The sequence below is a fragment of the Scleropages formosus genome, chromosome 5, assembly GCF_900964775.1.
Source record: "Scleropages formosus chromosome 5, fSclFor1.1, whole genome shotgun sequence".
NCBI lineage: Eukaryota > Metazoa > Chordata > Actinopteri > Osteoglossiformes > Osteoglossidae > Scleropages > Scleropages formosus.
In genome coordinates, this window is record NC_041810.1 from 36,762,734 (window position 1) to 36,834,822 (window position 72,089).

At 42.6% G+C, this 72,089-nt stretch overlaps 3 protein-coding genes and 1 pseudogene across 4 annotated transcripts; 3 read left to right on the forward strand and 1 right to left on the reverse strand.

Annotated features, from left to right (window-relative positions):
* The first annotated feature begins 7,168 nt into the window (after window positions 1–7,168).
* LOC114910526 (bis(5'-nucleosyl)-tetraphosphatase [asymmetrical]-like) lies at window positions 7,169–8,118 on the forward strand (annotated as a pseudogene).
* A 12,626-nt stretch (window positions 8,119–20,744) lies between these two features.
* Window positions 20,745–31,554, forward strand: LOC108931199 (myogenesis-regulating glycosidase-like). The gene is made up of 3 exons (XM_018746839.2): window positions 20,745–20,790; window positions 22,470–22,781; window positions 28,291–31,554. The coding sequence occupies exons 2-3, from the start codon at window positions 22,519–22,521 to the stop codon at window positions 30,080–30,082; spliced, it is 2,055 nt and encodes a 684-aa protein (XP_018602355.1). The 5' UTR covers window positions 20,745–20,790; window positions 22,470–22,518; the 3' UTR covers window positions 30,083–31,554.
* A 7,257-nt stretch (window positions 31,555–38,811) lies between these two features.
* On the reverse strand, window positions 38,812–54,182 carry kiaa1328 (KIAA1328 ortholog). The gene is given in 12 exon segments (XM_018746829.2): window positions 38,812–39,384; window positions 41,243–41,357; window positions 41,829–41,974; window positions 42,946–43,026; window positions 43,210–43,811; window positions 45,709–45,833; window positions 48,298–48,413; window positions 48,588–48,688; window positions 50,749–51,008; window positions 53,499–53,534; window positions 53,961–54,118; window positions 54,166–54,182. Coding segments are annotated over 12 exon segments (1,992 nt in total). The 3' UTR covers window positions 38,812–39,149.
* Window positions 54,183–54,208: 26 nt separating this feature from the next.
* On the forward strand, window positions 54,209–67,043 carry tpgs2 (tubulin polyglutamylase complex subunit 2). Of its 2 annotated transcripts, XR_001965892.1 has the most exons (8): window positions 54,209–54,378; window positions 55,178–55,257; window positions 55,354–55,441; window positions 55,600–55,731; window positions 58,963–59,076; window positions 60,341–60,507; window positions 66,132–66,295; window positions 66,518–67,043. XR_001965892.1 is itself a non-coding variant. In XM_018746831.1 (7 exons), the coding sequence occupies exons 1-7, from the start codon at window positions 54,297–54,299 to the stop codon at window positions 66,755–66,757; spliced, it is 900 nt and encodes a 299-aa protein (XP_018602347.1). In that variant the 5' UTR covers window positions 54,209–54,296; the 3' UTR covers window positions 66,758–67,043. The 2 variants fall into 2 exon arrangements, 1 of the variants encoding a protein (XP_018602347.1); XM_018746831.1 differs by lacking the exon at window positions 60,341–60,507.
* Window positions 67,044–72,089: the final 5,046 nt, after the last annotated feature.

Consider the following 72,089-nt stretch of genomic DNA (forward strand, 5'->3'; position numbering starts at 1 on the left):
AAGTCAACAAATAAATACTATATTTGCTCTGGTTCAGATAAGATTGCATTATCACTACCCCTAAATTCTCCTTTGCCAGAAAAGGGATTAAAATTCCAAAAGGGGTACCTGACTGAGTGTAGGAAACACTCTGCTAGTTTATTGATAATTTTACTTACATAAGATCTCCTGTTAACCTACTATTATTTTTGAGTCCCACCATTTGGTTGTAATATCTAACAGCAACTGCTCCATCTACTGTACATCCACTGAACACAAAACCACAAGGCACCATAACTACTGTACATCTCAGTTGGTGTTTGGGTATCTAGCACTGAGTATATTGTTTACACAACTTCATGTCTGATTCCCATCAAGTTAGTTTTCATTTAAAATGAGTAGCAAGCACAAAGTGAGTGTTCTGGTGGTGCTGCCAAGAAAAAGCATGAATCAGTATACAGACAAATTAAAGTGATAATACTGCAGCATGAAAACAGTAATGCATTTTATATCATTACTCTACAATCATATTATTTTAAAATAATGTGATATTAGCGGAAAAAATACAAGAAAGTTCTGTTATAAAACATAGCTTTCACACATGGTAGTTGTTTATATGTCCATATGGTAAGAGTATGGAAGAAATTGTGGCAATGTGCATCGCTCTAGGGTGCGAGCTGGTGGATTGCAGAGGTGACAAGCAAATTATTGATTCTACGTGTTGCACATCTGGCACAACAGGAGCTTGTCAAATGCATCTTAAAATGAACAGAATTATGTGTCATCACTGGCAATCTCAATCACATGAAGCTGGACCTAACAAAACACAAAATCATTTGATAATTTTTATAGTGCTACCAAGGACATACATGTTACCACCCAAGCTCCCTTAGGAAACTGTGATTATACAGTGGTTCATTTCAGTTTACAAGCAAAAATTAAAACCTGAGAACTGGTTTAAGTAGACTAGTGCAGCCACAGAGCAGCTAGAAGATTGCTTGGACCTTGCTGATGAATTTCAAGGAGAAGACTATACAGACACAAATGTCTTCCATTAGTTTTTGTGAGGAAAGCAGCATCCCATCACAAATATTATAATAGGGCAACGAAACACCATGGTTCACCTCTGAGCTCAGGCATCTGTGCACAGCCAAGAACAAGGTGTTTACAAATGGCTGTTGGGAGGAATACAAGAAAGTAAGATACACATTAGAGAAGGAAGTTAGAGCAGCTAAAAAGGAGGTACTTTGCCAAGCTGGAAGAAGAACGGTCTGTTAATGATAGTTCCTCAGTGTGGAAGTGCCACGCCCCCCTCGGCACAACGAGAAGCACCTGTGGCTGATCAGGGGATGGGCACATCAAAGGGAGACACTGAGAACACACAGATGTAGAACCTTATTCAGCGTTGTTACTTCTTCCTTGCCTTCTTTGGGGAATTCTGTGACAGGAAGGACCTCCAACAGCATACAACCTGGAAAAAGAAAAAACCACATTGTGGACAACTTCAAACTACTAAACCAACTAAACCAAAGAAAAGGATCTCCAAACAGCATGCACTCTTCTTAACTCTCCACAGCCTTCTACTCCCGCCCTCTTCAAGCCCCTATACCTGTACCATCCTTAATTTCAGAAAAAGATGTCAACAAGACATTTCTGTCTGGTTTGGTGCTGCATCGGCCCAGTCCAGCGTCAGGTTGTAATGTGTCATTCAATCAGCTGGGAAGACCACGGGCTGTAGCCTGCAAAAAAAATTCAGGACATTTCTTAGGAACACATTTTATCCTAATATGTAGCAGGAAGAGACTGCTGCCTCAAAAGAGTAAATAATCATGTAAAGGAAGTTCAAATAAACTGCATGTTTGTTATGTGGCCTGGTCTGATTGTCTAAAATGAAATGAAAATCAATTTTTATTGCCAGATCCAAATACTACTCATAGCTAAATGGAAAAAATCTGAATAATCCTTTTTATATTTAACACCGTCAGTAACTTAACTGGTAAACACCTAGATAAACAATGTAATTTTATTTCTAATGACAAATTTATATATTTTTTAAACAGCTGTTATTTTTACCATCTACTCCAGTCCTAGCTAGTGTATGGGGTTCTGGCTTTGATAATATTATGTTGACTACACAGTTTAAGTAGCCTTGATTTAATTACTATAGAGGAAATTATTGTGCTAATTCACTCAAAGAACCCAAATCCCCACTAAATTCCTTAAAGCCGTAGTGACCCAATTAATATAGACCTAACTTGCCGTTTTTGTTCAAAATTTTACAAAAGATTGTAGCTTCCCAAACTGTAAAATTATTAGCATAATACTTCAGAAAAATTTCACAGCACTTAAACAGCCCTCAACTGTGCTGCTAATGTCATGAAACTCTCATCTCATCTGATACTGGCCAAATAATAATAAGGTAGATAATAATAAGTAAATAATTGTAGGTGCCTTAACATTGTAAGTTGCTCTGGAGAAAAGCTTCAGTTGAATGAATAAATGTAAAAGTAACTGTAAAGGACCCCAGTTGATGTTTAAAACTTGTCTTCCTTTGTGAATACCTTTGCTAAATTTTTCCTTTTGTATTTGTACTTTTATTTTGTCATATAATTGCAATGGCATACGGTCGTTATAAGGGGGCTTTTATTTTGACACGGTCTTGTATTCCCAAGAGCCCTGCACTTAGATTTGACGAGTTAGTTTAATGGGGTTGGCGTGCAGATATAACTTATCCCAGCTTGTGGCTAGCTGCGTGCTGCAAGAACTAAATAATTTGTTTAATATAAGGATTCGCAACCCTCCGAAGAGGCACAAGGTTTGTACATGTATATTGTAAATTTTTTTTTTTTATTTTGTTGATCATGTAATTGTACTTGTTTTGTCCATGGAAATGAGATGCAGATGCCTCTGTTTAACGTACTCTGATAATATAATATTGTCGAAGGACTGAATGGAAGCTAAATGCTAAATATTTGTGCTTTTTTTTTTTTTTTTTTTTAAACACCAGCTCTTACGTTGGTGGAGGTTGTCACGTTAGTTTCAATAAATCAACTAAACCATCATCAGTCAAGTCTTGGCCATCACTCGGGTGAGTCTACTACAGTAACATTTTACTATGGAATAGTCATTCAGGTCACTACATTCCATTTAAAGTTTACACACAAAATGAAAGTACTTGTTGTTCTCAACATTTTGTGTAACTTTAATTATCCCAAGGACCCCATTCTTCTAGTGATGCCAATATTCCATTACAGCATTACAAAGGGCTTTGAAGGAATGGTACGATTGTAGCTTTTGGTAAGAGTTAAGTAAACTTCGGAGGATGCAAGGATCGAGTTACGTGAAATGTTCACAGGCTGATTCCATGTGCAGCAAGGTCCAGTGCATCGATGTAAACGTCAGCTTTCCGTCTCGGGGGCATCCGTCAGCATACAGGTCATTCAGGGTGCCAGCTGTGTTAATGCAGACTTCAATCTGGGCTCGGATGTCCGAGACCCTGGCTATGTCCACCCCGGTAGCGGCTGTTCCCCGGAGAAGACCTGCATTAAATTCCAGTGCGTGGACACCACAGCACTGGTAACCAATTTGACTTGTGATGCTCAGTCAGCCAACAATGGCAATGGGGTGTGCAACAACTTGGGGAACTGTTACTGTTATGACAGCTGGGCATCACCCTGGTGCAACAAAGTCGGCTTTGGGGGCAGCATCGATGGCGGCCCTGCCCGGATAAACTATTCCCTCAGGAACAGCTTGCTGATCTTCTTCCTTGTCATTCCTGTCCTCATCATTCTGGCGTTGCTGTATGTGTTCAAGTGTGACTTGATGAAACAGTGCTTTAGGAGGAGACTCCCCAGGTTGCGAACCCCAGCTAATGATAATGCCAATGGGAATCTACAAAGAAATGCAACCCCAAAACCTTAAACACAGGTTCCTGAAAGACCACAACAGGCAACACCCAGATACCTAGCACCTGTCCTGGATCCATTGCCTAGGTGTGAAGAGGTGAACTACGGCATCTGGCCAGATTTGGAGCAGACAACTCCCAAACCAGCACAGAATCAGGGGCCTGGTGTCCCAAAACCCATCCCCCTGAGAAAAGACCCACCTGTATGAGGTCACAGAAGACATGATAGCTGGCTGTGGAAGAAATCTGCTCATATCTATATCTGATTTAAGGACTTTTATTTGTACACTCTGTAAAATATGTACAATGCCAGCTTTTGGACCTATTTTTTTCATTCTTTTGATATCCGAGAGTAAAGGGAAAATGTTGGGATATGGAACGAAAGTTGTGTTAATTGTCTGTTACTATTATTTCAAGTTATTGAACATAAACAAGATACCAAAGATAAAAGCAAAACATTGTTAGCACTTTTTCATTTCCATTTTTAAAAACTCTTGTTAGTTTAGAGGGAAATAAAACTACTGAACTCAGTGCCTTTTAGTTTTGAATTTTTTTTGCCTTTTAATGGTAATACTGTTTTAAATACACACACACACACACACATTTTCAGAACCGCTTGTCCCATACGAGGTCGCAGGGAACCAGAGCCTACCCGGCAACACAGGGCATAAGGCCAGAGGGGGAGGGGACACACCCAGGACGGGACGCCAGTCCGCCGCAAGGCACCCCAAGCGGGACTCGAACCCCAGACCCACCGGAGAGCAGGACTGTGGTCCAACCCACTGCGCCACCGCGCCCCCTATCTGTTTTAAATATTAATTTTGAAATATTTGTGCTTAAAAAAAGGGTGGCACAGTGGGTAGTGCGAGAGAACTTGGAATCGATTCTCTGCTCAGGGCTAGTAACACTGCAAAGTATCCATTTTAAGTCGCTTTGGCGAAAAGCATCTGCTAAGTGAGTAAATGTAAGTAAAATTTGAGTCTTTATACATCTTGTTGAAGCCTGGTTTACAACAAGAAAATCCATCACATAAAATTACAGTTTAATTATATTGTAATAAATTTCATACATGCTGAGGAAAACATTTCATGTGTTTCAACTTACTAAATGAAAGTATATGACATGTGTTAAAAAAACAAAATAAGTTAATATTTATGTATAAACAAGCCTTGCTGCAAGGTTGTAAAGAATTTCTAGTGGAGCACAGATGTTATAAAATTTATTGATTGTGAGAAATAAATGGCTCTTGTGTATTTTCTCCACCTCTATCTCTCTGTCCTTCCGGTGTGTGTGTGTGTGTGTGTGTGTGTGTGTGTCAGACCTGTTAAGAATGTATGTGCAAGAATGAAGTTCTTGTTTTAACTTTTCTCTCTTTGTCTATGCTCAAGGGCAAACGGAGGTGACTGAAATATTACATATCCTCCCTATGTGTATAACCAATTACAGTGTTCTGTTGTTTAACGGGGGGGGCACAGTGGGTTGGACCGGGTCCTGCTTTCTGGTAGGTCTGGGGTTCGAGTCCCCCTTGTGGCGTCCCGTCCTGGGTGTGCCCGGCCCTACGCCCTGAGTTGCTGGGTAGGCTCCGGCTCCCCACGACCCCCTGTGGGACAAGCGGTTCAGAAAATGCGTGTGTTGTTTAACATTACCTTTAATAGTCTTGTCCCCAGACCTCGACTCACTTTCTAAACCAATGAGAACTCATTTCTTTGTTCTGCAAAATTGTGTATAATCTTTGTGAACATACAATAAACTTGAGGAGAATTTTGAACGAAACACTCTGCTTGTTCTTGTGTCCTGCTCCTCCTAGTGATCACTGGTCTCTGGTGTCCGGATGGCTCCGAGGTGGCAGAAGGTTGAGATAGAAGTTAAAATAATTTCTAATCTAACACTGATTCAGCTGAATCTCTTGTTTGAAGGGTTGTTACTCTGTTAACTCTGGGAACAGCTATTTCAATGTTCTTTAAAAAAAACACACACGTCCAGTATTACACTAATACACATCTGACAGTAAGCACCAGGGAAGGATTATTGGTTGCACAGGATGTACGTAGTTACTTCCTTCCCATTTATGGCCCATCATTGGAATCCTTGTCATTGAGTTGGAGTTTGATAAGAGATAAACTCGAACTTGTGCAAGTTGTCTTTTTCCATTCTTTGTAAATGTCAAACGTATATCTGAAGTTTTTCGAGTGTTAAAAGGCACCAGTAAGATGCAAAAGGAAAAGGTTTCTTTACTTATAGAAAAAGGAAGTTAGCTTTCCAAGCATTAGTGATGAATTAGTTGCGGCACCTAAATAATAAAGAGGGGCGTATGTACACTTCCGTGAGTCCAGTGTTGATTTGCATGGCTCGTTAGTGACACAGATTATTTCCAGGTGCATGGCTCTCTGACTGTGTGATCAGTCATAGGCTTTGCATGGGTGTCATGGACTGTATTGTACTGTGTTTGGACCATGTTCACTATGCTCAGTTGAGGGGCTGCTGCAGCCCAACCTGCACAACCTACTAGTACTATTGGCCTCTGCACAGGTACTGCAGCTTATGTGTGTGCATAATTGGTTACTGTCTTACAATATATAAATATTGATGTTCACTTTTTGCAAATAAAGAAAAACACTTAGGCATGAGCTGATACAAATAGGGAAATTACACGAAAAATATATACATTCTATTTACACACACACACACATACATTGACTGAAACTGCTTCTCCCAAGCAGGATCGCAGCAAACCGGAGCCTAACCCGGCAACACCGGGCACAAGGCTGGAGGGGGAGGGGACACACCCAGGACGGGACTCCAGTCTGTCGCAGAGTACCCCAAACAGGACTCAAACCCCCAACCTGCCAGAGAACAGGCAGAGGCCAAACCTGCTGCGCCACCACACCCCCACATTCTATTTATATTTTATGCAAATGAATTCTGTACATTTTGTCATATATAGTGTCATGGACAAAGGCAGAAAAATAAAGACATCAAAAAATATTTTTTCTATTCATTTTGGTTCCTGCTTTTAATGTTTAATGTGTTATTTCAATAAATTTATACTAAAATAGCTATTCCCCCTTTTTTTTTACAGTACCAGTCAAAACCTCATAGGGCAGGCCACAACCCCCCAACTGCGTTGTTAGCAGACTAGTGTGGCTATTGTTAGCATGACAGTCCTCGAAGTTGCTAACATGCTAACACTTTGGCTGCTATTATGAACTTCTGAGGAAAGTAAAAATGCTGTCATTTTGTATCTTTTTTTCTTTAGGTTTATCCACTTGTTACTTTAAATTGGCAATGACACTAAGGGCATGTGGACTTACTATATTCCGACAAGTGTCTCAGCATCCTCCCCCGACAACATTCAGTATCTTCTCCTTCAGACCTCATACGGTCACCATCACTGGACTCCACCAAAAGGTACGGAAAATAGTTTCAGTTCCATACCTCAAGACAATGATAGTACGCTATTCTACTGGAAATTTTCTGTTTGTTCTTCCAGGGCATGTTGACCCAGGGGTGGATGACATGACCACTGCCCTTCAAGAGATCGAAGAAGAGGCAGGTCTTTGCCACGCCCACACCTCCGGGCCAACACGGAACACCTGGGACGCAACGCAGACTACAGCATAAAAGGCTGCGTCAGACAACCAGCTGATGCGGAACCTTGATCTGCCTCCTCGTTAGCGACCTTCTCTAGCCATTTCCTGTTCCCGAACGCCTTCCCCGAACCCGTCCCTTGTTTCCCCGATCTCCTGCCTCTTTCGGATCATCGACCTCTTGCCTGTACACTGATCTCGCCTTTTGGATCCTCCCTGTTACGACGTTCGCACCTCGAAGACCCTTTGCCCGTCCTCTGACCTCCTCTCTTAGATTTCCCTGAAGACACCACCACGATTACCACTCTGCACTTGGGTCCGCCGCTTCCCTCAGACGCGACCATGACAGTCTTAAAGCAGAGCAACTTCGAATCATTGACAGCTTCCTGAGGGAGTTGCACTACAAGGTGCAGGGAAGAGCAAAGAAGTTCTGTACTGGCTGGCTGAGCTCAGGGACCCAGGAACTCAAGTTACCTTGTCAAAAGAGCACCAGGACTACCGCTGGGCTGGAGTGGAAGAAGCCTGCCTGTGCACTGGTTCAGTATAAAGAAATGCAGAACACACTTCGAGATGCACACCACTTTCTGACAGCAGGAGGAAGTAAACTGGGTGGGAGATGCCACTCAGGATTAGTAGATGTTTCCTAAATAAACAAATAGATAAAGATGAAAAATTTAGCTGGATATAAATTTAAAAACGAAAACTAACTTGTCATCAACTTGGGAACAAAGAGGTCTTCAGAATATTGAGCAATGGTGATCATATTCAATCAGTGATTGTATCATAGTAAAGAAGTTTGCAAAAAGCACGATATACAATATGATCAATTTCCTTAACTACATCATAGCTGCCAACCATTCCAATTTTCTCAGAATTTTTCAGATTTTCAGCACTGGTTTGAAACTTACAATTTTTGTTGCTGAATTCCTTTTTCCAAAAAAAATAAAAAATAAAAAATCACCACACATACCACCACCTCCCAGACACTTGTCTCCGATCCATCTTTTTTAATCAACCATTTTTGTGGATACCCCCCCCCCCAACCCCCACCTGCTCCCGACCCAGCCGGTGCACCACCTGGAAGCGGAAGGGCTGGAGGGCCAGGTACCAGTGGGTGAGGCAGGGATTTGTGTCCTTCATAGAGAACAGCTACTGCAAGGGGGCATGGTCCTTGCACAGGTCAAATTTCTATCCCAGAAGGTAAAACCGGAGAGAGACAACTGCCCACTTGATTGCCAGGCACTCTTTCTCAATGATGCTGTAATTCTGTTCTGGACCCGTCAGCTTGCAGCTGAGGTATAGTAGGGGCCGCCATTCCCCTTTTACCTCCTGGGAGAGGACCACCCCCGGACCCTGGTTGGAGGCGTCGGTCTGTAACAGAAAGGGGAGAGAAAAGTCAGGGCAGGAGAGAACGGGACCCCCACACAGTGTTTCCTTGATTTTCCGTAAAGCAAGCTGGCAGTGCTCCGTCCACTGGACCGGCTCCGGGGCCCCTTGGCGGATGAGGTCCGTCAGGGGCACGGCCAATGTAGAGAACCCCGGGATGAACCGGCGATAGTAATTTGCAACCCCTAGAAAAGATCTCACCTGTTTTTTTGTCTTGGGGATTGGACAAGCCGTGATAACGGCTGTTTTGTCGATTTGGGGCCGAATTTGTCCGTTCCCCAAGAGGAACCCCAGATACCATATCGCTCTCCTTCCAGTCGCACACTTGGCTGGGTTTGCCGTGAGGTACTCCTCCCTCAAGGCCTGCAGGACCGCCCACAGGTGGATCATGTGCCGCTCCCAGTCGGGACTCTACACAATGACGTCGTCCAAGTAGGTAGCGGCATAGTTGGCGTGGGGTGCGAGGATCTTGTCCATAAGGCGTTGGAAGGTGGCTAGGGCCCCATGTAAAGGGAGTGTGACAAATTGCTGCAAACCAAAATGAGTCAAGAAAGCCGAGACGCTTCTGAAACCGGGGTGGGGGCCATACTGTCCCAACGGCAGGGGAACCCACCCAAATTATACCCATGCGCTTTCTTTTCCCTCAAGATGTCACAGGCCGAGAGGAATTGCGACATAAGGAACGAGAGCTCCTGGCGGTGAAGATGGCGCTCGAAGAATGGAGGCACTGGCTAGAGGGGGCTTAGCATCCGTTCCTCGTCCTAACGGACCACAAGAATCTGGAGTATCTGCAGAAGGCAAAGTGCCTTAACCCTCGACAAGCCAGGTGGGCGCTTTTCTTCACCCGCTTCAACTTTACTGTTTCTTATCGCCCTGGCAGCAAGAACACCAAGGCAGATGCTCTCTCACGCATGTACGACCGGGAGCCCCTGAAAGTGAACTTCACTACATCCTGCCCAGCAGGACCCAGTCCAACCCACCGCGCCCTCATACAACATGCATTCTATTCAGAACAAAAAAAAAAATCAAGTACTGTACACAAAAATGTATCATCAAGCATATTCACAGTGATGAAGACTGACGGGTGACCACCACCTTCTTCATCTTACTGCACTGCGAGACACGTGTTCCTCCAGCATGGCTCTGTGGGTGTGGGGCACTCGCAGGTGTGCGGGGTGAGTGCGCAGATGTGTGTTTTGGCGACCGTGTGGGCTCGTGCACAGGTGAGGCTGCGGCCGCAGGTGGAGAGACTCGTACACGCGCACAGCAAACATGGCTAATGAATGTGTTCATGGGATTTACACAGCTTTATGTTTATTCATCCTAAATTTCTGTGTCACTTTTCTATATGTGTATATATACTCCATATATTTGTATATTTTTCTGCATCTGTTACTTTCATTCTCTCTTTGTTTGCACGACCAGCGATCATTTCACTCCGCGCTGGATTCCATGATCACACGTTATGATTCATAAAGTCAAATTTCTCATTTCCACATGTAGCAGTGAAATAGTGTTTCTCCCATCTCCTTATAAACACCTCTTTGTGCTGAAGCTTGGAAGGAGGGACCCATGTTGCTTGGATCCGGTTCGACCGGCAACACCTGGCCAAAGATAGAGAGCAGCTGCACCTCCTAGCGGTGTGTCTGTTTGTGCCTCTGCTGCCTACCTGTCCTCCTCATTCACCTCACCTGTCCCGTGTGACCACACTGAGCTATCTCCGGCAGGTGGTGAGCCCACCGAAGAGCGGCTCCACATCTTGGCTTCGGGCTAAGCCCGGCCAGGCCCCGTGGGCATAGACATGGTCTGCTACTTGTAATGCTCAATAAGTTTGTTACAGGGCCCAATTTGGACCATTTAGGTGGTGTCATCTTGGACTTTATTCAGTTATTTCAGGTTAGGTATCAGGAATATCTGCCATTACATCCTGTTAAAAACAAAGCAATAATTGCATATTTTTATTTATTAAAAAAAAAGAAAAAGTATTTGCCACTCCCCACCCCCTATCTTTTCTGAAATGTGTCCTCTCATTTCAAAGCTGGAGGTAGTGTGGGGCAACTCTAGTGTGAGTTGCCTTGTGGGCACGGGAGTTCGCGAGGTCAAATAGGTTCAACTGGTCAATGTCAGTAGATGTTCTGCATTCCTCCACTAAATATATACTACCATCTGAATAGGATTATCATAAAGTGAGTACTATTGTAATTCACTTTAAACAAGCGCTTTCAGTTAAATTAAGGTTAGTAACAAAAGTAATTGAATCTTTCATTATGCATGGCCAGATGAGTGAATGTTTGCCATTTCAAACTTTTTTATTCCTTTTGGTTTCATTTTAGGGGTCCCCTAAGGAGCTGCAACTTTTTAAGGGTCACATGGTAAGATGTTGTACTTGACAGTTTCCGGAAACCCTTATGCAATCCGAAATTTACGTAAGTCAGAACTGGCCCCACCCCAACCTGTTAATGACACATCAAGGATAATTCATGTTTTTACAATGTTCGTGGACTTGTGTTGTGTTATTTTTATCCTTTTCTTTCATATAAAACACACATAGAAAATTACATACAATAAATAAGTATAGACCTGAGCTGCTTTGCAGATGGCAGAGAAGAGAAAAATGCCCGTGCAGGGTGACTATGATCTTTCATGATGCGCATCATCTTTCTGAGGCAGCGTGTGGTGTAGGTGTCCTGGACTGCTGGTGGCTGTGTGCCGATGATTCCCTGAGCTGTTTTGACCACCCTCTGTAAGGCTTTCTTGTCCTGTATGGAGCAGCTGCCACCCCAGGATGTAATACACCCTGTGAGGATGGACTCCACAGCACACCTGTAGAAAGTGGTGAGGACTGTAGTGGACATCCTGGCTTTCTTCAGACGCCTGAGGAAGTGGAGGCGTTGATGGGCCTTTTTGATGGTTGATGCTGTGTACTCAGTCCATGTGAGTTTGGCAGTGAGGGTGATCCTGAGGAATTTGAAGCTGTTGACCCTCTCTACCATGTCCCCTCCTACATAGATGGGTGCCCGAACTGTATCCTGTTTCCTGAAGTCAATCACCAGCTCCTTAGTTTTACTGACATTGAGAGACAGGTTGTTGTCCTGGCACCACTCTCCCAGGAGCCTCACCTTCTCTGTGTAGGCCATCTCATCATTGTTGGTGATCAGACCCACAATGGTGGTATTGTCAGCAAACTTTATGATGGTCTTGGAGCTGTGACTGGCCACACAGTCATGTGTGAACAGGGAGTATAGCACTGGGCTCAGGACACTTCCCTATGGAGTGCCAGTGTTGAGGATCAGTGGGGAAGACGTATTACTGCCAATCTGCACATGCTGGGGTCTGTGGGTGAGGAAATCCACAATCCAATTGCACAATGCGGCACTCAGTCCCAGCACTAGTAGTTTCTGGATCAGCTTGGTTGGGATGACGGTGTTAAATGCTGAGCTATAGTCTACAAATAATAGCCTTGCATAACAGTTTTTATTATCCAGGTGAGACAGAATGGTGTGAAGTGTGTGTAATATCGTGTCTTCAGTGGATCTGTTGTGGTGGTAGGCAAACTGCAGTGGGTCCAGAGTGTCTGGGATGGTGTCCTTAATGTGTCCCAGCACCAGCCTCTCAAAGCATTTCATTGCAATGGGGGTCAGTGCCACTGGGCGATAGTTATTAAGGCAGCTAACTTTGTTTTTCTTAGGAACGGGGATAATGGTGGTGTTTTTGAAAGAGGTGGGTACAGCTGAGCTTTTTAAGGAGGCGTTAAATATGTCTGTGAAGGCAGTAGCCAGTTGTTCACTGCATGTTTTTAAAACTCTCCCTGAAATTCCGTCTGGACCACCAGCTTTGCGGATGTTGACACGGCTAAAGGTTTTTCTCACTTGTGCTACAGAGACGGCGTTATCATGCAGCGCAGTGGGGATGCACAGTGGGGATGCGCAGTGGGGGGTCTGAGTTCTCGAAGTCGAAGCGGCCATAAAACGCGTTTGGTTCGTCAGGGAGAAACAGAGCGGCACCTGTCAATGTCCGCGTCTTTGGTTTATAATCTGTTAATGTTTGTATTCCCTGCCACAGCCTACGTGCATCTTGAGTGCAGCTAAACTCTGATTCCACCTTCCTGCTGTATTCTCACAGGTTCTATAGCTCTAAGGGCCTTTCTTGGCTAATTTTTAATGAAGTTTGACCTCTGACTGCCATGCTAGTGCTCACTGACTTTTCTGAGGTGATGAAGGAAAGTGTATTTCTCCCACCCACGCATTTTTATTCAGTGCAGTTAAATTTATTTTGACAGAGGACTCTTCTCACACAGAGTGCTGACCACAAGGGTCAGAAGCAGGGAGCGTAGCAAAGTGGTGGCCATGGGTGACCAGTGCCACCCCTGACTGAACCTCAGCCAGCCCTCTGGCCACCCCTGAAGCGCAAAACATTCTGACCACACTGACAGGTGACTTATTTCGCTGCTTATACTTGTATGACCTGCTCTCCAGTGGGTCTGGGGTTCGAGTCCCGCTTGGGGTGCCTTGCGGCGGACTGGCGTCCCATCCTGGGTGTGTCCCCTCCCCCTCCGGCCTTACGCCCTGAGTTGCCGGGTAGGCTCTGGTTCCCCGCGACCCCGTATAGGACAAGCGGTTCAGAAAATGTGTGTGTGTGTGTGTGTGTGTGTGTGTGTGTACTTGTATGACGCACATAGTGTTCCGTGTGATGCCATTAGGCTGAAGAGCTGCGCACCACCCATGTGGCACAAACCTGTGTGTGTAGGAGGGAGGAATAGAGCGGGAAAATTCAATTTCGGTACCGTTACTGCAGCCAAGTCCAGCGCAAGTGAGCAACGCAAGAAGATATGGTGATCAGGAGAGTAAAATCAGTGTTATTTACCTACATTTCACTACCATTTCGTGAAAGTTTGTGTTAAAGTGAAGTACAGCGGTGTTTCATCATGAGAAACATGTTAGCTTAATTAATATCGCATAACTTAGCTAATGTTAGCTAAAGTTACTGCAGCTGCTAGCTAGCTCATTTTTAAAAACAATGTTACCACATAAACGTTACCATATTATACCCTTAAATTATGAGTCTGTCACTGTTTTTTGTAGGTAGCTATTAAATTTAATAATAATAAAAGTGTTTCTTGATAGGTGTGTTTGTCTTAACTGTAGAGAGCATGAAGGAAAGCAGGGGAAGATTCAAGATAAAAAGATTCTTTCCTTTTTTACAAACTGAGGACTCGTAGCAGTAAAACTGAAAATGACAAAGAGTCAGAGATATAAATGTAGGTTACATAAGTTGTATCTGCAAACATAAAAAAATTATTTCCAATACCCAGTTTGCATTATTAGCATCTAAATATACAAATAATGTAGAATAAGGATCGTATTAAATTATATTATAATGTTTTACAGGCATTTCTAGGTACTGCCACTGTAATTTCTTGAGTATGTTTGTAATAAACAAATTCTGTAGAATTTATAGAATTTCTGTCTGTAGAATTTGCTTTTGGTACAGCATGTCACAGTCAATTGTGATTTTTTTTTTTGGCCACCCCAATAAAATCACTGGGTCTTACTTGGCCACCCCTGAGAAAAAGTTCTGGCTACGCCCCTGGTCAGAAGACATTTCGCTTTACTTGTGTTTCCACAGGAGATTCAGGACAGCCGCCTGTCTGCACTGCTGTCCTTTCCTCTCAGCAGTTCCACGAGCAACTCAGCTGCTAGATCGTGAGCCTGGACCACTCCTGCTGGTCAGATCCCTGGAGCAGCAGCTGAGTCAGTACCTGCAGCAAGTCCACAGACACACTTTCCGACCCAACCACAGGTAATGTATATACTGTATATCTGTCAGGTATCCCATTCCACTGACCAGTAAAACAGGTGAAGATTCTCAATTCTTTTTTTGGAATCTATAGCTTACAGAGATGTCCATTATACAGTATGTTCAGAAAGTATTCAAACCCTTTTCACCTTTTTCAGTATTCAAACACTTTTCACACTCTTTTATGTTGCAGTCTTATGCTAACATCATTTCAATTCATTTTTCCTTCATCAATCTCTATTCAATACCCCATAATGACACAGTGAAAACAAGATTGTACACATAATTATTCAGACCTACTTGAAATGTAGCTCACATGCAAACCTTTTCTATTCATCATGTTTGAGATGTTTCTACACCTTGTCTGGAGTCCACCTGTGGTAAATTCAATTTATTGGACATGATTTGGAAAGGCACACACCTGTCTATACAAGGTCCCACAGCTGATAATGTGTATCAGCAAAATCCACGGCATTAGGTCAAAGCAATTGCCTGCAGATATTAGAAACATGATTGTGTCAAGGCACATATCTGGGGAAGGCTACAAAAAATTTCAGCAACATTGAAGAGTCTTAGTGGGTGTGGTGGCGCAGTGGGTTGGGCCATGGTTCTGCTCTCGGGTGGGTCTGGGGTTCGAGTCCTGCTTGGGGTGCCTTGTGGTGGACTGGTGTCCCGTCCTGGGTGTGTCCCCTCCCCCCTCTGGCCTTACGCCCTCTGTTACCGGGTAGGCTCTGGTTCCCTGCGACCCCGGATGGGACAAGCTGTTCTGAAAGTGTGTGTGTGTGTGTGTGTGTGTGTGTGTGTGTGTGTGTGTGTATTCCCATGAGCACAATGGCCCTCATAATTCTTAAATGGAAGACTTGGAACAACCACGATTCTTTCAAGAGCTGGTCACCCAGCCAAACTGAGCAATTGAGGGAGAATGGCTTTTGTAGACTGGTGACCAAGAACCCAATGGTCACTCTGGCTGAGCTCCAGAGATGCTGTGTGGAGATAGGCGAAGCTTCCAGAAGGACGGCCATCACTGCAACACTCCTGCAATCAAAAAAGCGGGAAAAAAGAAAAGGCACCTAAAGGACTCTTAGACTGTGAGAAACAAGATCCTCTGGTCTGATGAAACCAAGATTGGGCTGTTTGGCTTCAATTCTAAGCATCGTGTCTGGAGGAAACCAGGAACCATCATTTGCAATACCACATGCAATACCATCCCAGTGGTGAAGTATGGTGGTGCCAGCATCATGCTGTGGGGTTGTTTTTCATTGGCAGAGACTGGGCAACTAGTCAGGGTTGAGGAAAAAATAAATGGACAGAGGATACAGAGATATTCTTAATGAAAACCTGCTCCAAAGCGTTCTGGACCTCAGACTGGGCTTCCAACAGGACATTGTCCCTAAGTACAAAGCAAAGACAACACGGGAGTGAATTAGGGACAACTCTGTGAATGCCTGCTCTTGAATCCAATCAAACATCTCTGAAGACAACTGAAAATAGCTGTCCACCGATGATTCCCATCAAACCTGACAGAGGACGAGAGGATCTGCATAGAAGAATGGCAGAAAATCTCCAAATCCAGGTGTTTGAAGACTGTCACATCATACCCGAGACCACTCAGCTCTAAGTGCCAAAAGTGCCTCAACTAAGTACTAGGCAAAGGGTCTGAATACTTATGTAAATGTGATATGTCAGCGTTCAGTGTTACTGTGAGAAGAGTGCTCTATAAAAATAAAATAAATTGAATTGATATTTTAGCTTTTTATTTTTAATACATTTTAAAAAAATCTAAAATCTTATTTTCACTTTGTCATTATGGGGTATTGAGTGTAGGCTGATGAGGGGAAAAATTAATATGAATGATTTTAGCATTTTCTCTTTCTCTTTTTACATTTTATTTTTGTGAGTAAAGACTAACATTTTATATAACTTTATAATCTTGATTTGCTGGAATTCCTTTAATAGAAATCCAGGTTTCGTTCAACAATATTTTAAACTGAGTGGAAGATGGATGCTCCTATTTGACTTTAACTCTCCTGGATATATTTATTTGCTTGTTCATTTTAATGCGCAATAAACAAATCCTTGCAACTCAGCACCGCACCTCAGATACAACCACTCTTCCTACCAGAAATTGTAATGAAACTACAGTCAATGCACAATTGGAGCCAGCTATGCAATTTGATGCCAAGGCTACATTTTGTAATGTATTATTTCTCTTCTAGAGATCCAGAGGTAACATTTTTTGACCAGATGAAACAGCCAGTGATGATGTACAGGTTGGTGGATAATGAGTGGATTTTGGAAAAGTTTTTGTTCATCATTTCGTTATTGGCTAAAGAATACAAGTATAAAAATTATAGATGTAATTTAATTGGAAAGATTTCCGTAATGTCTTTTTTGACAGGGTGAAGCCTGCAGCAGAGTTTATTGTCGTGTATAGTAAACAGTTCATTACACCATACAATGAGATTCTTACTCTGTGAATCCTCTCAGCAGCCTATGACATAAATTATAAGGACATAAGGAAAGAAAAACACAAGGAGAACAGGGGGCATAAATGACAAATTTACAGAAATTACTATTAGTGAAAGGTCAGAAGTTACAAAAATTACTAAAATTACTGAGATTACTATTAGTGCAAAAATCCAAGAAACGAGGTTATATACATATATAAAGTGTGCAGTGCGCAATGTAAACGTGGAAGCCGTACATGTGCAAAGTCCTGCAGAGGTAGACTGGGTCTATTCGCAGTTGAGAGGGGGGGTGTGAATTTGTGTACGCAAGGTATGCGGAGATAGTCTGTGGTCTCTGATGTTATTGGCATTGTGGACGTGTATGTGTGTGTAGGAAGGATGGAAGGTAGTTGACACCTCTCAGGCTCAGAGGGTGAACTGCGTCTGCTGTGATGGGTGGAAAGGCAGTGGATGGGTGTCGTTCACAAGTCTGATGGCCTGTGGGTAAAAACTGTTTGTCAGCCTTGAAGTTCTGGCTTTAACACTCCTGTAGCGTCTGCCTGATGGTAAGGGTGTGAAAAGGCTGTGCTGGGGATGACTGTTGTCCTTGATGATGTTAATGGTTTTCCTGATGGTTCTGGCCTGGTATAGGCTCTCCAGTGATGGTAAGAACGTTCCAGAGATGGTTTGAGCAGCTTTCACCACTCATTGTAGCACCTTACGATCCTGTACTGTGCAGCTTCCAAACCAGACTGTGATAGAGCTTGTGAGGATGATCTCGATTGCACACCTATAGAAGCGTCTGAGGATTCGGCTTGGCATGCCAAATTTCCTCAGCCTTCTCAAAAAATGCAGACGCTGACGTGATTTCTTGACCAGATGAGATCTTCAGTAATGTGAACACCCAGTAGAGCTGTAAATTATACTAGGTGGACTTGAAAGTTTTAGGCAGTTATTGTTTGACAGAACCCATAAATTAATAATCAGCATCTTAAAAAGAACATTATCCTCTAACTGGTTGGAAGTAAATGTGCCCTTCCTCCAAGGGAAGCTGGTGACTTTTTAAAAAATACACTGTTTACTGCACTCTTGCAGCGATTGGCCTGTAATGCATATGATCTAGTTTGAAATAATGTTTCAAATTTTCACATTTGTAAATAATGGAAATTGTAAATTGTGAAAACATGTCTGTTCAATGTGTAATTATTTATTGTTATTTACGTAACTGACTGTTCTTATATAGTTTAAATATTTTCCTGCAATTAAGTTTCTCTTTGCTACAGGGTAGACCTATTGCCTGGCAATTGAAGAACCACGGATAAAACCCCCACTCTTGCTATAGCAACCCTGTGCAAGATACCCAGCCTGCATTGGTCCAGTAAAAATTACTCAGCAAGATAAAGCCAGTGTCTTACAGTTCCTGGGCTGCTTGGTGGGTATGGAGTTAAATCCAGCTCAGGGTGTGTGGAGTTTGCACATTTGTACCTCCCAAACAGCCATGGAAGAAAACATTCACAACCCGTTTCTCATCTTTCCTTGCTTTGGAAATGTACGAGTGGTTGCTATGATCTCGACTTGGCTTGATGGCGCATCTATCCACAAATAGCTAGACCATTGTAAGGTACTGTGGCACATGCCACTCTGGGTCTGGGTGAGGCAAAGAAGGGTGCACGGACACCGTTCATAACAAATGTTTATTGGAACACCAGCACACAGAGAGAGATATCAGCATAGTTCTATGACACATGTGCAACAAGCCCCGGTGGCACCGATGTGGTTCATACTGACGGCCTCATGCTCACCTAGCTGTTCAGCTCTCACAGTAATGCAGGGACCATTCACTGTAGATGCTCCACGTTGCCCCTACTTCGATGGCGGTGACGAACACCTCTCCTGTGCGTCTGGGCCCCCTGCCACAGCTCTCGCTGCTCGGTGACCTTTCTATAGGGGACCTGGGTGAGCCAATCTGGTTACCACTCCCGTCCTTCCTCTACGCCGGACCTGCTGCAATGCCCACACAGGACTGGGCGATTTCGGTTGTACAGAATTCCTGCTTTCAAGGCAGCTGTTTGCTCCCCTTGGGTGCCCCTTTTTAGGGTAGCTCGAAAGGACTTCATTCAAACCGGGGGCTTTCTCAACCACAGTGGCGGCATCTTTAAATGTGAGTGATCTTGGTTTTAAGGATTTGATCGACTCGATGGGGAAGCCATGTCTGTAAGTAGACGGGTTTTGCTGTTCCGAAACTAGCATCTAGCTCTCTTTTGCACGGGAACTTTATTAAACGCAAACACTCGTGCTTGGTGATGGTTTAATGGCTTCCTCTTCTGCTTTTTCCCTGGGTGCACGGAGACTCCACTCGACCTGCTCACCTACCCTCAGCAGCACCTCGCAGCTCTTCTCCGCTGCCTTTGACAGAGCACACTCTCCCCCGATGTCCTGGCCAGACACCCATGCCTAGCAACAGCTCCTCTACGTCAGTCCCGATCACTGCAGGCTCATCTTTCAGTCACCGTTTTATCGGCCTGCTGGCTTCTTCCTTTGCGCCAATTCCCGCTTCTGCATCTTCGGAGTTCTACGGCTCACGAATCCATCTTTTCATGGTCCTGCCCCAACCTGCTGCTGACACCAATGTAGTGCGCAGCACTCTGGGTTTGGATGCAGTAAGGAAGGACGCACGGACACAGTTCGTTATGAACGTTTCCCACACAGATGGGACACATTTTTCAGAAACACAGCATTAGGAAAAATAAACAATTCCATGTTACATGTATAGGTGAAATTCCCAAGAATATCTGGTATGGAAATGCAAAAATAGAAATGTGAAATAATATGTTACTATCATTACCCCCCAAGAGAACGTAGATATCTGAAAATGGAATTCCAGGTAAAAAGTGAAAAACTATGGGGGTAATAGCTCGTTCACAGATCTCAGACCACAGGGACATTGTAATTCTTCGGAGACATCCCTAATCCAGTATGTCAACAAGTCTTTGTTACAGGGGTTGCCGTCATCTTGTCCAGATGTATCCCTGCAGTTTTCAATGTATATAATCACACAACACAAATCTCACATTACAAGATTAGACTTATGTTCCATCTTCATGCAAAGCAAAAATAAGTCAAACCTCAGATTTTTGGACTAAAACGAGTGATGCACAAAGAACGCGGCAGGTCTGTGCCATTAAAGCTCTGTTCCAGTGGTGGATACAGCTGTTTCAAAGTGCTCAGCCCACAATAATGTGGATGCACTACAGTACTGCACATTCTCAGTTTGTATCTGAAAGCCTCAACTGATCTGCTACCTTTCACTGCTCTGTGGATTTGATTAGTGTAGCAAAGGAAAACGAAACTGCATTTTCGAATCTCTGATGAAATTAAATTACCATGAGTGTCAAACTATTATACTGGATACTATATTAGAAAGGCTTTAGCAGTGTGTCACCAGAAAAATTACTTTTCCATCTTTTAATACCACACTATTAAAGTGAGATTTGCGAACAGGGAAAGTGTTCAACAGCGCAACGATTCCCGGCAGCCCTAAGACACATTCGCAGTTCCGTTTCCTGTTTGAGTGACAAGCTGTGTCTCCAATCACAAATGAGTTCTTCTGTCACGTGGCGTATCGCAAACTTGCAGAGGCGGGAGCTCCTAGATACGCTGTGGTCTCGCGCATACAGTGTTTGTGTCCCTGGTAAGTAAGTTCGTGCTGCGCCTTGTCTTGTCGCTCCTTTTTCGTACAGATGGCGGGTTGCGTGTGTGTCGTTTCTTGTGTCCTCCGCTCAGTTGAGGTTCTTCTTAAGAACTGTGGTTGGCAACTGTGTGTCTCGTCCCGTTTTCGTTCTTCTTAAAGTTAAGTTGTGTGAAGGCAACGAGACTCGTCCCTAGTACTTTTCCAACAACCGCACAGTGTTCACTGTTTTCTCACAGCCAACACACAGTCACAGTGAATGATGCAGGGAAAGAAAGGCGACAGAGTTAAGACGTCATTGGGATATGCTCGTCGTTCTTTGGAGTTACTTACTGTACACAGAGCTGGCTAACCTAATACGGATATCAGTGATGATGATAAGATAATTAATACCATAAGGTAATCAATTATAACTGGGACTACAGTGGTTATTGAAATTTATTTAATGGGTTGGATGTTATACACTATCGGCATCCTCTACAAGCCTTAATGTCTACAGGTTTTATAATAAAATGTATAAAAAAAAGCCAGAATGGCAGTGTAATCCCCATAAAGTTCATTTCATACGTTGCATAAGTCACATGTGTTTTTTTTAAGCCACATTCATACAAAAGGCTTCAAGATAAACACACACACACACACACACACTGTCTGAAACCGCTTGTCCCATGCTGGGTCGCGGCGAACCAGAGCCTAACCCGGCAATGCAGGGCTGGAGGACACACCCGGGACGGGACACCAGTCTGTCACAAGGCACCTCAAACGAGACTCAAACCCCAGACCCACCAGAGAGCAGGACCCGGTCAAGCCCGCTAAGAACAGATGAACAGAAATATGTCAAACATAATGTAAATGCATCAGCTAGTAATTTTACACATCAAACTAAACAGCTAACAAACATTGGTAATTTTTTCAGATTTGATACTGTGGACATGTAGTTTCTCACTGTGCAATTTAAGTTAAACTGCTCTGATTTGAAATGCAACATTTACCTTTTAAAACTGGTGATTTGTTATTTAGTTAGTGTACAGCCTGCCTAGATGAGCACTGCATTGCACTTTCATTCACCCACAAACTGCTCCAAGAGCTTTGCCAGTTATTGTATGTACCTCACTTATCTTTGGCAGTGTCTGATACGTTTGTATAAACGGCAACATTAAAATCTCTTGCAAGGTCTGTTCTTCACCTGTGCACATGGCAACGAGGACCCAGAATAGGCTGGTAGTTTGTATATATATTCAGTTGAGGAATATAACGATTCTGCCTTGCTTCTTTACATTTGTGGGCTAATACAATGTGAAATATATCTCACAAGTATATGTTTCTCTTTTTGTTGTTTTTGAAATTTTATGAAATTAAATAATATGCTTATTGTATTCTGTTTTGCTGACTTGTAGCAGTTGATGGTTAAGCAATTTTGCTAGTTATTTTGTGCAGAGGACCTCATTATGACAAATGTAAGGATAGCCTCATTTAGGCTATTAGTATACAATGTTGACAAGTAATTTAAGATTGTTTAGAGGAAGAAAACTAACTTAATATAAAGAAGACAGTTGGTTTTGGTTGTTCTCAGTTTGTTGGACTGTTATGAAATTGATATGTTAAGAAAAAAGTGACTAGACTGCACTGCCTAATGCATTTTGGAACTCTGAAAATGTACTGATGTGTTTTTGTTATTTTAGATGTAATCCTTCATAGCAGTGCACGAACATTTTAGAAACTGCTATCACCATGTATCAGATGGTACCAGGTGGTCCCATGAACTCCAGCACCAGCACGCCAATTAAACAGAAGATGGCACGTGACGGGCGTCCTCTGATTGGGGTGGGTGTGCTGGGATTGGTGCTAGTGATTGCTGCCGTGACCGCTTGGTGCTACTACTTCGCCTCCCTGCACAAAGCAGACCTGCTGAAGACTGAACTGTTGGACCTCAATAAGGACGGCTTTCTGATCCGCAACCAAGCAGGGGCCATTGTCTTCCAAATGGCCTTCAGGTCTGGTGGTTTCATCTGTCTAAACTGAGGCTGTCCATGGAATGCTCTGTTTATGCTTGTTTTTGCTGCTTCTTCCTTGTATAATTGTTTAATTAGTTGGCTTCCTAAATGTATTGCAGGTCTAAGTTTTGGGGTGCTGAGGGACAGCATGTGTCACATTAATAATTATTGTTCAGAGTAAAAGAGGTTAAACGGTAATTTTAATGACACCATTGGACAACAACGAGACACCAAAGAATGTACCTGTTTTCAGTTTTCTATGCTGCCATAGAGGGACTGGGTGACTTCTCATATTAATAATCAGTAGACTGAATTTCAAATCAAGAGACTGAATTAAACTTCGCACAGCACCAACAGGCACAAATGCAAAAGAATATTCCCAATTTTAGTTCTCTAAGTATCGTAGAGGGGTTGGTTGAAACAAGAGCCTGGAAAAAATACTTTCTATTATATTAAAAAGAGCACAAATTCTAATATTTATGTTACAAAACTGCACAAACACATCAGCAACAAAATCAGATTTTTTTTTTTTTTATTATTTTTCTGGCACCTTCATGGTGCAGATTCTTAGGCTTTTTGACATTGATTCGCAGAAAAGTACTTTAATGTTAAAGTGAAAAATCATTTCTTCAATATTGATTTAATTACAAATATAAAACACAAAATAACTGAGTGCATAAATATTTGCCTTCTTTATTATGATATGCCTAAATTAACTGTGGTGTAACATTGTTTTTAAAAGTCACTTAATATCACGTGTGTTCAGTGAAGGTGGCCCATGTCGTTTTCAAGATAAATTTTCCTGTAATATCTGGTTAGAGCTGCTGCCTTTGTGCCGAAAGATTGTAAGTTCAAATCCCACCTCCAGCTGTAGTACCCTTGAGCAAGGTGCTTATGCTAACATCTATCTTACTCCAGTAAAATTACACAACTGTGTATATGGGTAAGTAACTGTAAGTAGCTTGACATTGCAAATTGCTTTGGAGAAAAGCATCAGCTAAATGTGTAAAACCTACATCATGATGATAAAGGAGCATAATATGCATATTTCTGATGAGTGCCATTCTGGGGAAAGATGGAAATTATAAGGCTCAATGTATCCCCAGGAGTAGAGTTAAGTTGATCATGTATGTACAGACCTTTTCTAGTTTGTTTATGGGTTAAATTTCATTAAAGTATTGAATTGTAAGCTGCGAGAAAGTATTTACCCTGTTCTGTTTTTGCAATTTTTAACATGAAATTTCAGATCTTTTTGACAGTTGTAGCAGTAGTATATCAACGGAGCCTTAGAAAGGATAAAGTGACAGTAGTATTGCTTTTATGTCATTACTTTATTGTAGAAGGTAATGAAATGTGTAGTCAGAGATGTACACAAGAGGCCACTTTAGGCTCAGTATGTGGCTGTACCACCTGTAGCTGGGATGAGTGCAGTTAAACTCTTCCTGTAGCTGTTAACCGGGGTCTCGTATTTCTATGGAGGAATTTTATCTCACTTCTCTGCACAGAGCTGTTTCAGATCAGCAACATTTGCTGACTTTCAAGGATGATCAGCTCTTTTGAGGTCATCACAGTATCTTGATTATGTTCAGTCAGGACTTACATTTATTCATTTAGCTGTTGCTTTTTCTCCAAAGTGGCTTTCAATGTTTCATTACCTAAAATTATGTACCTTCTTATACAGTTGGGCAATTTTACTGGAGCAATTTAGGTAAGAAACTTAAGTTAGTTGCTCAAGGGTACTACAGCTGGAGGTGGGATTCAGACCTGCAACATTTTGGTCCATAGCAGCTGTAACCACTACGCTACCAGCTGCCCCCACTGGTCCCACTTTGACTGAGTCATTCTATAACTTTATTTTTTCTGCCATTTGTTGACTTGCATGTGTGATTGAGAGTATTATCTTGCTGTATACTTCGCGCTTCAATTCACAGACAAATTACCTGACATTCTTCTTTAGAATTTTCTTATACAGACAGGAATTCATGGTTCCTTCAGTGATGCAGCATAACATTCTGAAAGTATCACACTGCCACCACCATGCTTGACTCCTGGTAGAAGCTTGTTAGTCTGAAATGCTGTATTTGGTTTTTGCCAGATGTAATGTCCGTGTTCTCCAAAAAGTTCTACTTTTGATTAAAATGTCCATAGAACATTCTTCCAGAATTCTTTAAAATGATGAGCGTTCCACTTTAATTCTCTGCCTTCCAAATAGCCAATTCCACATCCTAAAGTTTGTGCTTTTTGGTGAACTGTACATGAGCTCTCATGTTCTTTTTAGTTTTCAGTGGTTTCACCCTTCCCATACTTCTTTCTATTCCATTTTTGCACACTGCCTTTTTTTTTCTGGAGTCAGGAACATATTTGAACTGAGGGAAGAGAGCCCTGCAGCTCCCTGGATGTTGTTCTGGGCTTCTTTTTGAGGTCATTAATGATTTTATGCTCTATGCTGTTTGTGGAGAGATGTTGCCCTCTATTCCAGACTATCTCCATTTTGTGAATATGGCTTTGACTGTGGGTCAATGTACAGAGCCTTTGTTTATATCACACATTATGGAGTGAGTATGTACACATTATCAATGATGTACTCTTAGCCCATTGGGTGTTTCCTGTTTGAGGTTCTTGAACTTCAAACACTCCTGCCCGGGTAACCTGACCAGGGTTCATCAGACCTTCTGGGTTGTGCTACCTTGAACCCATGGCATACCTCTCTTTATCCGCAGGCATCTAGATGCCGTCTCTGCAGCCTTAATAAAGACTTTTGTAGCCTTTCTCCTCTGGCTGCCTGTGATCCTCAACAAATTCTAGGCCCCATGCAAAGATTTACCTGAAAAACTCCTGTAGTTTACTGCAAATAGCACTATTCCACAAGTTCCTCATACCTTGTGTCTCTTTCATTAGCTTCTTCCATCTGTCCTTCCTAAAAACTAAGCTGTAACAAGATGGCTTGCTAAAAAACTTCTGAAAGCAGCACGATGTTTGGCTCAGAAATGTCCCTGTGCTATGGAGCTGGAAGCTTTAAACTCCTACATAAGTTAACCTTCAATTTCCAGTGTTGCACTGTCACCAGGAGCCCTTAATTCATACTGAGTGCTGACTCTGCTCTTTCACCTTCCTTGACAAACACCATGGCCTGCTCTGTCAGCTGGCAGATCCTACTGTGTGCTATCTCCAAATTGGCCATGGCACCAGCAATAGTAACCCTCCCTCAAGGCTCCTGGGCAGCTGCCTAGAACATGTGTCAGTGGTGCTGTCCAATATAATGGGCGTCATGGAGAATCAACTAGCTGCAGAGGTTGAATAAGGAGGACATTGTAAATTGCCTGGATTAAGAATTTAATATGGTGGGGCTGAACTCTGCAGAGCTCTACCCATGAGATCTTACATGTAGGCACTTGTTCTCAACTTGTCCACACTCCCTGTTGCTGTATCTTTCATTCTATCCATCCAGTTTTCCTTCATTGCGGCACACACCTACTGTTGTAGTAATTCACATCTCTCCCTCCCTTGGACCTTTTCATGTCACTATGATGGAATATTTTATTACCCAAACCTGAAGTTCCAGAACTGAACCCACTACCATTCTTTGCTACATCCAGGACTTTGTCTGCACCACAGCATTTAGCATTCAACCTTAGGATCACTTGAGTTCTTATATAGCAACATTTCTCTTGCCCATGTTTCCATGAAGTCCCCTTCTAATCTCCCAAAGGGTAAACTTAAGATGTTACTTGGCCAGTAAAAGGCAGTGCTGCTCAAGCTTCTAGGTACACAAAACTACCTGCAGAGGTAGCATCTTGTTATTCTCTTGAATGCTTCAGCTATCAATATTGAGATTTCGTAATCTAGAAGGGAACAGTAATTATCCCCATTCAGCATCACTTAGATGTTGCTCCTCTCAATATGACACTGAGGCAAATTACTGTAGTAATTGAGTAAGAGGTCCTTAATCTTTTACTCATTCAGATGATGCTTTTCTCCAAAACAACTTGAGCTACATACCTATTTGTACAGCTAGGTAATTTGTACTGGAGCAATTTTATGGTAATTGCCTTGCTCAAGGGTACTACAGCCAGAAGTGAGATTCAAACTTGCAACCTTTGGGTCTAACGGCAGCAGCTCTAACCACTATGCTACCAGCTCCCCCTTTTTTTGGTTGTGGTACTGCAGAAAAGATGTCTCTCTACCGGCTTGTATGCAATTCAGGTCGAGGTATTTCTGAGGTTTAGCAACATCACAACCAAGTGTTCCTTATTCTCACTAGCCTCTGTAATCAACTGGGTCACAACACCCTGGCACCCCTGGAATTCCACTTTTCTGCACTGAAGTGTCAGTATTTGCACTTGTCTTTAGTGTACCCCAGCTTGTCTAGCTTGTCTTCCATGTCAAAACTCTCTGCTCCTAAACCAGTGACAATGGTTGTCATTGTATGCAGCCTCTTATCAGTGTTCCCCTTCAAGGTTCCCTCCCGCACCTTACTTACAAATTCATCAAACCGATGCCACTCTCTTTTTCTTTTCGTACATTTACAGTACTTTTACTCATTTAGCAGATGAATTTCTTTAAAGCGACTTAAAGTGAATGCTGTATAGTATTTTGCTGAAATCCTTTCATCCAAGGTGATGCACAACACCAGATACACTACCGTACACTACCTACAGTCAATCACTCATTATACACCGGAGAAATACACACACTCACACTGTGGGCAATTTAGAGTCACCAAATGACTTGAAACACATCTTTGGACTGTGAAAGTATACCGGAGTACCCCAGGGAAACCCATACAAACTCCAAAGGGAGAGGAAATGCAGAGATCAAGCTCACATCCTCTCTAACAATCCAGATACTGTGAGACAACAGTTCTTACTGCACCACCACACTAACACCTTTCTATAATTCTGCCTGTGGTTTAGGCTTGAGTCACATGAAGGTTCTGGGTATCATGGGTTGCCTCCTAGCCTAGCCCCTTACGTATCTTGCAGGTATCTTAGAAATGGTTGTGTAACTCTGACCAAAGCAATAGGCTTCACCAACTTTTTTCTGAAGAGTTTTGGAAGTTTCCTTAGAGACTGGCGTGATGTGCCTCGATGAATCTCTCGTTGAAAGTAGTTTAAAAGGAGATGAAAATTGGACAAGATTGGCCCATAACCATGCCTGATTCTATTCGAACAACCGACTCTGTTTATTCCCTTAACTAGATTGGTTAAAATTTTTCACACCAAGAAACCTGAAACATGAGCTGTAATGGCTGCGCAAATTAGTTGAATCGTTGGAGCCCCCAGTCCTATTCCGTTTACTGCCAGATAACGGGTGAATGTGGAAACTCAGATCAATTTCACTCAGAAGAAACTTTAGAAAATAGACGAGTAAAAAAAAAAAAAAAGCTGTATTTTTGTATCTTCAGATATTGAATGTTCATTACATGAGCAGTGTGCATTACATAAAGTTATACAATTAGTTATGTATTCAGTATTCATGTCAAACTTTTTATCTCTTCTGGAATTGACAGGTCGGGAACTCTTGACTTGGACTCTTGCTCAAAAGAGGGTGAAGTTCTCAGCTGTAGCCGATCCAGTGCAGGGACTCTGAACTTCTTCATTCAGACGGTGAGGCCCAAGGGCACTGTGATGTGCTATCGTGTACGATGGGAGGAGCTTGCAGCTGGAAGGCCTGTGGTGCATGCTATGTCCTACAATGGCTCACATTGGTATGGTGGTGCTGAGAGCAGCATCCAGCACTGGCCCATTTCTATCTCAGGACAGCAAGTGCCCAAACCATTTGTCACCAGTGATATCTATTCCAACCGCCATGACTTTGGAGGCATCCTGGAGCGCTACTGGCTATCATCCAAGGCCAGTGCAATCAAGATCAATGACTCAGTGCCCTTCCACTTGGGCTGGAATGACACAGAAAAGATGATGTACTTCCAGGCTAGGTACCAAGACAGCCCATACAAACCAATTCCTGGGCAGGCTCCTTTTGCTGAACTGAGCTATCGTGTGTGTGTGGGTTCTGATGTCACCTCCATTCACAAATACATGGTACGAAGGTACTTCAATAAGCCCAACAAAGTACCCTCTGTCAACATGTTCCGTTATCCCATCTGGTCTACGTGGGCACTACATAAAACTGACATAAACCAGGAAAAGTTGTTGAGTTATGCAGCAAACATCCGAAAGTATCATTTCAACTGCAGCCACTTAGAACTGGATGATCGTTACACCAGCAGCTATGGGGAGTTTGATTTTGATCCTCTCAAATTTCCAAATGCCTCGGCCATGTTCCAGAAACTGAAGGCCGAAGGATTCCTTGTCAGCCTTTGGACACACCCATTTGTCAACTATGACTCACCCAACTTCCACGTGGGTGTGGAGAAGGGGCTTTTTGTACGGGAGCCCACTGGCCAACTGCCTGCTCTTGTGCGCTGGTGGAATGGTGTTGGCTCCATTTTGGACTTCACCAATCCAGAGGCTCGTGAATGGTTTGCCTCCAATCTACGAGCTCTCAGGTCAAAGTACGGGGTTGCTTCCTTTAAGTTTGATGCTGGAGAGACCAGCTATCTACCCTGGCAGTTCAACACCCATGTGCCCCTCTATGACCCTAGCACCTTCACTCGACGCTACACTGAGATGGCCATCCCCTTCAATGAACGGGCTGAGCTGCGGGTGGGCTACCAGTCTCAAAACATCTCCTGCTTTTTCCGCCTTATTGACCGTGACTCACGTTGGGGCTATGAACTGGGACTTAAATCCCTTATTCCCACCGTGCTTACCATTAGCATACTTGGTTATCAGTTTATCCTGCCAGACATGATTGGTGGCAATGTCTACCCTAATCGCACAGAGGGCTCACAGAAGCTGCCTGACCGTGAGTTGTACATTCGCTGGCTGGAGCTCTCTGCTTTCATGCCTGCTATGCAATTCTCCATCCCACCCTGGGAGTATGACGCAGATGTAATCCAGATAGCTCAGCGTTTCACTGCCTTGCATGAGGCATTGGTGGCCCCTCGGGTCTTGGAGCTTGCTGGGGAAGTGCTGGCCACTGGTGACCCAATCATACGCCCCCTGTGGTGGATAGCCATGGGTGATGAGGCTGCATATAAGATTGACTCTCAGTTTTTGATCGGGGATGATCTCATGGTGGCTCCAGTGCTAGAGCCCGGAAAACAGGAGAGGGACATCTACCTCCCTGCTGGCCGATGGCGTAGCTATAAGGGTGAACTATTTGACAATAAAGAGGCTCTCCCCCTCACTGATTATCCAGTAGACCTAGATGAGATTGCTTATTTTTTGTGGGTGTAGTCAGCTTTAGCTGGCTATTTGGAAGGCATAGGGTTATAGTAGCATACTTACAGTTGTACAGCAAAATATATAACTAGAATGTTTTTTGACACTTTGCATCTTTTTTGGAGAACTTTGGTTCAAATACTTAACATATGGCAATCTGTAATAATTGTAGATAAATGAAACATATGTGAGCTGATTTTAAGCTATAGCTCATGAGACACCATGACTGTATTATTCTGCCTATGAAATTCAAAGTTCTCATTTCGTCTTTGTCATTGCCAAGCATATGTTGCACTAGTTCTGGAAAGCTTTTAGTCATCTTGTATAATGCCATACATGTGGACACAATGGGGCTTTTGTGTATGCGTACTCACGTGCCTTGAAATGTTATTGCTTCATAAACTTGGTGCTTCTTGATATAATGCTGCAAAACTTGTGCATCACATGGAAATGTAAGGGAAATGTGTAAAAAATTGCATGCCTGATAAGTAAATAAGCAATGAATTTGCAAATGTGACACCTGAAATACTAAATATTTTTTATTTCTTTATGGATGGCCATGTTGGGAAGTTAATTTTGTTAAGAAATTATGAATGCCATTCATCCTAATGTTCTCTAGTGTGATTGTATATATTGCTTCAATACCAAAATATGCAACAAAATAGCTAACTAGAAAGCAATAGCCAATAGTAGAGAGAGTGCATTGATTCCAGGCATTTAAATATTTTAATTTTGCCAGTTAAAATGCTGCTTATTTTGACATGATTTTAAATAATATAATGTTTTGGTATGTGTTGAATAAGGTTAACTTGGACTCAGGGAGATGATGTTGAAATATGTTGAAAAGAACAACATTGCACAATACTGACAAATTATCTTCTAATTTTGTATCAAAATGACTGACCTATTTGTGATATACAAGTGCATTGTACATTTTTTACAAACTCAATATGAGATTAATAAAAGGAAATGGTTAACAAAAAAATCACTTCAATTACTGATAATCCCAAAAGCATACTGTAACTTCTTGCAAAAGTCTGTTACAACTTTGACCTGTGATTGTCTTTATACGCAATGTATGCAGTTGTCTACTGTTTGTTGGCAAGTTTAATATTTTCTGCAAATGTGTATTTTCATACTTTCGTGTTTGATTCTTTTTAGCCTTAATTAGCGACAGGGTTGTTGTATGACTGAACATTTTTTTTCCCCATAGAACTGTGTAACTACTTTCTTCATTGACCCTTTTTTCTCCATGTCTGCTTTCCACTTCCTTCACCTGTTGTATTCCTTACCACCTGTTCTGAGGGATCAGTGAATTCCTTGCCTTGGGAAGTTTTGCTGACATTTTTAATTAAAAATAAAAAAGGGAACTTATTTTTCCACCCCCAGTCCTCCAGACAAGGCGCAAAATGAACATTTTCAGCTTTTCTTGTGTTTCTCAAGCTTTAAACAAGGCATTGCTGTTTTAAACCTCGGTGTATGTCATTTTGTGTGTGTGTGTGTGTGTGTGTGTGTGTGTGTGTGTGTGTGTGTGTGTGTGTGTTATATACCTTCTTTCTACGACATGGTAGAATGAATGTGTGCCACATTAATCATTAGTTCATCGAACATGCATTTGTAGTCATAACAGTAAGTAGGACTTGCGACAAACATGGCAAAACTGGTAACGTGTTATTGTTTGGGTGTCGAGCAGTGGTTCCATTTTGTTTACAGAACTTTTAATTTATGATTCAATATCAGGTTATTTTTTGTTTAAAATTGCTAGTGAGAAAAATGGTGGTCAGAAGCAATAGACTGAGAAACACGCCATTCCAATCTACACGTGTTTTGTAGACTTGGAAAAGGTATATGGCCGTATTCCTTGGCATGTGAATGGGCGGTACTGCAGGAATGTTGGGTAAGGGGGCCACTGGTGCAGTCCACGCTGTTTCTGTTTTTCGACATTAAGTCAAACCTCTTCAAAGTGGTTGTCGGACTCTGTCAACGTTGTGTCTTGTCTCCCCTTCTGTTTGCGATTCTTATGACCAGTATATCAAGGCGTAGCTGTGGCTGGGAGGGTGTCCGGTTGGGGTCTAAGGCTGAAATTTTTGCACTTTGCAGACAATTCTGTCTCCTGAATGTGACCTTCAGCCTGTGCTTGAATGGAAAAACAGCACCTCTAAGTCTTAGGTCATGGTCCTCTACCAGAAGCAACTGCCCTTAGTGGAGAAGTTCTTGGGGTCTTGTTCACGAGTGATGAAAGGAGGGAGTGTGACACTGAAAGGTGGATCGATCAGTGCAGCATCAGTTGTTTTGCAGGTACTGTACTAGTCTGTTATGGTGCAACAGGAGCTGAGTTTTCTGACAAAGCTTTCAGTTTACTGCTCAATCTATGTTTACAACCTCACCTATGGTCATGAGCTTTGGATAATGATCTAAAGAACAAGATCACAGATACAAGCAGCCAAGATGACCTTTGTCCACAGGATTGCTGGCTTCACTCTCCATGATAGGGTAAGCAGTTACACAAACCAGGAGAGTCTCAGAGTGGAGTCCTTGCTCCTCTGGATCGAGAGGAGTCATTTGAGACGGTTCAGGCATGTTGTAAAAATGCCCCCTGGACGCCTCTCCAAGAAGTTGTTCCAGGCACATCTCACTGGAAGGGGATGTTGGGGCAGATTATATCTCACAGCTGGTCTAGGAATGCCTGTGGATCCCCCAGGAGGAGCTAGAGTGTGTGGCTGGGTATAGTAGGGATTTGGCCCTTACTGTTGCTACCACTGTGACTCTCACCATGTGAATATAACAATTGACTATTATACAATGTAGCATTCATGCATGTTAGTTGTATATATTTCCTTATGGTTCATATAATGAGGAGATTTTGATTTACGATGAAGTTGACTTAGTATGGGTATTAAATAAAAACAGCTCAAAGTCATAGCCTGGGGGATAAATGGAATGTATATAAGTGAATATACACTACAAAATAAATATTAATACATTTATTTCATGTTCAGCTGATCACCGAGATGTCAGATAGGGTATGCTAAGGACGTATAAAAGTGAACAGGATGGGAAATGGGAAGAGGGTGTTTAATAACTTCATTCCGCAATTGCATATTGGATTCAAAATTTACCTTGACCCTTGGTTGACTTTGACTGTTTTGGTGATTATACAGTGTTCAACACATCTTGCCTTGCTGAAGCTCTACTGTATAAAATCCTATCCCCTCATAAGGTTTTAGACAGCATCCAAATCCATCTGACAGTTTATCTGAATTCTGCCCAGAGAATCAGGCCTGCAGAAACTTCCTTCCTTGACACAACATTCACAGTGTCCCACTAATAGGCATGACCCATGTTTCCTCCATGAATTTAAATTAATGAGGCATGGATCATGCTACCTCACAGTGAGGGGTCGAGTACCTGTGGTCAAGCTGTTGAACGTTTTCTGCAAGTTTCTTCAACATTATGGGTCATAGTATCTGTGCTATATGCAGTATTTATTGCCTCTCATTGCCATACAAAAGCTTGAACATCTACAGTATGTCTCCAGTGGCACTCGCTCGATTCCAAAGACATGACTACATAAAAACCCTTTGTTGAGAGTGAGAAGATGCTGATTGATGCAGACAGGGATGGACCGGAGACCCCAGTTCCAAAGTTCAAGGGTCTGTTTTACCTTACTCTTTTAACCCTGACTTTGTTCTAGCCCTGTGTTTTTACTGTTTGCTTTTGAGTTCAACACAATTGACTCCAAATGTCACCCTGTGAGAAGAATCAGGGAGGTGGCACAGTTTGATTCCTCTGTCTGAGGTCCCCAGTTGTCAGCTTTTAGCATGAGAATACAACCTGCAGCATGTTACATTGTTTGTGAACCATCTGTATGGTCTGTATCTCCATGACAATATGCAATATACAGTAATTCTTTTGCATGTCTGGAGAAGTAATGATTATGCAACTGGATTCTTTCTCAGCATATTAAAATGTTAATGCAAAACAAATGCTTGTTGAACTGTAAAAATGAGCTCACAATTGGAAAAGGGGGAATGGCTTTAATAAAGTGGAGACAAATTACATAAAATGTGGTAGTTTATCCATCAGAAATAAACACAAAGTTAATATGGATTTGATTGAACATGCTGATGATCTTTAACTGGTGTTTTTTTATTTAATATATACTTTGAAAAGTTTAGCATTGTCATGAAGATGTGATGCAAGTCTTTTACTCATCAAAAATGTTTGAACTGTCAAAGTAATACTGTACATCACTTGAGTTAAAAGTGATTACTGATTCGAAGGTTTAATAAAGCATAAAATGTTAACAACAAAAGTCTTTTTCAAGAAAATAAATGTAAGGTATCTTCAGACCCAAACTATAGGGCAGTGCTGCTTCATACTGTTGCTGACTTGTGGACACAGCAGAGCACGTTCTGGATGTGGCTAACAGAACAGTTCCACTCATTCAGGCAGTTGCTATGATTGTTTGTTCTAATACAGTATCATAGTGGTCTAGGCCTCAGAATCAAGGTGCAGCCACACACGTACTATATACATATACACACTATACGTTGTGTTCAAACTAAGAATGGAAGTGCCAAAGTGATACATTTATTTAGCAGACACTTTTCTCCAAAGCAACTTCCAATGAACTCTGTTGTGTCATCAACCCACACACCTTATTCATCAATGTGACTTACACTGCTAGATACCCTACTTACAATGGGTCACTCATCCATACAGCAGTAGAACACTCACACTCTGGGTGAACCTGAACAGCATGTCTTTGGATTGTGGGAGGAAACAAGAGCACCCAGAGAAAACCCCCACAGACATAGGGAGCACCTGCAAACTCCACACAGACTGAGTGGGGCTTGAACCCACATTTTCTCATTCCACCCAGGCACTGTGAGACAGCAGCACTACTTGCTACACCACCATGCCACCCATACAAGGAACACAGCGTGAAGAGACATGCTGAGTGTTCTCATGAAGGAAACTGAATGAGTATTTATAACTCATACTCAGGCTAGGACATGGGACCAGGACAAGAGCACAGAGGATGGACACAGACACACAGTGAATAGGACTTTAGAAGCAGGTGAGTAAACATGGTATGAGAATTGCTGTGATATCACTAGGAAACACTATATAGACTCTGCAACTAGATGTTTGTCCTTCTCTGCTTTTATGGTGCTGTAGATTTGGTGTTCATTCATTCAGGGATCAGGGATTATGACACACTACATGATTTACAGGTGCTGGGCAGAGACTGCTCCAAACTCTTAATAATCCCAATAATCTCCACTGTCTTCCCAGGATCCAGCAATCCCCCAATAAGTTAAACGTACAATAAAATCCTTTAAAAAAGGGAAATAAATCCAGATCTTCCAAACACATACATGCATTGTATATGAACCTTCTTGAGTCTTTAAATGTTACCGAAAAAGTAGTTTCTAATGCCGGACTGTCTAACAGACACATCTTCTGAGGTGGGCAGGATAAGTGAAACGCAGTAAATATTGAGCTGGACGAAATCTTACAGTCAGGGTTGGCGATTTTCTTAAATCATACTGTCTTTCCCCATGCAATTCTTTTGCACTGTGAAATCGTATTGGCTTGGATAAACATATTTTACAACATTGTCATACATAAATGCAGACATATGGGCTTATTGTAGCTGCCTGTATCAAGTTCAAGACTCTGGTTATGGCCTACAAGACCATCCCCAACCCTTGCAGGCCTACCCTGGAAGGGTGAGCAGCCACTTGATAGCTGGACCCCCAGAGGTTAGGAGTTCTTTTATTAGCTTTAATCTCCACTGCTTCCAGCTGGCTCACTCTATTTTTAATTATATGTGTTATACATGGGGAACATGGTGGTGCAGCAGGTTTGGCCTGTACCTGCTCTCTGGTGGGTCTGAGTTTCGAGTCCTGCTTGGGGTGCCTTGCGACAAACTGGTGTGTCCCATCCTTGGTGTACCCCCCCCAGCCTTGCACCCTCTGTTGCTGGCCACGACCCTGGTTAGGAGAAGTGGCGTGTGTGTGTGTGTGACAGATATATTTCATTTTGCAGTTTTGGTAATGTTGCTTAGCATTGCAACCTTGTTTAGCACTCTACATCACTTCACTCTAAAAATAAATTGAAACTGAATCTGAACGTCAGCTATGCCCCAACCGGAGAGCTAAGGTACTCCATCTATAGTGGCATGGGGGTCCCACAGACAAGGTCAAAAATGAAAAGTCTGAAACTTCTTAGTTTTGGCTCCAGTAGAGTAGCTATTGTACAGGGCTGACAAGAGCCATGTACAGTGGAACAAGGGCATGAATGGCAGTGAGGGACGGGGAGTGGCTGGCAATTCCAACATGCGCACGTTGACAGTCTTATACCAGTCTATTCTGGAGCATGATTGATTTCTGTTGTTGATGCAAGTGTAAAACAGAACAGGAGGGCAGCTGGCATGAGGAATGACTCAGTCACTAAATACATGGGCATGAATGAGCAGAATTGCCCCGGGGGGAGAAAGGAGACGACATGATCTGGAATAAGATGGGGGCAGGTCCGATACCAAGAGGCATCAATTAGAGGAAATGCCCAAAAGGCAAAACAGGGGAAAGGGCCCATGGGAGACCAGGCACAGCCAAGGGGTGTCAGCAAAGGGAGGAAAATGAGCGCAGATGAGAAAAGTAGGGATGCAGCTCTTTGTAGAATATGCGCGGAACGGCACCTGCAAGTAGAGGTGTCTCAAAGAGGGTAAGAAAAGTTAAGAGTCCATGCAACATGAATTAAGCTTGTAGAGCTTGGCACGTAAACCAAGATGTAAACAGGGAGGCACCCACTAAAAGGGACTTAGCTCTATGGAGAGACATGGAGTGTGACATGACACAGCATGCAAGGTACATGCACAAGGTATAAACGCAAAGTGAAGACTACCGGGATGCAGCCAGAGTAAAACATCAAACAACACGGTCCAAAAATGAAAAAAGAGACAAAACCCATACTTGTAGGTAACTGGGACAAAATAAACTACACAGGCTGCTTTCCGATATACTAACAAAAAAACAGCACTACTAAAGAAGATGGAAAACAAGGCACACTAGCAAACGAGCAGGCAATCAAATAAGTGAAAAAATGTGGGAACAAACCACAGGCTGTGTGGGCGGATTTGATGGCAGCAGAGGAAAAGAAATGGATTAGGAGGATCGAGGCAACCAATGGATGGCAGTGGAATAAGCGCAGAGAAAACAGAGTATGGGGTGTAATGGGGCTGCCTGAAGCCAGGTGGAGTGGAAGGTAGGCAAACCACTACCTTTATCCTCAACACTGAAACCACTGTACATAACTGCATTAATAATAAACACTGTAAACATCCATCCTAGTCTAATTGCATAATTTTTCTTTTGTCACGTTTTAAGCCTTATTCCACACAAATTATGGAGTGCATCTTGCTTTCTTATTCTTTATATACCCATCAGCCACAACAGTAAAACCACTGATAGGTGATGTGAATAACACTGATCTCGTTACAGTGGCACCTGTCAAGGGGTGGGATATATTAGGCAGCAAGTGAACAGTCAGCTCTTGAATTTGATGCGTTGGAAAGCAGGAAAAATGGGCAAGCGTAAGGATCTGAGTGACTTTGACAAGGGCCAAATTATGATGACTAGATGACTGGGTCAGAGCATCTCCAAAACGGCAGGTCTTGTGGGGTGTTCCCGGTATGCAGTGATCAGTATCAACCAAAAGTGGTCCAAGGAAGGACAACTGGTGAACTGGCCATAGGGTCATGGGCGCCCAAGGCTCATTGATGCACGTAGGGAGTGAAGGCTAGCCTGTCTGGTCCGATCCCACAGAAGAGCTACTGTAGCACAAATTGCTAAAAACCTTAATGCTGGCCATGGTAGAAAGGTGTCAGAATACACAGTGCATTGCAACTTGATGCGTATAGGGCTCCGTAGCCGCAAACTGGTCAGAGTGCCCATGCTGGCCCGTCCAACGCCAAAAGTGCCTACGTTGTGGACGTGAGTGTCAGAACTGTACCATGGAGCAATGGAAGAAGGTGGCCTGGTCTCATGAATCATGTTTTCTTTTAGATCATGTGGACAGTTGGGTGTGTGTGTGCGTCTTTTACCTGGGGATGAGACGGCAATAGGATGCACCATGGGAAGAAGGCAAGCTGGAAAAGGCAGCGTGATGCTCTGGACAACGTTCTGCCGGGAAACCTTGGGTTCAGGCATTCATGTGGATGTTACTTTGACACATACTACCTACTTAAAAATTGTTGCAGACCAAGTACACCCCTTCATAGCAACAGTATTCAACAGTATTTTGCAGTGGCCCTGCCACACTGCAAAAATTGTTCAGGAATGGATTGAGGAACATGACAAAGGGTTCAAGGTGTTGACTTGGCCTCCAAATTCCCCAGATCTCAGTCCGATCGAGCACCTGGGGGATGTGCTGGAAAAACAAGTCTGATCCACGGAGGCCCCGCCTCCCAACTTACAGGACTTAAAGGATCTGCTGCTAACGTCTTGGTGCCAGATACCTCAGGACACCTTCAGAGGTCTTGTGGAGTCCATGCCTCGACAGGTCAAGGCTGTTTTGGCAGCATGAGTGGGACCTACACAATGTTAGGCAGGTGGTTTTAATGTTTTGGCTGATCAGTGTAGGTTTCTATGATTTAAATATATGGAAAAGAGGAAAGAGCAAAAATATTCATTGTTACTTGATAATTTTTATTATTAAAAACCAGTTTAGGACCATATACATTGACACAAACAGGAATGAAATAACACTTATGTGATTATGTTTTGACCACTTGAAGGCAACTACAAAATAGTAGAATCTGTTAAACTTAGCATCTTCAGTGTCTTCGGCACCCAGTTTTTTCATGAAAATGAAAATACTAAAGTTTAGATTCCTTAACTTTGAAGCCACTGCTTTTCCTAAATAAGCACCATTTTCTCCATCATATGTCTAAAACTTAAGCAAATCAGCATAATGTTTAAGTCATTTTTGACCTGTGCTTGTGAAGCTCAGTACTTTAGCATCTGGGTTCCATTCTGCCAACTCCACAAGAGAAAAGAGGAGTGATCATCTCTCAACAAATGAAGAAGATTTCTTCTAGAATCTGCCTCTCTTCAGAGTCTTGAATTGTGCACGATGGAGGTTGAAAAGACACCTGAGGAATGAACTGAGTTTGGAGGGGATCTCTGTGGACATCATGAACACTGTGGAACTGCTGCATAGGATGCTGCAGCATGAAGCATCTGCTTTGGTTCCATCCAGGGGCTGGACTTAGGACCTCCAGCAGATCAGTTACAGAGGAGTCCAGGCTGCAAATTTTTGTGGAAAAAAATATTTAATACCCTGGTAATAAATACAAAAAAGCAACAGCAGTATACATGGGTGAAACACTGAAGTTGCTAATGGGTCAGTAACATTTAAGGAGACTGGCAGGTGTTATCTTTGTAGAGTAGGTATTTTTCCATAGTAATTTTTTAAATTTATAATAAACTCCCACTACATTAACTGCAGCTGCATATAATTCATAAATGGAGTTTGCCATAGAAATAATGCTATTTTAAATTTGAGAGAAAAAAAACTGCATGCCAAGTAGGGTTTTTACTTGAGGGACATGTCTATGAATACTGTTCAGTTCTAGTACTGCGGATTTGCCAGCATATTGGGGAACAGGATTAAAAAAGATACACATACCCGACAAACTGAAAACACAAACCACAGCATTAGAATTTAACAATTTGAAGTACATTGAATAGTATTAAAATGAAACTGAGCACATTAGTCAAGCATCTGAACAGCATATTACCACTAAGTTACTATTTTTACACAATTTTTCTAAAAATAGCATTAAATGATAAATCTCAGCCCAAGGCTTATAACCATTTCTCAGGCAGCGCAGAACTCTACAGTAAGATGTATAAGAGAATTAAACTGATCAGCGCACTTGAGCTTCTCTGCTGTGGGTTTCAACAAGTTAGAATCAGTCTCAGTCTGCGGGTTTTTTCATGTTCAAGTGGGTTTCCTCCAACAGTCCAAAGACATGCTTTGGGTGAATTGGTGAGACAACACGACCTACAGTATGTTTAATATCCGGCCTCACACCCTGTGGACAGGCTTGTGACCACTACACATCCCAGTATTTTTAATAATGGATTCAGTATGTTGTCTTTTATTGTTTCCACCCAGGCCACAGACGTGTGCTGCAAGTGAACGGGTGACTCAATCACCTATAGTGTGTGAATGTTTCAGCGAAGGAATGTATGACTGCACTGCAATGATCTGGCATTACCAATAAGACCAAGCAAGCCGTATCTGAGTTTTTACTGAACCTAAGTGGCGATTAATCAAATCTACATTAGAAATTATTTATTAATTGCAGTTTCGCTGGTACTTCTGGTCCAGTTGTGTTTGTCAGCTGAGTATAAATGCAGTGTCATATCCATGTAATGTTAATAGATTTTAAACCAATTCTCTTTGTGACATTATAGGTGTCCAACTTTCATACTGAGAAGCTGGATTTTAAAATAAAATAAATCCTACTAGAAACTTAATACCTGAATGAATTTAATACACTAATATTCATTGAAGAAAACTACAAAAATCTGATGTAGCACAGTAAACTAGAAAAAACATAACTACAGAAAATTTGATGTCAGAGAGAACACCTTTACTCTTAAACTAACAACAAGGAATGGGAAATAAATTTCCTTCGTTTCCTTCTGATTTCAAGTTGTCAGTGAGTACCCAACAGCTTTGATGTAAAACACTGACAGTGTATCAGTAAAAAAATATCACTGGAAAGATTTACTTAACCAAAGATCTTATACTTTGAGGAGTCCAGAATAAGTTAAAGCTATGTTCTAAAAATTCTTAAAATGTGTAGCTGTATACACAAATACATAATTACATCCAGCCTGTGTTAGCTAAAAAAAGACTTACAACTTGTCAACTGAAATGTTTGCTTCAGGCATAGGAAGGAATCCAGCAATTACTCTGCTCAACAAAATTACCACAATCTAATCTGAGGTCAAACTGGGTTCAAAAAAAACAAAATGCTGAGGGAGAACCACACCAGCATCATTATTGTGTCTGGAGCTCCAATTAGTACCTTAACATCAGTGGAGAAGAAAAAAAAAACAAGACTACTTCTATGAACTAATGTGTACTTACTGGGCAGGGGAGGTCCTGGGCTCATGGGGCAGAATTTGGACAACTTCAGGCCTGTGCTTGGTTTGGGATCCCAGAGGACAAGTGCCAGCATCTTGACTGGAGGAGGGAATCCCATCTGAAGATCCAATAATTCACATTTAATTTTGTTACATTAAACTTCAGAACAACAGAAATACAGTCTTCAGGGCAGTGTTTCAGAGGAGAACTTTTCTGAACTTTGGCTGGGTTCCCAAACAGTGCTATTTTTACTCCAGTGCTTATTATAGGTAACCATCATGTTCCCTAGAGACAACATCAATATTTACATTAGCAAATGTCTTACTGTGCTTACTGATTTATGCTCATAGAAGAGACTCTCAACATGCATACATAATTTTAGAATAACTATGTTCTAATTTTAATTAAACAAATGACCTTTACTATGTCACTTGCCCCTCTGTTTTATCTCTATTATGAATTTGCTCATGTAGCATGTGCACTTGCACTCATCTTGAGGGTGTCAAATGATCCATGCAAACCTAGTGCTGGATGTAATACAAACACCTGTAACAACATAGCACACACTTTTTTTGAAAAATAAACTTACCACTTAAAAACACAGACTTGTTAGAAGCACATGATGCACTAGCGTCATTATTTTGCAGCTTTTCGGTGATTGGCTGCACTGTGCTGCCAGTAACATCTTCCAGTTCAGCAGGCAGTGCTCTGACATTCATCTGACTGCTCGAAGTGCTGCAAAAACACACAAAGCAAAGTCTGTTGTTAAATTATCACATACAAGATCATATGCAAAACCCAATCCCAGTATTTGTTCACTTTTTCCTGTTATATACACACACTACACCAAAGCAGCATAAAATATTTTCACAACATTCACTGCTACGATTAAGTACTGACATAATAGAATAAAAACTCTACCACCATCTTGCCAATCCCAAATGTAAATATCACAAAATTTTAATATACATTTCATTAGCATCAAAATTTCTTCAAACATTTTGGAATCAAAGTGATCTTTCTGGCAGGTTAAGTCTTCAAGTATGCCCATTACAGTGCTTGGCACCCCACAAAGAAGCACTGACACTGTAAAGAGCGGTTTTAAGACCAAGCAAACCAACCAGGCTGAATAAGCATCATGCTAATTCTCTGCTCTCATCCCCATCTAATAGTTCAAAATAAAAACAAGCAGGCAGCGCACAGATTGGCGAGCTCTGAATTACCCAAAAGCTCTCTGTGAAGACAGCATTTCTGGAGGCAAAAAATTCATTTTAAACATTGAATTGCTAACAATTAGGGCAGAAGAGAGTGTTAATCAACTACATGACAACAACTATAATAACCTGTCAGACCAAGAGTCCTCTTCACTGAGCTTAGAAATCAGCCTATACAGCTTGTCGGCTTAAAGCGTGCAAAGACAGCAGCAGGAGTTAAAACAGGAACAGATCAAACAACCCATCCAACACGCTAGATATTCAGCCAGTGGGAAACCCTCTAAAAAATCTTTCACAAGCTTTACTCACAATTTTAAACATGAAGACCCTTGGTTAGGCCTTCTCCGCAATCAAAATGGTTTTAGAAAAGGCAACTGGCTTTTACTGCTTCACTGAACTAACAAGCAGTGTAAGGAAACTGTTGAATCTGAAGACAAGGTGACAGCATGATTTATAAACTGGCTCGAATTATGTGACGGTATAAAGCCTTACTTTTGTTTTGTGTCCCTGGCCTCTTGGTTTTGGAGTTTAAGGCCAGAGTGTTCCAACTCTGCCATTTCTACTCCTTGGAACCTGGTACACAAATAGAATGTTGCAACAAAATACTATGTAAGCACGCCATTAAAATGTTCAATACCCAATCAGATTAATTAAAATTTGTAGCCTCTATAAACAACAGACAGCATTAGAGGCAGCTCAAAGTACCACAATCTTGATGCTGAAGGATATTCTGATTCAGCAGACCAGCACTCAGACCTGCTCTGTTTGAGATGAGAATGATGCGGCTGCCGGTTCTGTCGAAGAAGATGTTCCTTCTGCTGCATCACGTGAGTCTGTAGCCGTGCCCGTTCCACCTCAAGCTCCATTTTCTGCAACATAAGTCGGTACCTTTTCTCTTTCCAGTCCTCCAAGGCAAGTGATGGTGCTGCAGCCACAACCTTGCCTTTAACAGACTCCTCACGTACACTGCGGCATTTTTCGTCTTCTGCCCATGATGAACAACAATTTTTTAACCCTGTGGTTGTGTCATCTTTGGAGTTCTCAACATAATGGGAGTGATGAGAGTTGCATGGCTCCAAGGCTCCCAAGCAACTGGGAACCCTGTTGACAAAGCACCCCTTGACAGAGGATCCTGATTGGAATTTGGCCCCCTCTTCCAGAGGGCCATTCTTCTGAATCTGTCCCTCAGACTGTCCAGTGCTCTGCTTACTACACGAGGACAGATGACTAGGATCGGTAGTCCAGGACTGCTTGCTTGGAAAGCTTGAACATGCTCCTTCATATGGGTTGAGGCCCAGATAAGAGCCATCTGAATCTTGCGCCCATGGCCTTGCACAACCATCTTCACTGTTGGTGACCTGCAGAATCAGTTAAATTTAAAACAGTGACACCAAGGAGAATCTCCATGAATAACAACACTCATCTCAATCTTGCACATGTTTTAAAATAAGAAATATACCCATTCCTCACATGTTCACCTGTTCTGTAATGTTATCTTTGATAATTAATCTTAGGTGGCACATTTTTTTTTAAGACACCAGAACAAATGGCATTTTTACAAATATAAGCAACAATGCCAACATATTTTAAAGTTCTTGTAAGAAAAATTTCCAAGGCTGGGTCATGGGGCTCTAGGGTCTACCCAACAAGCACAGCATGTGAGACAAAGATGAACCCTACTAAGGCAAATTTTGATATCAGTAAGCAAACTCATTTGTGATATAAGAATGAAAGATCACAACATCACTGCCATATACCTCTCTGCAAAGCATGTAGAGCAGTAGCAAGCAGTATACTGGTTAGAGCTGTTGCCTTGCACTTAAAGCAAAGAGGTTTAAATTCCAACTCTCGTCTTAATACCCTTGAGTAAGGTACTAACCATAAACTGCTCCAGCAGAAATTACTCTGCTATATAAATGGGTAAATACAGATGCTCCTTGACTAACAATGGGGTTATGTTCCAAAAAACCCACCCTAAGTGGAAAAATCTTAAGTCGAAAAAGAATAGTCTCTTGAGTTGTCTCCAGAGTAACTTCTTTCCTCTTTTTCTTCCGATCATAAGCAGGAGACACACATGGGTGTTTAGCAGACACGATGGGATGCAAAAACACAAAAAAATGCTTTCAACACAGTATGTTGCTGTTCAACACTTAGACGGTTGTTTACGTTTGTTCAAGTGGTCGCTACAGAGACTGTGAGCGTGGTTAAGTGGATGCTGCGGCTCAGTGCCATCGGGGAGAGAGTATCGTATTGCGCATACCACAGGAACAGATCGAAATAAAAATACAGATTCTAACTGAATGTCTATTGCCATCGTACCACCGTAATGCTGAAAAATCGTAAGTCGAACCATTGTAAGTAGAGGAGCATCTGTACTTTCAAGTGGGATGATCACCCCTATGCATCACTTTGGGGAAACACAAAAGCTGTGAATCACCCATGCACAGTGAAATAAAGAACAATGAATCTAGAAATCCTAAGTCGGTGTCCTTATCCCATGAACCAATATATTTGTCATAAACGCTCAACAGATCACTTATGGATAGTGGTTTCTTCTGCATTTGAAGAAAGAAAAAAAAAAAAAAGAGGCTGCGTTCAGCTTCTTCGACAACTAATGTTTAAGTTATGTGAGGTAGGAAGGAGTCTAAGAGCAATAGGTCATACTTGGCAATTAATGTGCAAATTTCAGTCATAAGCTTAATCACTCATTGATTTTTCTTTTTTTTTTTAAATGTTACATCCATCCCAGGGTCACCATTTCCCCCAATCTAATTGTTACTTGAAAAATTAACTAGATAACGTGTTACATTTGTCATCTAAGCACATCTTAAAATAAGACTGGGTGACAATGCTCTCTGAATATTGTGAGATGTTATAACTATGAAATTATAGGAGATGGGTAACCAAATTGTTAATTTTATTAATGTTATCTTTACTAATGCTGTTCATTTTAAATCTATATTATTTTTGGGTAACATTACCAATTTTCTGAATCATTTGCAGTGTGGCAAAAAAAAAAAAAAAATTTTAAAAACCAGAAAGAAATTTGTATCTTACAAAAAATAACTTTACATGATGTCATGCAAAATGTACCTAATAACTTTAAATGAATTTTGACTGAATAACCGAGAGCTACAAACAAAAATTAAGACTTCTAGCCCCAAGTATGTGAAGAAGCTACTGAATTAGATAAGCAGACTAATATGGAAACTAAAGGACATAAACACAGTAGAGTCTACAGAGATAAAGGTTTACCTTTTGTTTAGAACCAGAGTGCTGGAGCTGGGCAATGGACTCGTTCAACTTTTCCTGCTGCTGCGTGAGGTACTGCTGGTACAGCCCAAGAAGTTCCTGGCACTCACGATACTGCTGCTGTAGGTCTACAAAATGGTGTTAAGGCCACACATATGTATCTGTATAATCTTTGCAATATGTGCAACTAAGCTGAGGAAAAAGGAGGACTAAAATAATTCTGCACTGCACCGTTTGAAAGGAAAGATAAGGCTTCTGGTTTGAGGCTCAGAGAGCCTGTTCTCAGCCAAAATGTCAGATGAAATTGGGTGAGGATCAATATGGAAGGTGGAACCAGCTGTTGGGGCTTAAAGAACCACTTATGATACAGTGGAACTGGACATCTAGAAAAGCTATTAAGAGAGAACCAATATAATGATACTGTAACCTATTACCTTCCCCTGGAATTCTTAGTCACAAAAGTGACAGAGGAGATTCCCCTGAAAACTCAGCCCATGTCAGCTTGGTGTTGATCATTTCCTTGGTAAGCACTGTCCCCAACAGGTTAAATGAGAACAAGACACTATAACAAGCAATTTAGCAATCAAAGTAGGTCCCTGAAATATGAACATTCAGTAACAAAGTTCACTATAAAGCTTTTTTAAGAAGTACTGAGTATATATGTTTTCATAAAGAGCTTGCGAACTAATTGAAATCATGCGCCAATAGTAACTGAAAACAGGAAGGGTTGCTTTTTTTAATTTGAAAAGAGGGAAGAAGTTACAGTTGATCCTATGGCTTCTACATCTGTCAGTTTAGAGCAGTCAGTAAAGTACTGCCTCTCTGTCATCTTCTATCTCTATGAAATTCCTCTAGCTTAGAGGGGGTGGGTAGTTGCCTGTGATTTCTGGTAACATAAAACATTTTAAAAAAATGTCATAATTATGACTATTACACTTGTATAGAGTATTGGTGAATTTCATGTGAGGTGTGGGTTTAAAAGAAACTGATTCAGGGGCTGAAAAAGCCACCAGTACCCTGTTCTGGTTCTTTACTGTGCTTTCTTATGCATACTCCATCATAAAGATCTCTCCTGGGGACTTAGAATACCTAGGTGAGTGCAGAAACTGCTCACCCCACAGAGCTTTCTGGGTTGCTGATATTTACATGTATTTATGTAGCAGACACTTTTATCCAGAGGGATACAGTAAACAAAAAGGTATTTCACTGAGTGATACCAATACAGACACCCAGTGCACAGTTTGTCCAATATCACTTTTGCTGGTGCACGTTACACAAGCAGATGCATATAGAACTGATGAGCCCCTCACCCCCTCCATGTTACATTTACCTTACAAACTTTGTGTATACATGCATGTAGGGCTGTCAGTGGAACTGGTTTCCCTGTATTTATTAATGATGTGACTGCTGACAAAAGCAACAGGACAAATTTTGAAGTGTATTTTCTTCTTAGATTCAGCCAAATGCTTCAAAACTCAATAGATGGCGCTCTGAGCAACTGCAAAGCATGGTGGCAGCAGCATTACGGTTTTGGGCTGCTTTTCAGGCCTGGGCAGCTTCCCATCCGAGTTAACTATGAATTCCACATTGTACCAGAGAGTACTTGAGAACATGACACCAACTGTCCAAAGCTGAACCATAACTGGAACTTGAAGCAAGAGCATGACCCAAAACATTCTACAGAAGAATGACTGAAAAATAATAAATGGGGACACCTGGAAGTATAGTGGTTAGAGCTGCTGTCTGAACAAAAAGGTGGCAGTTTTAATACCCACCTACAGCTGTAGTACCCTTGAACAAGGTAATTATCCTTAAATTGATTCAGTAAAATTACCACAGCTATATAAATGAGTAAAATAAGTCATCTATTGTAAATTGCAACCATAACACTAAGTCACATTGGAAAAAAGCATTAGCTAAATTAATAAGCAGTCCAAAGATATGCTGTTCAGGTTCACCCATAGTGTATGAGTAAGAGTGTGTGTGTGTGTGTTCCACTGCTGCATGGATGAGTGATCCCCTGTAAGTAGTGTATATAGCAGCACAAGTCACCTTGGTGAATAATGTATGTGGGCTGATAACACTACATAGAGTTCATTGGAAGTCGCTCTGGAAAAAAGTGTCTGCTAAATAAAGAAATGTAAACATATGTAAAAAAGAAATGGAGAGATATGGAATAGCCAAATCAAAGTCCACATCTTCACCCCATCAAAATGCTGTGAAGGGACTTGAATCAGGCAATACATAAGAAAGTCAAACATCATAAGGAGGAGTGGGCAAAAATTTGACTCAACGAGGAGACTGCCACTTATAAGAAATACCTATGAGAAGTGGTTTCTGTTAAAGGTGGCAACCTGAGCCATTGAAGGCTAAGGTGTACTTTTCCCCCCCACAGCAGGCTACTGAATTTGACATTTTGTTAAATAAAAGACGTTCTTTGTGATCATTTAAGTCTGCTAACCCAACTTTGACAATGATAGAATACCACAACATTCAGCATTGTACTTTCACATTGTTCAGTGGCACAGCAGATAAACTAAATGAGGGAAAAAGTACTCAATATTTAAGAGGACTTCAGACATTAAAGGATACTTTCTCGTTCCTGAACGATAAGCCGATTCTGCTCCTCCAACTGCTGGATCTTCCTCTCAAAAGACTCTTGCTCATCCCGAAGCCTCTGCGATGTCTCATCCTTCTCCTCGTTCACCCTCAAGGGTGAGACATCAAGCGTGTCAACACGAACACTAAAATTTCTGAACTCCATCAATCACCACTGAAAGCATGCCAACCACGCAACATCCAAAAAACAGAACGTGAGAAAATGTTACTGTATTAAATCTTATTCGTCTCACTGGTTTCCTTCTCACAGCTCAAGCTCTTACCTAGCCAACTCTTGAATGAGGTTTGCAATGCGGCGCTTATCTTCCGGGCAGAGGTCCTTCAGAGATGCATGGCTCTTGACTTGGGCTCCCTCAAGTACTGGCTGCATCAAAAAATCAGGGACCCATAATTTAAAACAGCAATGCAACCAGATATTCTACTACTGGTCATACTGTATATTCAATAAAACATTTACAGTGGCAAGGGAAAAAGTATGTGAACCCCTTGAATACTGCATTCATGTATAAATTTGTCTAAAAATCTGGTTTGATGCTTAAAGTTACAGTAAATCTGTTTTAACTAATAGAGTTATTGTATTGTGTAAATATTGAAGATATTCAAATATTCACAGCATAGGTTGGAAAAAGTATGTGAAACCCTAGGTTAATGATTTCAACAAAAGCTAATCAGAGCCGGAAATCGGCAAACCTGGTGTCCAGTTATTGAAATGAGATTGGAAGTGTGGTTTAGAGCTACTTGACTTAAAGCACTCAAACATTTCGAGTTCGCTACTCACAAAAAGCATCTGTTAAAGTGAACCATGCCTTGCAAAAAAAGCTCTCAGAAGACCTGCTATGAAGAATTGTTGCATTGCATAAAGATGGGAAGGGTTACAAAATTCTCAAAGAGCTTAGATATTCATCTGTCTACTGTTAGACACGTTGTCTATAAATGGAGACAATTTAGTACTGTGGCTACTGTCCCTAGGAAGTGGCCATCCAGCCAAGATGACTCAGAGGGCACATCGCACAATTTTCAATGAGGTAAAACAGAACCCTAGAGTGAAAGCTAAAGACTTGAATAAATCATTGAAACTGATTAACATCTCTTTTCATCAGTGTACTCTACAGAAAAAATTGAACAGGAATGGCACCCATGGCAGGACACCACGAAGAAAGCTGCTGCCTTCCAAGAAAACATTACTGCATGCCTGACGTTTGCCAAAGACTGCCTTGACAGTCCACAGTGCTACTGGGAAAATGTTTTGTGGCCTGATGAAACTAAGGCTGAGTTTTTTTTGGTAAGAAGATGCATCACTATGTATGGCATAAAAAGGGCACCACATACCAACATGAAAACATCATCCCAGTGGTTAAGTACAGTAGAGGGAGCATCATGATTTGGGGCTGCTTTGAGCCTGGACCACTTGGCATCATTGAGGGAATTCATTTTTACCAAGTTTATCAACATATCCTACAGGATAATATCAGGGTGGCTGTGTGCCAGCTGAGGCTGAGTAGAAGTTGGGTGATGCAGCAGGACAATGATCCCACTACAGAATGGCTTCTCCAAAAGGTGGAATTTTCTTTTTTTTTTTTTTTTTTGTAAGTGGCCTAGGCAGAGTCCAGACCTTAACCCCATAGAGATGCTGTGGAATGATCTCAAGAGAGCTGTTCACACCAGACATCCTAAGAATATGGCTGAGCTGAAGCAGTTCTGTAAAGACTGGTCCAAAATTCCTCCTAAATGGTGTGCAGGTCTAATCCGCAGCTACCAGAAATGCTTGGTTGAGGTTATTGCTGTTGAAGGAGGATAAACTAGCTACTAAATCCAAGTGTTCACTTACCTTTTCCCACAGCACTGTGAATGTTAGGAAGAGTTCCTCAGCCTAACGTCAGGGGAACACTGTGTTCCACTGATGTAGGAATGAATGACCCATTGTAAAGTTGTGTAGCCAGCCTACACCAAGGTGTAAGTCACCCTAGTGAATAAGGTGTGTGGGCTGATAACACAGAGTTCATTGGAAGTCATTTCAAAGAAAAGAATCTAAAATTATAATTTTTAACAGGATGTGTTCAGTGAAGCCATGAAAGAATTGTGTGTTAACTTAAGCACATTGTGTTTGTCTATACATGTGATTTTGAAGACGACATGAAACTTTATGACCAATTAATGCGGGAAAACTAATTCCAAAAGGTTCACACACTTTTTCTTACCACTGTACCTGAAGAGATTGTCAGTACCAATTAAAACAAAGACAACCATCCTGTGAATACAAAGACAGGGTAGGGAAACCAACAAAACAAAGTACTGAAAATTATTGAAATCATAAGAGGTAAAGATACTCTGTGCCATACCTCACTCACATTAAGAAGTATTTACAGCACTGTATGCAATGTGGTGTTCACCCCCAAAAAGTGAATGTGTGAATGACAGACCCACCTGCTCAACGGTAAAGAAAGCCATGTGGTCGGCAAGAGACCCAACCGTAGTGGTAGTAGAAGCAGGTGGACAAGGGCTCATGTTCAGAGAAGCCTTGGAATGGTGGGTAGGGCACTTAGCAAGCTTCTTCTTTGCCCCACCCTCAGGCCTAGCTGCAGCTTTTGCACCCCCCTTGCCACCATACCCCCCTTCTCCAGTCTCACCACTACATCTTGACACATTTCTCATAACCATGTTCAAGTTCTCTTCTTTGCTCAAACCTGTGATTACATACAAAAAAGGAAACAAAAAAACATGACTGACATTTTACAACAGTTTAAAAGATTAATCTGAACAACGTAAACGTAAACCTTTCTTCATATAGCATATACATGAGCCCTCGCACAATGGGATCTTATTCTACAAAAAACTGTTACCATGGAATACAAAAACAAACACTGAGCCTACAACTTAAGATGACAACTGGGACTAAAAACCTGTTTTTTCCATTTTAAAACAGAAAATAATGCAATCCCAGGCCATCCAAAAACCCCAAACCAATTTTCCTCTGAACCAACTCTGTGCTGCTGAATGGCAATAGCAGAAATCAAGTGCAGAAGTCAGTTATTTAGCAGTTTATAAGGAACTCCCTGTACCCCTTCACAGTGTTGTTCCCTCAGCAAAAGCTACCTTCTTCCATAAGAAACTCGTCTGCAGTCAGCAATCCATACACTTTTTCAACCCTCCTCCTCTTTCACAGCTGATATTTTTGCCTCACTCTTCAGACAGAGTCAAGTCTATCATGGACAAGTTCAGTCTACCTACCCCAATCATGTTGGATTTCCCAGTAAAACTTGGTTCACCAAATTTCAGCCCCTACCATAATGTGAAATCTGCAACTTCTTGCTCTCATACAGATCCATAAAGTGCTTTCTTGATCACTGAACCTCTCCAGGCTATTTCGCTGCAACTTACTTTTCTCCCCCATCATTTAATCTTCACTGTCTTCAAGTTGCTTCCCATCAGCCTTCAAAATTGACCTCACCTGACCTTAGCTTTTGAAGAAGCCCCCCTCTGGACCCAAACTCAGTCTAGAATTACAAGCCAACCTTTCTGCTCCTTTTTCTGTCAACAACTAACACGCAGCCACCAACCATCTGTATTCCTTACCCAGAAAGATCTCCTTCACACCTATCAGTCTATTAAAACTGGCCATTCCATCAATACTGTCCTCCTTGCAATATCAGATGTTCTACTCTTGGCTAAAGCAAATTTCCTTTCCTTGATCCTCATTCTCCTCAAGGCATCTGCAGTATCTGACACTGTCCACCATTGGACTCTACTATCCTCTCTTGGACAGCCTGGTTTCAAATGATGGCACTGAAATGGTTCAAGTCCTACCAGTCAGGTAGATCTTACCAGGCAGTCTGGCAGGGCTCCCTCTCCTCTCAACAGCCTCTCTACACTAGTGTTTAACAGGACTCAGTACTGGGCCCCCTGTCATTCTCCATCCACATCTCTTCCCTTCACTCTAGCATTGCCTCTCACAGATTATGAAACAACTATGCCTAACCCAACGATACCCAACTCTTCTCCCATTTCCCCCCGAAGCTACAAACATATCCTCTAGTACCACTGCTTGCCTTTCAGGTACGTCTGCTTGGATGTCTGATTGCCATCTACAACTGTTTCTGCAAATCAGAGATCTTTCACTTCCCAGCTGGCCTGTTCTCCTGTTGGAAACTCTCAAACTGGAGAATTTGCTCATTTCACCTGCTTCATCGGATAAAAGACGGAGTAATAACTGACAAAGCTGCTTCTATCAACATATTGATATCACAACCCAGTCCTCCAGATACCACACAATATCCACATAATCTGGCTTTATGTTCAAAAAATAATATTATTATTATTATTATTATTATTATTATTATTATTAATAAAAACACCTCTTGCAGTTTCTAGTCCAGGCCATGGTCACATCCCACTTAAACTGCAACTCTCCTCTCTGGTCTTCCAGCCTCTGCAATCAAACCACTACAGCTGAAGCAGAATACTGCTGCAGGAGTTGGTTGACCTGGAAAACATCCACGTTCCTTCCTCATCCCCCTTTACTGGTTTCCTGTAGCCCCATGAATCAATTTTTAGACTCTAGTTACAGCCTAGAAGGCCATCAACAGATCTGTCCTCCCACTTTATCTCTCATCCCCCTTCAACCAGTGTGCCATGTACCTTGTCTCACACTCTATGACAGCAACATAGACTCCAGACCACTGCAACCCAGCACTGGACAAGCAATTATTGATAATGAATAAATGAATACATTAAAGAAAAAAATAAGTGAAAAATAATATTTGTGTAGGGAAAAAATATAAAATATGCTGGTGTTACTATCATGAGTAAAAATACATTTTGGATTTATACCACATTTGTTTCTTCTGCGGACCAATTATATTCTTTCCATAAGAAATAATATTATGTTGGTCCCCTGAGAAGAGGAATTTGAGAAACAGAGGGATTTCATGAATGAATTACCCCATGAGGTGAGGGTGTATATATTCACATACATAAATCAAGAGCCAAACATGACAACATTTCACAGGACTGATCTCACAGCACTATGTAAGAAGTTCCAGAAGGTGTCCAGCTGTTATTTTCCTATAAGAAATAATCAAGGGTTCAACAAGGGAATGTGCCTCAGCAGGGAATTTCAAACGAAGAATTAAGCACGTTCTGCTAAGAATGTGAGGGTGTACTATGGTAAATCTTACCAGACACAAGCACCAAGGGCTGATGATCGCTGGATTCTGCACACTGTTAAGGAAAAACACTGTGTAGCTGTGCAAAACTTGCCAGCAGTAGTAGTAGTAAACCAGGTACTACTACTGTTACGTAATTATACCTGATCTGATGGTTTACTAGAGACGTGAAAAAAGAAGTTCATTAGGCCTTAAAAACACTATAAAAGCTCGCATTTAACTAAAGAAAAGTAAATACACAAGAAGTTTATTTTCAAGAACCAAGTACTGAAACAGAAGACGTACAGACACAGCAGGTGGGATGAGAAGTTTACGTCAGCCACTCGTTCTGGCTAGTTCTATAGCAAAAAATGCTTTGTCCTCCTAAGTCACTCTATTTGTCATTCACATAAAATATGCAGACGCGGTGCTACTAATTAATTATGATCATTTTTACTGAAGTTGCTCTTGTTGTTTATCTCTGGAAAAGGATACTATCGTGAACCCAGGAAATGCCTGCGGCGCAGCCTCCGCTCACGACCACATCCGCCATATTGAAACAACCGCCACTGCTACGGAGCCAAGCGCCGAACCGAATTTATAGTCCCGCCTCTCTCGCGTAATCTCATTTGTTCTCCGTATTACGCGATTTGCTACAAACCAATGAGCTTGTTCGTTGCCATGGACATCCGGGTAATGCCGTGCCGGACAAGTCATTGTATCCTATACAGCTCCCCGTTGCCTTTGCTGATTCCGGTTGTTCTCTTAAAGCTGCAGTGTGTGAAAGACGCGCTTAAATATCGCAGTATCGAATCTTTTAGATAGACGTGCATGATCATGAAGGAAGTGTCAGATGTACTACGGTTCAAAGAGTATGTTGAAAGACTAACACTCGGGATTGCACGGGTACTGGGTGAGTGCCAAGTATTAAATTAATAATATAATGAATGCCGGCGTAACATGATGAAAGAAGCCAAGACTGATACTGTGTGTTAGAACAGAAGAAGAACAGCTTTTTCCCTCACTGACTCAGAACAATCCTAGCCTAGGTCTCCTGTCACTCAGTGCAACATATCACATCACGCTCGGTAATAATTTACTTCTTATTTATTTCCTTTTTGTACCAACAAGTCACTACCACTCGTGTTTGTACAGTATACTCTGTAAATAATGTTATTTATTTATTCTGTAATTCTCTGTCACCTCTGTTGTCTACTGGAAGCATCTCTAGAACAGGGAGGAAACTGGCCAATAAAACTCATTCTCATTGATTGTTTACGACAGTGCAGTGATGCAGTCACTGGGAAGTAATGTGCAGAAGACACATATCGAATGATTGATTAATTGACTTGTGTTGTAACCGATTGTTTGTAAGAGGCCATTTCAAATGTGACGTGCAAAGATATGTGTCATTTGAGATGCCATAACTGTCATTGTTGATGACAGAAATAGAAATAAGTGACAGGTAACCAGAATGAGGGGGGCACGGTGACGTGGCAGGTTTGGCCGGGTCCTCCTCTCTGGCAGGTCTGGGGTTCGAGTCCCACTGGGGGTGCCTTGCGATGGACTGGCGTCCCGTCCTGGGTGTGTCCCCTCCCCCTCCAGCCCTACGCCCTGTGTTGCCGAGTTAGGCTCTGGCTCGCCGCGACCCCGCTTGGGACAAGCGGCTTCAGACAGTGTGTGTGTGTGATAACCAGAATGTCTTGCATCAGAGAGGCTCCCTGGCGTGACGGATGTGAGTTTTGTGGAGAGGGCGCCTGCCGAGAAGCGCTGCCTTCTGTCGTGGGAACAGGTGGGTGAACATGCACTAGCTCTGAATGTCTTGGATCCTGATTTTTTTATCTCTCAATGTGTTCACTCTTCTCTTTGTCTGCCTTTTACTCTCCAGAAAAATATGTGTGTTCTTCCTGAGGACTTGAAAGACTTCTATCTCACTACAGATGGTTTCACCCTCTCCTGGAGCTCGAAATTGGAAGGTAAGTTTTCCTTTCACTTAGCATCCATAATATGTGACAACAATTATTTACTGGGATTTTAGAAACACGATAAGAATACTTTTTTTGTGAATAATACTTTGTGCTGTGTGTCCATGATCTGACTGTGGTCTGAATTGAGATCCCAATGGTGTCTGCAGGTGAGGCAGTTCCCATTGGTTCTATGGTCATCAACTGTGTGGCAAAACTTTGCCCACTAACCCAGTCTGCAGTTTTCTCGCTTCCATACGCTCCTACACTGGCTGACCTGGACTGTGATGAAGAAACAGAAGGTACATTTACATTTATTCGTTTAGCAGACGCTTTTCTCTGAAGCAGCTTCCAAGAAACTCTACTTAGCGTTATCAGCCCACACACCTTATTGACCAAGGTGACTTACACTGCTCGATACACTACTTACAATAGGTCACTCATGCATACATCAGTGGAACACACACTCTGTCTGTCACTCACACACTGTGGGGGAACCTGAACAGCATGTCTTTGTACTGCGGGAGGAAACCAGAGCACACCCATGCAGCGATAGGGAGAACATGTAAACTCCACACAGACTGAGTGGGGATCAAACCCACATCCTCTCACGCCACCCAGGCCTGTGAGACAGCAGTGAAACTTGCTGTGCCACCATGCTGCCTGTGGTAAATCGGTGAATAAGAAAAGGAAATGGGAAGTTTTGAAGGAGAATAAGGAGAGGATGTTGTTGGGTTTCTTTGTTGGGGTCTGTAGTGTGTTCCTTTTCCTTTATTTCTTTAGTCATAAATCAGCCGCGCTACTTGCTGAGACACCATGCCAATTCTGGTGACATCTAGAGTAATAAATATTTTTATAATCAAAAGTTTAGATACCTTCCTCAATTTCTATGATTATTTCTTTAATAGAATGTGAAAAACAAACATTGAGAAGTATAAAAATTGTAATAATTCAATTAAATTATTGCAATTATGGGGGGCGCGGTGGCGCAGTGGGTTGGACCGGGTCCTGCTCTTCAGTGGGTCTGCGGTTCGAGTCCTGCTTGGGGTGCCTTGCGACTGACTGGCGTCCCGTCCTGGGAGCGTCCCCTCCCCCTCCGGCCTTACGCCCTGTGTTACCGGGTAGGGTCCGGTTCCCCATCACCCCGTATGGGACGAGCGGTTCTGAAAATGTGTGTGTTTGTGTGTGTGTGTGTGTGTGTGTGTGTGTGTGTGTGTGTGTGTGTGTGTTGTAATTATTTTTATTCCATAATCATTAAATTTCTATTTTAGATAAAACGTGGAATGTGAAGCAAAAGTACAGAATGTCGAGTTCGATTTTTGGGTAACGTTTTTCATACTGGACAAGTCATGTTGCAACAGTATCATTTTTGTGTTTAGTTCCCCAAGTTTCAACTGAGCATGAAGTTTAATAAGTTTAAAGCAAGTTCAGGTTCTGCAAAGTTATGTATTTGGTTGCATACCTTGTACATGCCACAGCTGCTACTATGGTCTGGTAGCTATCAACATCAAAACTCCCCTGATTTCTTACATTTACATTTATTCGTTTACCAAACGAAGGGGGTGCGGTGGCGCAGTGGGTTGGACTGCAGTCCTGCTCTCCGGTGGGTCTGGGGTTCGAGTCCCGCTTGGGGTGCCTTGTGACGGACTGGCGTCCCGTCCTGGGTATGTCCCCTCCCCCTCCGGCCTTACGCCCTGTGTTGCCGGGTAGGCTCCGGTTCCCCGTGACCCCGTATGGGACAAGCGGTTCTGAAAATGTGTGTGTGTGTGCGTTTACCAAACGTTTTTCTCCAAAGCGACATATCTCAGAGAAAAATACAATGAGTGCAGCACATCAGCGGAAGGAGAAATTTGGATGCAGACACGTGATTCTAAATTGCAGTGAATGAATAGCTGCATAAAGGTTTATCCAACCATTATTCAACAGTTTTCGATTTAAAATATATATATATGTATGTGTGTGTGTGTGTGTGTGTGTGTGTGTGTATATATATATATATATATATATATATATATGTGTATTATATATATTTGAAAGAGGTGAGTTTTGAGACCCTTCTTAAATGTAGAGGGCTTTGGCAGTTCTGAGTGTGTGGGCGGGTTATTCTACCACACTGAAGGCAGAACCGAAAACCTTCATGCTTTTTATTGTGGACCTTTCATGTGTGGGACCACCATGCGGACACAGGTGGAGTAGCGTAGAGATGCCTTAGAGAAGTTCGGCTGAGTCTTAATGACAACATCTTTCAGTTATTGTTTGTTTGGGCAATTTCCTGGCTTCACTTTCCTCTTCAACAAATGAAATATGTGCTCAGCCTTCAAATAAATCAGACTCACTTGACCACATTTAAAACTTTCCACGTTATCTTCTTGATGAACGCCTGTTAGTGTGCAGTTATGTTTTGGATCATTGTCTTGTGGTATTATGAATTTCCACCTAGTGAGTTTGGAGGCATTTTTTGGACATGGCAGGACAAAGTGTTTCTGTTCACTAAAGAATTCATTGTGCTGCTACCATTGTCACTTATATCACCATTATGGACTAGTGAGACAGATCCAGAGGCAGCCATTCATGCCCAACGTGTGAAATGCCTCCCCATGCGTCACATATGAAATGCTGTACTTTCCAGCTTTAAGGTGTTTAAGGTTTATCTTTACCTCATCTGTCCATTCAGATTTTATTTTATTCATATTTTTACTTATTTGCAAATTCCAGTTTGGCTTTTCTTTTTTTGGGTCTGATGAGAGATTTGCATTTTGCCATGTAGCTTCTATATTTCTCCTTTCAGAGTCTGCGGTGGATGGTGAATGGTGATATTGTCACCCCTGCTCTCTACAGATCGTCAGCGGTTTCTGTGGCTGTTGTTTTGGTCTTTTCCTTTACAGTTGTTATGATTTTTCTATTTTCAGTTTCTGTGATCCTGGACAATTTGGTCACTGCACATTGCTTAATACTGCAGAACTTCTGTTTCAAGGCGTTCTGTACTGTGGATTTTGTAATTGCCAAATGCTCTGCACTGATTCTAACTAGTTTTTGTCTGTGTCATTTTCAAAATTGCTTCCATATGTTTCATAGTTTGTTCTCTAGTTTTCATCATGGCTAACAAGTTCTACCTCACACTCCAACTCAAAAGCAAACTCCAATGGCTACCACCAATGTTACACATCCACAGCTCTTTTTAAAGTTTCTGCTATATTAATTAATGTGTGCACAGCTAGCGGAACATGGAACACTTGAGCATTAGAAGCACCATTTGTCCTAATACTTATGATAGGTTGATTATGGGGACTAAACACAACAGTTAATATTCAACTCAATTTTTAAATTTCAACATGATTTACAATTTAAGAAAAATATTAAGCAGACATTAATCCTCATATTCTGAACTTCAACCCCATGGTCATCTTTTCATCTGAAATACAAATTTCATAAGTTCAAAACACATTTTATTTCACTGTGCCTGTACTTTTGCTTCTCACTGTGGGTTAACAAATGTTCACAGTTATGTTGCTTTCTGTTGTCTAATTCCCCAGCGTCTGAGAACCACCCCAAAGTGCCCCACTTTGACTCCCGTAGCCGAATTTTTGAGCTAGATCCATGCAGTGGTAATGGCAAGGTCTGCCTCGTCTACAAGAACTGCACCCCAGGTACTTTGTCATTTGTGATCCAGCATGCTCGGTGAACCTATATACATTGATTTACTGTTCCACTGATCTGTCCCTACTGTTCTTGTTTTGTTATCGCAAATAAATGGTTTTAAGTTTAAAGATAAATTCTGTAAATTAATCCATACATCCATTTGTACACTTGTTAATTTAGTTTATGCTTTTCTCATAAGCAAAGTGCAATTAAGGTCATGCCAATATCGTCTGTTCCTTTGCAGTTTTATTGTATGACTTGGTTATTCACCATTTGTCATGTCTAGAAGACATTATTAGTTCATTTTTGGGGTTTGGAATGTTTTCGTTTGTCGATGAAGTTCATACTGTAAAGTCTCAAAAAATACGACGACGACTCGTCTCTTTATCTTGAATAGAGCTTAGCTTGGTGTTTAGTCTGCGGTTGTTACACCTTGACGAGAACACTAGACCATTGCTTTTTAAGCTTTACATTAAAGCATTAGCAATCCCTACAATTAATTACACACTGATCATAATTAGATATTTTGTTCTCTTTGTTTCTGTATACTATATCAGGACCACTTTTATACACCTTTAAATTTGTCGGGATTACTGGAACTGTTATGCATGATAATAGAATTATGTAATACTGATAAAATTTTTCTTGATTTTTTTCTCATTTGTATCAACTGCTTGTCCTGTGCAAGATTGTCCTGTGCATCCAGAGTCTATCCCAGATGCATTACATGAGAAGTAGGGTACTCCCTGGATTAGATGATGAGCTGGGACCAATTTTGGCCAAGCTTCAGTTATTGGACAGATGGCTTCATGTTTTTTCAGTGGTCAGCTACTTATGGGTCTTCACCACTAGCATTAAAGTTTGTTGTGCCAATTATGATTTTATTTCTATTTCTATTTAATCACAGTCCCAATTTTTCCACTTTCTGCTTTGATTTTTCAAATAGGATTTTAAGGTTTTTTCCATCATTTTTTATTAGTGTGGTATCTTTGGCATATAGAACATTGCTAATATTTCTTTGATCCATTATGAATCCACATTTTGAGTTATACGGAGGAGTGTTCTGTAAAAAAATAATTTGCACTGAATTAAGTTGAGTAGAATTAAACAGTTTTATGTCTCTTTTCTTTGGCATTTGAAGTTAAACCGACGATTTCCACTATGTAGACCATGGTGTGGATTTCCAGAATTGTAAGCATAAGTTAATTACCACCTTTATTGAGTCTTCTTCCATTGTTAACAAAACATCTGTGCCACTCTCTTATGTTCCAGTTATTTTCTCTCTTATCTCCTGCATTGATCGCTACTTGTTCAGAAGTACCTCAAGTCAGTTGATTGAAGTCCAGCGGCAGGTCTCACAGCAAATTTCTCAGGATATCAGTACCCCTGGCACTGAGGAGGCAGGACTGGGCACCGAGTTGGGGGATCTTGAAAGTCAGGTAGGTGAGGCTATGCAGACAGAAGGGAGTAAATGGAGGAAGGAAAAGTGAAGGGGCAGCGGTCAAAGTTTAGGTGGTCTGGAGGTAGAGAAGCTGGGCTATGACGTATAAATAATGATTTAGTTGAAATTTTGAGTAAGATGAAGGGGGCAGCAAAGAGTCAACTGGATAGATTAGGGGAGGTTGTTTATAGCTATGGGGTGGAGAGATTTGGAGAAATGCAGGTGAGGAGTAAGAAGCAGCGGGGTGTACTGAAGTCAAGGTGGTAGTGAGAGATGGAGGGGCTTGTTCAGAAGCAAAGACAGCTTAGAAGATGGTGGAGGTGAGCTAAGGAAGAGGAAAGGGAGGATATTGGTGTTTTACAGGCAAGTATAAAAAGTAGAATATAATTTAGGAGGGTGGGGGCCCTTCGAAGGAAGACGAGGAAGAAGGAGTGAGCCAGGATGCATTTTTCAGAAATCTTCTGAAGTTTGTAAAGGATTTGTTTGATAAGGGGAAGTCTGGAACAATAAACATGGAAAAGTATGAGCTGGATGGTTATTTAGAATCAGAATCAGAATCAGAATGAGCTTTATTGCCAAGTATGTTCACACATACAAGGAATTTGTCTTGGTGACAGGAACTTCCACAGCACAGACAGAATGACAGTGGCAAGATAGATGGGAAGATAGAGTATGTGAATAAGGGATGAAAAATATATAAAAATATACAGTACCCAATATTATATACAAAAATAGTCACTAGTTACAAATGCAAGGGAGTGTGAGAAGAGATATGATGTGATAAAAAGTTATAAATATAAATAGCATTATGTATTGCACTGGTTTACTCTCTAGGGGAGAGATTTAGGTGTTCATCAGGTAGATGGCCTGAGGAAAGAAACTTCTCTTGTGCCTGGCTGTCCTGGTGCTCAGTGCTCTGTAGCGCCAGCCAGATGGCAATGGTTCGAAGAGGAAGTGGCCTGGATGTGAGGGGTCTAGAATGATTTTGCCAGCTCTTTTACTGACTCTGGACGAGTGCAGTTCTTGGAGAGCTGGGGGGGGATGTGCCGATGATTCTTCCAGCAGTCCGAACTAACTGCTGTAATCTTCTGATGTCTGACTTCGTAGCTGAGCCGAACCAGACAGTTATAGAGGTGCAGAGGACAGACTGGATGACTGCAGAGTAGAATTGCATCAGTAGCTCCTGTGGCAGGTTTAACTTCCTCAGCTGGCGAAGGAAGTACAACCTCTGCTGGGCCTTCTTCACAATGGAGTCTATGTGGGGCTCCCACTTCAGGTCCTGTGAGATGGTGGTGCCCAGGAACCTGAATGACTCCACTGTTGCCACAGTGCTGTTCATGATGGTGAGTGGGGATAATGCTGAGGTGTTTCTCCTAAAGTCTACGATCATCTCCACTGTTTTGAGCGTGTTCAGCTCCAGGTTGTTATGACTGCACCAGACAGCCAGCTCTTGGACCTCCTGTCTGTAAGCAGACTCGTCACCATCCCGGATGAGGCCGATGAGTGTGGTGTCGTCTGCAAACTTCAGGAGTTTGACAGAGGGGTCTTTAGCGGTGCAGTCATTGGTGTACAGGGAGAAGAGCAGTGGGGAGAGCACACATCCCTAGGGGGCGCCAGTACTGATTCTGCGAGTATTGGATGAGAATTTTCCCAGCCTCACTATCTGCTGCCTGTCTGTCAGAAAGTTGGTGATCCACCGACAGATGGAGGTGGGCACAGAGAGTTGGGTTAATTTGGACAGGAGGAGGTGTGGGATGATGGTGTTGAAGGCTGAGCTGAAGTCCACGAACAGGATTCTCGCATAAGTCCCTGGTTTGTCCAGATGTTGTAGAATGTAGTGCAGTCCCATGTTGACTGCATCATCCACAGACCTGTTTGCTCAATAAGCAAACTGCAGGGGGTCCAGCAAGGGTCCAGTGATGTCCTTCAGGTAGTCCAACACCAGTTTTTCAAGTGACTTCATGACCACAGACGTTAAGGCGACAGGTCTGTAGTCATTAAGTCCTGTGATTTTGGGTTTCTTAGGAATGGGGATGATGGTGGAGCGTTTGAAGCAGGAAGGAACTTCGCACATCTCCAGTGATCTGTTGAAGATCTTTGTGAAGATAGGGGCCAGCTGGTCAGCACAGGTTTTTAGACAGGCCGGTGAGACACCGCCTGGGCCTGGTGCTTTCCTTGTCTTCTGTTTGACGAAGACCCGACGCACCTCCTCTTCGCAGATCAAAGGTGCAGGAGGGGGGAAGGTGGGGGTTACTTGAGTTGTTAATTGATTCGTGGAGAGAGGGTCTGAATGGGTGTGGGGTGTGAGACAGGGTTTATCAAACAAACCTGCAATAAAACTCATTCAAATCGTCGGCCAGTTGTTGAGTTGACACGGTGCCGGGGGGTGGTGTCTTGTAATTTGTGATGTCTTTCATGCCTTTCCACACCGATGCAGGATCGTTGGCTGAAAACTGTTTCTTCAGCTTTTTAGAGTAGTTTCTCTTAGCCACTCTGATCTCCTTTGCCAGTGTGTTTTTGGCCTGTTTATACAAGACTCCGTCCCCGTTCTTGTAGGCGTCTTCTTTGGCCTGACGAAGCTGTCTGAGTTTTGCAGTGAACCACGGTTTGTCATTGTTGTATGTTAAACGAGTCCTGGTAGGGATGCACGTATCCTCACAGAAACTGACATATGATGTTACAGAGTCTGTGAGCTCATCTAGATCGGTAGCAGCAGCCTCAAAAACACTCCAGTCGGTGCACTCAAAGCAGGCTTGTAAGTCCTGCTCTGCTTCCCCAGTCCATCTTTTAACAGTCCTTATTACAGGTTTAGCTGATTTCAGTTTCTGCCTGTAGGTCGGTATAAGATGAACCAGACAGTGATCAGAGAGCCCCAAAGCTGCCCGTGGAACAGAGTGATATGCATCCTTTACTGTGGTGTAGCAGTGGTCCAAAATATTACTGTCTCTGGTGGGACATGTAATATGCTGTCTGTATTTTGGCAGTTCACGGGAGAGATTTGCTTTATTAAAGTCCCCAAGAATGATTATAGTAGAGTCCGGGTGTTGTTGCTCTGTGTCTGTGATCTGGTCGCCCAGCTGTTGCAGCCCTGCATTCACGCACGCTTGCGGTGGAATGTAAACACTTACGAGGATGAAGGAGGAAAACTCCCACGGCGAGTAGAAAGGCTTACAGTTGATGAAGAGCGCTTCTAGGTCGGGACAGCACATCTTCTTTAATGCTGTTACATCTGTACACCACCTTTCATTGATGTAGAAGCACGTCCCACCGCCACGTGATTTCCCCACTGATTCCGCGTCGCGATCCGCTCTGAACAGCTGGAAGCCCGGCAGATGTAGCGCGCTGTCCGGGATGGCTTCATTCAGCCAGGTTTCCGTGAAGCACAGAGCAGCAGAGTTTAAAAAGTCCTTGTTTCTTTGGGACAGGAGGAAAAGTTCGTCCATTTTGTTGGGTAAGGAGCAGAGGTTCGCCAGATGGATACTAAGCAGCGCTGTTCTAAAGCCGCGCTTTCGGAGCTTGACTAGCGCGCCGGCTCGGTTTCTACGCTTGCGCGTCTTGGAGTGCTTGAGCAGCGCCGCTGCACCTCCAACTAATGTCCAGCAAAATGTCAGAGTAATCGAAAACCGGTAAAATATTGGGTGGTGTGTACTATTGAATGTTGAGCAGTTCTTCCCTGGTAAAACTGATTGTAGAAATATAACTAAAGACAGGACAAACTAACAAAAACAGTAAAACAACTGTGGAGCTCCACACCGAGGCGGCCGTTCGCGGCGCCATCATTTATGTGAGGTATACTCTGGTGGAAAGCTTGATACTTGAGTTGCTAGTGGATATTCCCACTTTAGGGGAGATAATGGCAGATGGATGTGAGCCCTCTGAGGTGGGGGGAGCTACAAGATATTGTGTAGCGGGCAAGGACCTCCTTGGCACCTGGCCCAAATGGAGTTCCATACCAGGTGTTCAAATGTGCATCAGATCTGCTGAAATTTTTGTGGAGGTTGATGGCTGTTATGTGAAAGAAGAGGATCATTCTGACATCATGGTGGAGAATGGGAGAGATTTTTCTTCCTAAGGAGAAGGATGCTGTTGGAATAGGTCAATTTAGGCCTATCAGCCTTCTCAGTGTTGAAGGGAAAATGTTCTTTAGTGTTGTGGCAAGGAGGTTGGTGGCACATTTGAAGGCGAACAGGTTGATTGATACATCTGTGCAGAAAGCAGGTCTTCCGGGATGCTTGGGATGCTTGGAGCACACCAGTCTGATATAGCAGTAGATACAGACTGCCAAGAAGGATAAAAAAAGGATCTCCGTGTGGTGTTTTTGGACTTGGCAAATGCTTTTGGGTCAGTTCAAAACAGTTTGCTATGGGAGGCATTGAGGTTTTTTAAGATCCGTGAGAGTAGGATATTTAGTTTTGTTTTAGCACTGAAAGCTATATAACATGGGGGGCGCGGTGGTGCAGTGGGTTGGGCCGCAGTCCTGCTCTCCGGTGGGTCTGGGGTTTGAGTCCCGCTTGGGGTGCCTTGCGGCGGACTGGCGTCCTGTCCTGGGTGTGTCCCCCTCCCCCTCCGGCCTTACGCCCTGTGTTGCCGGGTAGGCTCCGGTTCCCCGTGACCCCGTAAGGGACAAGCGGTTCTGAAAGTGTGTGTGTGTGTGTGTGTGTGTGTGTGTGTGTGTGTGTGCTATATAACATCTTGGCATCGTTTGGAGGTTGGAATCGTGACTGGATGTACAAGTTTGCGATTGGCGTTCATGATGGCAATAGAAGTTATTATAAGGGCTTCCAAATGGGCTGGTTGCAGTGAGGCAGTGCAGGATGGGATGCGCCTACTCTATTAGGGAATTCATGGACAACATGACAACAGTTACAGCTACAGCTCCTTGTACTTGTCGGTTGTTTAAGTTGAATGATAATTTGAAACAGGCTAAATTGATGGTTAAGCTGAATAAGGCAGTGTCTCTCAATTGTTGGTGGAAAGATGATAAAGGAATGGTTTTGTATCAATGAGGAGGTAATTCCGGCTGTTCTAGAAAAGCCAGTTAAAAGCCTAGGTAGGTGGTATAATTGCATGTTGAGTGATAAGGAGCAGGTCATAGCACTAAGGGAGGTGGCTGTATAGGGTATTAAGAGCATTGATGCTTCCCTCCTGCCTGGGAAATTGAAGTTGTGGTGTTTGCAGTTTGGGCTATTGCCACACATTAAATGGCCACTTAATGTGTAAGGTGAGTTTTTTTGTCCAGAAGGTTGAGAAACTGGAGTGGGTTTTGAGGGTGAAATGCCCAAAATCCTACTGATGTATCTTTGGGAAACGTTGTTCTCAAAGTGGGGGGCGCGGTGGTGCAGTGGGTTGGACCGGGTCCTGCTCTCTGGTGGGTCTGGGGTTTGAATCTTGCTTGGGGTGCCTTGCGATGGACTGGTGTCCTGTCCTGGGTGTGTCCCCTCCCCCTCTAGCCTTGTGCCCTGTGTTGCCGGGTTAGGCTCAGGTTCCCCGCAACCCTGTATGGGACAAGCGGTTCAGATGGTGCGTGTGTGTGTGTGTGTGTGTGTGTGTGTGTGTGTGCGCTGCTGCTACTACTACTAATAATAAACTTCTTCCAACCTCTCCTTGTACACGCATACATAGGTATGGTGGCTGAGCAGAGTGAGCTGTGGTTCCTGGACCGTTCACTCTACTGGCATTATGTGACCTCTTCCTTCACATCCTACTACCGGCTCATGATCAGCCACCTGGGGCTTCCAGAGTGGCAGTACAGTTTTACATCATATGGACCCAGCCCCCAGGCCAAGGTGACAAAAACCTATATGTGGTGCTTGTAATTAGAAGGTGTTGCATTCTTAAATTATTGTCATGTAATTCCATAAAGTAATGGAGAGATATTTTTTCTCTCTAAAGTGTGTCCTACAATAGCCACATGGTGTTCAGGTTTTCTATTTTTCTCACAGTGTATACTATACAATTTGATGCTTTCACTGAATATTTACTACAACTCAGTGCATTTCTCCCTACAGCAGTGGGCCTGTCTGTACCAACCCTTCACATTTCAGTGTGACTCACACATTAAGACATCTGGGGACCTGGTATTAAACAAGCTAGACCCTAGCAGGGCCTTCCAGGGTAAGATGAAGCAACAAGTGCAAAAGAAGAAGACTCCTGTCCAGAGTGGAGGGTGCGGTGGTGGCGGCGGTGGCGGTGGTGGAACCGGAGGAATCCAGAAGGGTTCTGGAAGGCACACTGGGATCAAACGTTGAAGGAGTCCCTCCCTGGGATGATGCTGCTGTACAGTTCTTGAGTTGTCTGTCCTTCTACTCTTAATATACACTCTTCAAAGTAATTTTTTCTGTGAAAGTACAAGCTGCAGGTTTATACTATCTGCAGCTTATTATAACCGTATTTATTATGCACAGATAATTTATTTAGCATGTTTTATAAGCACAACCTTAAATCTGATTTCGGGCCTCCACACAAATCTGACCATAAAACAGAAACACATTTTATGTGCAGAACTAGTGTTCTTTTTAGAATGGAAAAAGGAAACTGCTCACAAACTTAATAAACACATTTAATTTACAGAATACATGCGTTTCAGCTAAATGCTTTAATTGGTGTATGTGGTTGCTTACATCATATAAAAAACACATACGGTACATTCTCGGAGCAATGGCGAGGCAGTGCTCTGTCTTTTACTATGTGTTTGTACTGTGGTAGGAAAAAAGAGAGTTGTCACACAAACAGATCACTTTAATCACTTGAGTTGCAGAAAACTTCATTTATTTATGCGCGCACGGGTGAGCCTCCTGGGGAGAGACACACCGAGGCAGGCAAGAAGGCAGATGTTTATACACATGGGGCGGGGTTATTATGTCCACCGCCAAGCTTGTCTCTTAGGCGTAGGTGCAAAAAAACGTTCTTTTATCACAACATACCAGTTATATTCAGTCACATATGCAGGTCCTCATTTCAGACACTCTAACCCTATTCTGAGCACAGATGCCCTTAACCGAAACTATTTCTGATCTCACCGTTAGGGCGTTCTTGTACAAGCACATGCTTCCTTATCTTAGAGGAACAGACTTCATACACACAACGGCTCTAACCGTTTACAAAGTTCACGTGATTACTGCACAACAACTTCATGTCTTACAGAATAGAATAAGTAAAACAAAATTTCATTCCACACTCCTCCCTTTGAGACGTACTTCGTCTCATCAGAATCCCTTAGGCAATTCGGTTAATGCACGCTCTTTATCATTAACATTAGGTTTTTGCTGATACTGGGCATACATTTGCAAATTTAAGGACGTAGCTGCTCCCAAAAGCATACGTTTCAGGCATGAGAAAGCACGACAGAGTACAAATAGCAAAACAATCAGTAAAAGTCCAAACATTAAGAGGGCTCGGAGCCAATTGGTCCAACTAGAGAAGAAAGACCCAAACAAAGATTTTTCCGCTCAGAAATCATTAAACTTTTTTCCTAACTCATGAATGTGGTCTGCCAAGGATTTAATGTGTTCAGTATGATCAGGAATGTAGGTATAACATTCCTTCCCTATTACAGCACAGGTAACCCCTGATGCTGCTAATAGGTAGTCTAATGCCATATGATTTTGAAGCTACAGTCCTCAGAGCAACCATTTCAGCAGAGATGTCTTTCAGGGCTTTAGCCGTGCTATTGGCAATGTCCTCTAATGCTTTAGCTAAGTAACTGAGCTGATTGGCTGCCTTTTCTGTTCCATAGTAAGGCAACAAGATCACAAAGATCCATTCAGTTTCAGTAATACCTATTTCAGATTTATCATATGTAACAGTCCTTATTCTGTGAACAGAGCTGTCAGGGTGCCATGGTGGCTGGGCAAGAACCTGCACATGAGGAACAGCGTACCCCAAGTAACAGGATCCACATCAGTTCAGTGGCAGCCATGAGTAGGCTCTTTTCCCACATATCCAGTATGTTCCATTAGGTGTATAGTATACTAATTGTGATATTGGTCGCCACTCAAAGGTGGAATTGTCAGTCAGATTAGTCATGGGAATAGAGAATATCCTACGGTGAACATAAACTGCTGTGTGGTTGCAGGTAGAATTGCCTAACCAATCTCCGGTATCAGTACTGTCAAAGCGGGTAAAACAAAGAGAGCCTACTGCTGCAGAGGTCAGTGTGACATATACCAGTGTGGTTTGCTCAGCTGAACTAGTGAAGTCTCTAAGGACCGTGGATGCTGTAAAATCGTAGTCATTGAAACTGTAACCCGCGGCTTCCCATGCTCCTACAGTAGCCATATATGCCCAAAACTTAAAGGTTCTAACAAAGGCACACCATCAGAAGAACATTTCTGGTAAGGCCCAAGGTACAGGGTTTAGAGGTAACCCAGTTGAGACAGAATGCGGGGTATGGGAGCACACCCAGCAGCTTGACTCGTTCATTGCTTCAGCATAACAGGAACTTAGTTCTAGAAATGTGTTTATACCATGTAGGCTGCCCTCATGCATATGTTCTGCAGACCTTTTGTGAGCTATGACAGAAGTGTCAGTGGAATTACCTCCCTCATCTTCAGTAGACTTCTCACATAACAATACAATGAGTAACACAATCACTAGTGATATCACACAGAGAAAACATAAAGCTTGTTGTGTTCCTCCCAGTCCTGCCCATCTGAAAGGATCCCAGGACACTCTGGAGGCAGTCATGATGTTGCAAGCTCGGCTACTTTACGGCAGTAAGAGATATGGGTCCACGAGTCAATGCCTTCGACCTTCACAACATGAGGAGTGGACAGTAGCACTTGATGAGGGCCTCTCCACCGGGGTTGGTTCCAATGTTTCCTTTGAAGGTCATGGATGAGGACCCAGTCCCCCGGGAGTAGCTTCAGGATGCTGTCCTGGTTTGGAGCTTGCTGATTCTGTCACACCTGCTGATGGACCTCCTTCAGTGCCCGCTGGAGACCTGAAAGATAAGAGAGCAGATCACCATCCACAGTTTCCAATGAGATCCTTCCACCTGGCATGGGGGCCAGCATCGGTCTTCCTGTCAGAACCTCAAAAGGGGATAAACCCAGCTGTTTATGTGTTTTTCCTCTCATCGCTGTCAGAACCATGGGCAATGAATCCGACCATGCTAAACCTGTTTCACAAACTTTCACAAGCTTAATTTTCAGTGTCTGGTTCGCTGTATCTACCACTCCTTCACTGTGGGAATGATACGAACAGTAATGTTTGAGGTCACAGCCCAGCCATTCAGACATTTGATGTATAACAGAGTTCACAAAGTGTGTTCCATTATCCCTCGTGATTCAAGCTGGGACACCCCATCTCGGCAGTACCTCTTTCAGCAGGCATTTTGCGACCGTGCGGGCTGAGGCCCTTTGGACTGGGAATGCTTCTACCCATCTAGAGAATAGATCAACCACCACCAGACAATATCTGAAACTCCGTGACGGCGTTAGTTCAATGAAATCCATTTGTAAGTGATCAAAAGGACCCTCTGGAAGGAGTGTGTGTGATGGTGATGCAGACAATCCCTTCCCAATGTTATATTTGGAACAAATCAAATATTTCTGACAGAAAGCTGATGGAAAGATGGAAAACCCAGAAGCCTCCCAATACTGGGAGACGGTGGTCATCATGGTGTCGTGGGAGGCATGATCTGGGCCGTGTACAATTTTGACCACCCTGAGAAATGCACCCCTAGGCAGAAAAGGCTTCCCGTTAGAAGGGACTATTCCATCCCTTGTTTTCTGGGCACCTGCACGGAACCATCTCGCCTTCTCCTGGTCAGTGGCACCTGTCTGTAGGACAGAAACGTCAGGGTTAGGGGTTGCAACCAAAAATAAAGATATCATTGGGGCTTCAGGGCTCAAAGCCATGTGCTTTGCCCACCAGTCCACTTTCTAATTTCTTTTGCTCACTGGATTTGTTCCTTTGGTGTGAGCTTGACATTTCACAATGGCAATTTTAGACGGGAGCATCAGAGCCTCAAGCAGGCCTGACACCAGTTGGTGATGTTGAATTGGTTTGCCAGTACTAGTTAAGAAACCACGTTGTTTCCATAGTGTTCCATAATCGTGGCTCACGCCAAGGGAGTAGCGAGAGTCAGTGTACACTGTCACTTCACTTCCCTGAGCGATCTGGCGTACTCTTATGAGAGTGTACAGTTCAGCAGCTTGGGCTGACCATGTTGTGGGCAGTTGCCTGCTTCTACCGGACTTCTTGTATCGGACACTACCGCAAAAGAGGTGGAAGGGCAATCTAAGAGAGCAACCATCCACAAACAACACTTTTCCTGTTTCTAAGGGTTCCTCCTTCAAATCTGGCCTGGGCTTACTCACGTGTTCCAGGAACTCAAGGCAGCTGTGAGGCTCCCCCGTCAGTTTCCATTGGAAGCACAGTAGCCGGGTTAGTGACAGTACACCGCTCGAGGGCCACACTGGCAAGGGTAAGGAAAACTTTCTGATAATATGTCATTCAGGCCAGGGTTAATTGTGACGTACGAGCCTGAGTCAATATTGCATGGACGGCATGGGGAACCTTAACAGTAAGGGGGTGCATGTGTACCAAATCTGCAGAAGCCACTATAGCTTCCTTTGTTGCAGCGACTGCCTTGAGACAGGCAGGTAGCGCTGCCGCGACTGGGTCTAGTCGCTTCGAGTAGTAAGCAATGGGACGGTGCCCGTCTCCGTGCTTCTGGCATAGCACTGCGATCATAAAGCCCTACCTTTCTGAAACAAAAAGAATAAAAGGTCTGTCATAGTCGGGGACCTCAAGTGAAAGAGAAATGCACCCCTAGGCAGAAAAGGCTTCCCGTTGGTTCCCAACTCAGTCCACTGGGTACCATAGTTTGCATGGTTCCTGTCATGGCCCTGCCAGGTCCCACACACTTGTCCCCATTCCCCTTTCAGACAGCAGTGCAATACCTGCGTCCATTCGGCTCCGCTCGGTTGATGGATACTGTCTAGTTCCTGGACCTCCAGAGACGGTCACAACCCACCTGCTTCGGGTCGTTGGGTGCCATCATTGCCTGGGCCCCTTGGGTCCGGTATCTGGACCAACGGAACTGTTGCACCTTGCCGACGCCTCCCTTGGGAGAGAAAGGGAGATAAGAGCCCTCACAGAATAGAATAAGTAAAACAAAATTTCATTCCACAGTACATATGTATACATGTACATATACGTAAACACATGGTTTTGTTATGTGATAACAAATGCATATTCAGATAATACAGTATGTATGGGTTCTGAAAAAAACAGTGCAAGTCATATTAAAAAAATTCACTAAAATGAACAAAAAACAATGGATAACAAGTAGAATAACAAGTTGAGGGAAACGTGTGAACAAAAGTCTGCTTTGCAAACTTTTAGAGAGGGAGGCATTGAGCCTGGGTTATGTGCTAGGCTTGTTCTGATTGGCTGCTATTTTACAAAAATTGTGATAGGACCAGTGCATCCTTCTGAAGGAGGGTTTTGCAAAATGTTTGTGCACACAGGTATGTGCGTATGTACATTTGCACGAATGAGTATATGAATTTCTAATTTTTTTTGCTTTGGTTTTGGTTTCACTTACAATTTTTATGATTTTTTTTTACATTC

What these genes read in the sequence shown, in the direction of transcription:
- LOC108931199 (XM_018746839.2), top strand. Translation starts at nt 22,519, where the DNA reads ATGTATCAGATGGTACCAGGTGGTCCCATGAACTCCAGCACCAGCACG. An exon ending in GTCTTCCAAATGGCCTTCAG is followed by an intron (nt 22,782 to 28,290) that starts GTCTGGTGGTTT and finishes TGGAATTGACAG; the next exon opens with GTCGGGAACTCTTGACTTGG.
- tpgs2 (XM_018746831.1), top strand. Translation starts at nt 54,297, where the DNA reads ATGATCATGAAGGAAGTGTCAGATGTACTACGGTTCAAAGAGTATGTT. An exon ending in CGGGATTGCACGGGTACTGG is followed by an intron (nt 54,379 to 55,177) that starts GTGAGTGCCAAG and finishes GTCTTGCATCAG; the next exon opens with AGAGGCTCCCTGGCGTGACG. An exon ending in GCCTTCTGTCGTGGGAACAG is followed by an intron (nt 55,258 to 55,353) that starts GTGGGTGAACAT and finishes TTTACTCTCCAG; the next exon opens with AAAAATATGTGTGTTCTTCC.